This window comes from Brassica napus, chromosome C7, assembly GCF_020379485.1.
Source record: "Brassica napus cultivar Da-Ae chromosome C7, Da-Ae, whole genome shotgun sequence".
NCBI classification, from domain to species: domain Eukaryota; kingdom Viridiplantae; phylum Streptophyta; class Magnoliopsida; order Brassicales; family Brassicaceae; genus Brassica; species Brassica napus.
In genome coordinates this window covers 10004238-10076326 of record NC_063450.1, presented here as the reverse complement: position 1 = coordinate 10076326, position 72089 = coordinate 10004238, and the positions used below count along the sequence as shown (strand labels likewise).

Below are 72089 nucleotides of genomic sequence, written 5' to 3'. Positions count from 1 at the left end.
AAGGTTTACAGAGAAGAAGCGGCGGCGCTAGGGTTTAGAAGAAGCGGCGGCGCTAGTGTTTAGAGGAAGCGGCGGTGAGAACGTTGGTGACCACGGTGGCGAGGGCGACGGTTTGTTCGGAAATAGTGGAAGCGGCGGCGCTAGGGTTTAGAGGAATCGGCGGCGCTAGGGTTTAGAGGAATCGGCGGCGCTAGGGTTAGAAGAAGCTGCGGCGACAACGGTGAGAATGAAGTGAGATAGATAGCTGACGTTGAGAACGATGGTTTGTTCGGAAATCGTGGGAATTCGAAATCGCCTTTGAGAGAGAACTGTTAGGGTTTCTGAATTTCGCGAAAAATGAAACAAAAAAAATAAAAATCACCTTATATATTGGGTAAATAATCCGGTTAGCTTTAAAAGTACATTGGTAAACTTTAAGGTTTGGTCCGGTTTAGACGACTTATTCTGGCTGATAATGTACAACAGACGACTTAATATTTAGTCGTCTGTTTTCAGACGACAAAATATTAAGTCGTCCTAGACCCTAAAATGAACCCCTAAACTAAAATGACTAGATTAACTAACTAACCACGTTATAAAATCAAATTATACTTAAATAGTGTTTACTATACACAGAAATGAACACGCATAAGTAATTTTAAAAATTTTCAAAAACGGTTTTAATGCTTTCCAAAATCTAACCCTAAGAACACATACAATACTACAACATATGTTGATGAAACATAAACTAAAGAATATCATGACTCACTACTTTCACTCATCTATGCTGAAAACAATTGAAATTTGTTATATCTTAATTTATACATCCTAAGACATATGTTAATTACATAATTCCCATTTTTCACTTATCAAAATATTTTTTACAAAATTTTTAAATTATGTTTAAGACTAACTGTCCAGACGACTTTCAGTTAAGTCGTCTGGACGACTTATTTTCAAGTCGTCTAAACAGACGACTTGCGAGGGGTAGAAACGTAAAAAAAATTCCGTTTTTTTGTTTGGTCACAAGGGGATAGTTGTAATTTCAATAGCCTTTTAGGTTACTTTTGCCTTTGACCCAAGTTGGGGTATTATTTTGGGTTTGACTCCAAGTTTTGAGTCACACTTGGCAATTCTCCCTTGTAATTATTATGCGTAGAGACAAAATTATATTTTTTCATTATTTTAGACGTTCAATAACCACTAATCAACGTAATATAAAATCTATACATTATTCAAATCAAAATTCATTTATAAATTTTACAACACGGCGCGGGTTATCACCTAGTTTTTTATTAAATAATATGACATGGCAAAGATGTTGATGAGTTTTTGGAAACCAGAAAATTGAATTAAAATTTGCAACTAATATAGAAACAATTTTAAGTAAATAGACGAAGAGAATGACGATTCAGAAATATGTCTTCGTGAACAAACAATCGAGTCGAGATATGATATATCTTCTCTTAACTCTTAAATGTTCTCCGTTAGTTCAATGGGACATAACAAAAAATGAGTCTGGATAAAATCATGGTAGAATCACAAAATCAAATAAAAATTTGCAACACTTAATAAATAATTCTGAAATAAAACATAGTTAAATCTAATACCCAAAATAGTCTGAATTAATTTTTTTTATAAAACCCAAATAAAATCGTTATGATTCTAAACACCAAACCATCCAGACATCCAACTATATGTCAAGCTCACCTGAAAAGGAAAAAAAAAGAGGTGAATAACAAAGGATAACTTAGTGAGATATGAGATGTTAAACATGCAAACTACTGACATCATAATAAAATTCCGACCATGGGAATTTAACCCAAATATGAACAAACATGGTGTCTAATACACCACACAAAACAACCGATGTTTTTTTTTTCTCATCAATGAAGATTTTAAAATTTTACAACAGAGCTGGAAACGTTGACCATATAAGGTTTTAGTTAGGAAACCAATGAATTAACCGTAGTGTGTATCTTTCTTAGGACAATGTCACCATCAGTTACTAGGTTCCATATGAAATAAAATTTGGTATCATTGTGTTTTGTTCTCCCGTGATGAACCAGATTCTTTGCTAGGACTAGAGTACTTTGTGAATCATAATGAATCTTATGTTGTCTTGCTTGAAACCAAACTCTGAGCACAAACCTTTTAAACAAATTGATTCTTTTGCTGCTCCGTTCTAAGCCATGTACTCTGTCTTTGTGGTTGGTAATGCAACCATTGACAATAAACATGACTTCCATGAAATCGTTTTTCAACTGAGTTGAAATATGTACCTTGTAACATACTTCTTTTTATTCATGTTTGTATTGTAGTCTAAAACTGAGAAACCTCATAGTATGAATGTAGGCTGTCTTTTGAAAGTTGATTTGGAATGCAGTGTTGCCTTTAATACCCATTTAACAATTGACCAATGGTATGTTCATGTTTTACTCATAAATTGGTTAATGAATTCTACTTAAATTTCTATGTCTGGTCTTGAGCCAAACATATCATATATTAGGTTTCCCAAAACACTGACATAAGGAATCATTTATATATGTTTCTGTTCCTTCTTTGTTAAGCTTCTCAACTTAAAATTTATAGCTGTTGGTGTAACTAGGCATGGGCGTTCGGGTACCCGTTGGCATTCGGGTCGGGTTTTTCGGGTTTTCGAATTTTCGGGTTTACGCTTCTAGGTCTCATACTAAAATTTTATTAGTACGGGTCGGGTTCGGATAATAACACTTCGGGTTCGGTTCAAAATTGTATTGCACCATAAAACCCATAAAGTAATCATATATCGTACGGATTCGGGTTATATTGGTTCGGTTCGGATATAACCAAAGTAAAAAAAACATTTTTTGAAGTAAAACATAAAGAAAAACATCTAAAATAAATAAAAATTAATCTATCACATATAAAATTGATAAAATAACAATAAAATGTTAAATCAAGCAGGAAAACAAACATCATTTGTAAACAAACATCATTTGTAAAAAATATGTATTGCCTTATAGAGAGTAGACTTTTTATTTCAATGAGCAAATTATAAAATATTTATTTATAACTAATTGTGTACTTAAAGCATTTATTAGAATTTTAATATTTATTATTGTATATAATATTACCACAAATATTGAATTTAATAATTGGAATACTTATATATATTTCAAAATATTTATATTGACTATTAATTTCAGATTTTTCGGGTTACCCGTTCGGGTTCGGTTAATAACACTTCGGGTTCGAATATTTTTTGTACCACCCTACAAGACCCGTTCGGGTATTTTTACGTTTCGGGTCGGATAACGGGTCGGGTTTTTCGGTTCGGGTTCGGTTCGGATTTCGGGTTCCGGATTTTATGCCCAGGCCTAGGTGTAACCACATATATTGAGTCCATCATTCCAAAGATTTATAGCACATTTTCCATGTATTTTCCTTGTGACAAACTCAACACTACTTTTCATCTTTCTCTTATAATGTTTATACTTAATATTTTTGATGCCTTTCCCAGATCTTTAATTTCAAACTCTCTATTTTGTTTCTCTTTCAACTCTCTAATTACATTCACATTACGAGAGACAGTCAACATAATTTTTTATAGTTTTACATGAATGAAACAGAAAGTAAACTATACGATGAATGATGAACAATAACAAGATATGATTTTAAATGAAACAAGAACTAGATGGGCGATGGGATATGAGATGATATGCAATATGAAAACAAAAGAGAAACAAGAGATAGAAAGATGGCGGATGAGATCTGTTGCTGGATATGTATCTCTCTCAACAGATCAGTGGATGAAAGATGAATGAAGATGGGATTTGGCTTGCTGGATGTTTATCTCTCTCAAGCTAAATCGTTGGATGGAATGGGTTGAAGAATCACCACAATCTTGGTGATGAAAGCTTGATAAGATTCGGTTTGCTTCCTGCCCGACTTCACACACGAACTAGAAAGGCTTTAGGGTTTCTTTGTTGGAGCAAACTGTCTTGTATATTTCATAAGCTAAAAAAATACAAGGCTGCTTATAGTGGGGATTAAATACCCGGCAGCTATGCCCTTCTAGGGGACTTTAAGCAAAAAACAACATGGACTCTCTTGGACATTCTAAATCGACAAGACCTAAACAGAATGGGCCGACTCTACTTGGACATCTAAAGCAAAGGCTAACAAAGACCTTGAATTATTGGACTCAAAATAAAAAGGACTAACAATTTGCCCATAAGTTTATTGCAATTAAAATAAAGAAAACCAACACAGACCAAAAACAATAAACCGGTTAGAAATCAAATTGAAATCTTACCTGCTTACCTTATTTGGAACGGCCGGATTATTCAGCTAGACCGGACTGGATTGGAAAGGAGATTGAATCGGGATCGCTGGTTGAGGTGATTAGGCCGGTTATGGGCGAGTGATCTAAATTGGATCGGACTGGCTTGATTTTGAACCTCTACTGGACCGGCCTGGTATTGAATCTTCAGTTGGACCATCTCTTCAATCAGCAATTGGTTATGGCCGGTTTGTCTATCTTGATCTAGGATTTCTTGGACAACTTTGGAAAAACCTTCTCTTATGGCCGTGGCTCCGTTCTGGGTAGTCGGACCACACCTAACTATATGAACCTCTACTTGGATGGCCTCATCAAAAAGTGACCATATTACCGAATTCGGTTCGGGTATTTATATTCAAACAAAAGAAAACAAATAGCAAAAGTAATTATATCATCCGATTTAGTTTGGGTACAGTTCTGATGTATACGAACTTACAAATACTCAAATAACCAATATAAAATTAGTTATATGTTTGATGCAACTAAAATATATAACACTAGATCACTAATCATTGCAAAACAAATATCAATGTAAAAACTGATATTCGCACGTGTGCGGAGTTCAAGCTCGAGCTAACTTCAAAAGTCAAAACTATGGACTTGTATTATAGCGCAGGTTAGAACCTCACATACATAAGGGCTGTTCGTTTGGTTGCCGCAGGTACCGGCGGCAGCGGCAGCGTCAACATTCTGCGTCAACTCTTGTTCGTTTCGTTGACGCAGGAAGCTGCGTCTGACTCCGCGTCCGAACGCCGCGTCCTGCGGCTGACGCCGATAAAACCTGCGGTCGCGATATAGTATGCGGCAGCGTCAGCGGCAGCGTCAGCGTCTGCGAAACGAACAACAACTGTCCTCATTGACGCTGCCGCCGCCGCTGACGCTGACGCTGCCGCTGACGCCGAAACCTGCGGCAACCAAACGAACAAGGCTATAGTATATTATTAAATTTTGCTTCTATGTCCTAAAATCTGATAGTTACTAAGTCGCATACTATATCTGGCGTAAAGGAGCAATTCAACAAATGTTATCAAAACAAAAGAAGTTCAAATCAACATTGTTGAATTTCACTAATAAGTGCTTCTTCTGAATCAATCATTGTGATCAAAGCTAGTGTCGAACGTTTATGATTTGTTTCTCTTGGGGGCTGTTTGTTTCACCATTTGTCATCTCCATCTAGATGATTCATTTGTATGATCCATTCAGATTTTTGTGACCGTTTGTTTGTCCATCCAAATAGCTCATCTAGATGAATCATATAAATAAATCTTATGTTTGTTTTTTTTTTATTTTCATTTCCATCTAAATAAGTTTAGTAAACAAATTACCAAAATACCATTGTGTTGATTTAATCATATATTTGATATTAATTTTAACTATATTATATTTAATTATTTAATCTAATATATTTACATTAGAATTATTTCAAAATTAATGAGTTTTTTTTGCGGTTTTCGGGGGGGGGGGGAAACAAGATTTTTTTGGTTTTAGCGGGAAAACGCACTTTTCGATTTTGGCCAGAAAACGAGATTTTGCGATTTAGGCGAGACAAAGCGTTTTTACGGTTTTGGCGGGAAAACGAGATTTTCGGTTTTGGCGGGAAAAAGAGTTTTCTAAATTTTGGCCGGAAAACAAGATTTTGCGGTGTTGGCGGGAAACGATTTTTTTTCGATTTTGGCCGGAAAACAAGATTTTGCGATTTTGGCGGGAAAACACGTTTTTGCGGTTTTAGCGAGAAAATGAGATTTTCGGTTTTGGCGGGAAAACGAGATTTTTTTTTGTTTTGGCCAGAAAACGAGATTTTGCAACTTTGACAAGAAAACGCGTTTTTGCAGTTTTGGCCGGAAAACGAGATTTTGCGATTTTGTTGGGAAAACACATTTTTGCAGTTTTTGCGGGAAATGAGATTTTCGGTTTTGGTGGGAAAACACGTTTTTTTTTGTTTTGCCAGGAAAACAAAAAAATTCGGTTTTGGCGAGAAAAGAAGATTTTTCATTTTGACGGAAAAACGATATTTTGCAATTTTGACGGGAAAACGCGTTTAGCGATTTTTGCGGGAAAACACGTTTTTGGGGTTTCGGCGTGAAAACGCGTTTTTGCAATTTTTGCAGGAAAACAGGTTATGGCGGGAAAACAGTTTATGGCGGGAAAATACGTTTTTGCGATTTTGGCGGGAAAACATATTTTTGTGTTTTAGCAGAAAATGCGTTTTGGGGTTTTGGCGTGAAAACATGTTTTTGTGATTTTCGCATGAAAACACGTTTTTGCAAATTTGGCGTAAAAACACGTTTTTCAAATTTTGGCGGAAAAATGCGTTTTGGGGGTTTTGATGTGAAAAATTAGTTTTTAGGTTTTCGCGGGAAAACGCGTTTCTGAGGTTTTGTCAGTTTTCGTGTGTGACAAAATGATATTATGTTTAGGTTTGTAATTTGTGAATTACATTAAGGGCATAATAGACATTATACCATTTTGAATGAACCATCTCCATTCAAATGATCCAAATTGGTTCAGCTGGATGAACTTTAAAATTAATCCTAAATTTCTGAAAGTCATTCGGATGATCCATCTGGATGAGTTGCAATTTTAGTGTCTGAACAAACAAAATTCTCATCGGAGAAACAAATGGGCCCTTTAGTCCCTATCATGGTCCACTGCTTCATAAGCGGGTCTTAGATGATCTTTCATGTCCTCTAAGACGTGAGGCTCTATTAGCTTCCAGAACAAACCCGAGTTTGTTCCCTGAAGTCCAATCCAGAAAACGTTTCCTTTCTTCTTAACCCTACATTCCATAGATTTAGCTCTCAGAGCCTTCACAACCTTCTCGATACCTTCTACACTTCCCTTCAACCTCAAGATAACATCTCCCGAGGCTGTTCTATATCCACTGTACATATACCAATAAGCCAGTGACTGAGGCGAGAGCCACCGGTGAATCAGTTTGGGAATCTCAGGTCGACCATTTGGCCAGAAGTTATCAGCGTAAAACCCAAAGCATGAATGAGAAATGGAGGAGAATTCTAATGGTATATCCTCGTCTTCGGAATGAGGCAACCACTCACGGAACTGATCATGTATGTGTTGTCTCAGTATCAGATGAGCTTGAGACTTCCCTCTGAATTCAAACATGATCTTGTGACTCTTCCTCTCTTTGTCTGATTCCACTCGCAAACCACCTAACAGCAAACCCAACAATACCTCTCGCTGTTCTTTACTTAGCTTCATGCTCAACGGTTTCTTCACTTCTTTTCTCACCAAGCTAAGGATGTAATCAAGCTTTTCCATAAGCGGTGACTCGACTTCGTACTTCTTCAAACTCATCAGCTCATATATCTTCTTTGCCTTCGCATGATTTCCAGAATCCAAGTATCCTTTCAAAACGGTGTTGCAGGAACTAGCATTCACATTGATTGTCCCGTTGTTCTTCATTTCATCGAAAACGTCCCCTGCTTTCTCAAGGTTGCCTATATTAACCAATGACTCCAAGTATATGTTATATATAGTCTGGTTAGGTTGACATTTCTCCAAGCAGTCAACAAAAGCCTTCTCCAGTTTCTCATGTAAACCCAAATCAAAGTACATTTCGACTATCTCTATATATGAAGGTAGAAGCTGCTTCTTCCCGGTTTCTAAAAACTCTTCCAAGAGAGATTCCGCAAGTTCCACTTGATTTATTTTACATACGACTTCAATGATCTTGTGGTATCCAGAAACTGTTGCACCACCTAAATGCTTATCCATTTCCCTAAATATCTTCAAAGCTCTCGCGAAATCGCCTACTTTTGCGTAAGCTTCCATTTTGTACACAAACGCTTGAGAAGGTATACCGCAATCCAAACCAAGCAATTCAAGCCATGTCCTCTCAACTTCTTCCACTTCTCCTTCCTTAGCATACGCTCTGAGTAACGAAACCACAACTTCGTTACTCTCCTCAAAACCGGCCTTCCTCATCTCTTCTCTTAGATAGTTTATCCTCTCTATGTCAACTTCGTCTTGACAACTATGCAGCCAGATTAGCCCGCTATAGATATCTTTCTGCACCTCAAGCCCGGTCGTCACAACGTTATGGAAGATAAACTCAGCTTGCCTAACGTCATCACTCGAAGGCCCTCCCTGTTTGCTAACCAAAGCTCTAAACAAAGAGTTATGCAGACTAAGACGCGGTCTGTAACCTCCAAGTTGAATCATTCTATTGTAAACACTACACGCTTCTTGGAAACAACCTTCCTCTGAGCTACTTAGATAAGCAACTACAAGAATGTGAAACGTGGATTCGCTTGGAACACGTCCTTGATTCATAATATCATCGAACACCTCTCGACATTTCGTGAACTTCCTCTCTTTCCCTAAGAAATCAGCTAGCTTTGTGGCTAAACCGAAATCAAACCGGTACCAATTCTGCTGCGTCATCCATCTATACACCTAAAAAGATAAAAACTTTCACCATAGAATCAGACAAAACAAACTGCAAACTGATGTATTGTCTGAAAAAGGTTGTTTTTTTTTTTTTAATTATTACTCTGAATCCTGTTTCGTTCTCGCGAATCCGTGTGCAATGGACACAGATGTAAGTAGCGTCTTCTTGACGAACCCATTTCTTCTGAGCATTCAAGAGCCTCACAAGCGTCACGGCTTTATGCGACGGAACTTCTTTACACAGCCAGGCTAGCTTGGAGCGGCGCCACTCTTCCGGCAAGTCTTCTATCTCTCTCACTTCCACATCAGTCTCGACTCTACGAGTCGCAACGTTCCTCAAATCGTTCCTAGCAGACTCTAAATCTCCGAAATCGTAGACTTCGATGGTTTGGTTTGGTGATTCTTTAGTGCCTGCAACGTGTTCGACGAAAGTTCTGGTACGGTGAGAAGCGGAATTAGCAGTGAATGGCTGTGGAAAGGACTGAGTTTCGTTTCGACTGAAGGAGAGACGGCGGAGTAAGCGACGCGAGGAGCTGCTGCGGTGGCGGATGATTGGGAGATGGGGGATGATGTTGGGGTTTAGGGAGGGAGAGAAGAAGTAGAAGTTCGGGATGGTGACGGTGACGGTGGCGAAGGCTCCGGAAGGAGAGGCGGTGGAGAGCGGGGGAGAGAAGTCGCAAGCTCTATTAGCTATCATTTTTGCATTGTGGGCGTTGGAACTCACAGCCTAATCTCTATCTGGCTTTCAGTTTGGGTTTTTTCCTTTAAATTCGGTTTTAGGTTCTGATTGGTAACCTTGCAGAATCGTTTTAAATATGATTCCACGAGTATTTTGCCAATTAATAAAAATTAATTGCAAAATCACAAATTTACGTTTTTGTTGACAAATAAATAAATAAAAACTTATCAATTGAAAAATTTGTTTTAGTAAATTATTTACAAAATTAACAATTTTACATTATTAAATTATATGATAATATCATTTCAAAATTAAAAATAAATAGCAATAATTTTTTTTAAAAATAGTTATGCTGTAAATAAAATTATATTATAATTTGTCTTAGAATATTATAATATGTCAATGTATTATTAAAAATGTATTAAAAATAAGCTTAATATTTATAATAAGAAGTAAAGTATTTTAATAATTAGTTTAATTTTTGTGTTTTTTTCCTTATAATAAAGTGAATTTCATACAAAATATTTTACCTAATATAATATGTATTGCGGCATTTCCTAATTTTTAAAATTTTCCACATTTTAGTTATTCTTTTCCGCATCTTAATTATTTTTTTTTGTTATCTTTGGTAAATTTTACAAACATAATTATGTTTAATTATTAAAAAGTTATACAAAAATTATAAAAGAAAATTTAAAGTGCAAACCCAATAAAAATTAAATATAAAATCCATATCTTGATTTTAAATATTTATCAACATGAGTTATGAAAAGCCAAAAAAAAATGAATATATTAAAAAGGTAAAAAAAAATATTTGTAATAGTTATAATGGTTTAAAAGACAAAAACTAATTAACAAAATTAACATTGATAGAAATTAAAAATAAATCTGGTTTTTGTCCGACCAACTTGGACATGTTTTCGGTTTACGGTTTAACCTATACGATTGCCGGTTCAGTCCAGATTTAAAAATACTGGTTTTAACTTAATTTTTGAGAAAATTACAAAAAAAATTTCTAATGAAATTTTAAATTTATTGATGGCCATTTCAATAAACTACATCCTATGTATCTATCAAAAAAATAAAAGCAAATAATGATAACATCAAAATCAAGCTAGATGGACTTCAAACCATCATCTGAATAGTCTTTTGAACTTATGATTTTCTGAACATCGAAGGGATGAGATACAAATGCGCTTTACACGATCAATAGCTTGAGTCGTAACTTTTACTAGAACCAAACTCCTTCATGCTTCCGAGAGTTTGGTTCTTGGTAGATATTGCTGTTTGAAATAGCATTTGGAAAAATAATTTATCAATGATGTTGTAACATCCCGATGTAACATTCCGATTTCTAGTATACTAGTGTTATTCTCGAGCTACGCACGAATCAAATTTACTGTATTTTAAATTATTTTATCATAATTTTCACTCAAAATAAATGAGTATTTTAATCAAAAATTCTATATACATGAAAATATTTTTTTTTTTTTTTTTGAAAAGACTTTCATTAATTTAAACGCAGAAAAATAGAAAAAGGTTCAGAAGCCCATATGATCTTCAGTTACAAAACAAGACCCAGTTAATAAAAACAAAATATTGCCCATAGTTAAGAAACCCATTGCAGTTTAGCCCAAAACGGATTTGGAAACGTTTGATGAGAAATAACGAGACGGAGAATGGAGCAATCAAGCGGAGACGATGGTAGGATCACAAGCAAGAAACCATAATTGGAGGAGCTGTGAACAAGTTGTTGGGTTGACTTCCCGGAGACTGTTGATGCGGTCTTTAATTTGACAATCAACAAGACGGAGCAACACGTCAGGAGATCGGAAAGTGTGTCGATGAAGTCTAGAATTTCTTTCAGCCCAAACCCAGTAGATGATCGCTTGCCAGGCTAGCAGGAGAAGACGACGCCGGAATCTGTTACCAGAGAGTGTGTGCATCTGACTTAGTGAGCGATCCCATGTCCTCAAAGGATTCAAAGTGAATCTTGTGGCCATAGTTGACCATAGTTCCCACGAGTAAGGGCAATCAAAATAGAGGTGATCTCGACTCTCTGGATGAAGACCACAGAGAAGACAGTTAGTATCAGTTTGCAAACCCCAGGACTGGAGACGATTGCGAGTTGGGCAGCGGTTCAGAACCACCAGCCACACCATAAAACAATGCTTAGGAATGCCTCCTTTAATCCACACTGCTTTAGTCCAAGGTATATGAGTATAGTCTCCTCTCAGTTTTTGATAAACTAGCCCAGTAGTGTATTTTGCGCTAACTATTCTATCAATTTCCCAAACGTAGAAGTCATCAGCAGTAGATATTGTCAGGCCAGAGAGGAAAGCAAGAATGCTTACTTGATTTTCAGACCTTGCCGGTGGCAGAAGCCAGTGACCATTGTCATACAAGCTTGCGATGGTTGCATCTTGTCTTATACCAAGCCTAGTTCTTCTACCTCCTGTCATGAGTTCACAAATCTTTCCTTCCGGGTACCAGTTATCTGTCCAGAATCTGCAGTCTCTGCCACTCTCAATCTTAAGTTTAATCCAGGTAAACATTACATCTCTCATTTTGATTAACTTATTAGTTAGCCAAGAGTACTTTCTATTAGGCTTAACTGTCCAGAAGTTGCTCAGATTCCCTGACAGGATATCAGTACGCATGGTTCTATACTGAAAATCTGGTATTTTTAAAACTAAAATATCAAAGAAAATGTATTAGTATTCTTTAATAAATGATTCTTCATATAAAAGTAAATCCATAATGATACTTACAATATGTTTATATCATATATTAATAGTTTTATGAGTTACCTGAAAGCTGATATTGGATTTCTTACTTTATTTTCAGTATCAAATATGTTTGAGAACTGCAAATAATTTGTCAACTATTTGAGCTACTGCTTTGTGATATTCATGTGTTAATTAAAGTTCTGAAATGAGGCTATATATGTTTGAAAATCAAGATATTAATAATTAAGCACCTAGTCTTTAGATATTTTTCATCTTCTATGATTAGGTTTATACACTTTTATTTATTACAATATTTGAGTTTATGCTGAATCTTAAAAGAACTAATTGAGCTGTCTAAAATTAAAAAAAAATTATGTTCCAAAGTTATTTAACTTACTGTTTGAAATATCTTTAGGGCTGTCTTGATACAACTTTTGAAGAAGATGCAAAAGCGCTTGCAGTGCTTGAGAAGATATTTTCTGTGTTTCACATCAAACCAAAAATGATAGGAGAGTAGGAAAATTAAAAATGATATGATACTTTTAATATACAATTGTTTACCAATGCAATAAACTGCATTTTGGCTCTCGGTGTTGCAATTTGAATGCTGCTGCGTTTATATTCTTTTCCGGATCTTGAATATTCATATTGGTTGCTGAAACCAAACATACAAATTAGTTGATTTACGTTAATTGAAAATACAATGAAATAAAATTAGTTTACATACCCTTTGTAATTTTCGTGTAACTGTTGCTTCCCATGCATATTGGAGCATGTTTTTTTTTTTTTGAAAATGGAGCATGTTGAAGAACTATCGGTAGAATTTGCGAGTTTGTTCTCTATAACACATTGAAAAATGCATGATTAGTTTCTGCACAATTGTAAATTTATTTGAATTTGATTATGAAAATAAAATCATTTACCTTTGCCATAGATTGTGGTTGACTTGTTGTTGTCTCATTCTCCCTGGTTCTTCTATTAGGATTTTGAATCTTCATCGTTGAAACTTTACAGTGAGACTAACACGGACGTTAAAATGAAGTTTGCACTTTTTACAAATGTGTGAGAGACAATTTAATAACAGAGATTTGAAAACATAATTGAAAACGTGTGAAGAAAATAGACAGATGGATATTTTTGTTTGTGATGAAGAAGATATAAACAGTTTTTTTTGCTTCGGTAAAAAGAAACAGTTTTTTTTGCTTCGGTAAAAAAAAACAGTTTTTTTTGCTAAAAACATAAACAGTTATTAAATCGAATGTTGTAACTTCCATGAACAAAAAGTAGAATACGTGGGTTTGCTTTGTGTTTTTTTGCTTTAGCAAAAATTTTAATTGATTTTTTTTCCAAAATTTTGCCACTTGTCAGTATTTAATTCGCCAAGCGACTTGCGCTGTAGTATATAAAAGATGTGGAAAAGTTTAATAGATTTGATTTGGCTACCTATGTCACCAAAGTGCGCTTACCTTTTCCGGCACACATCCGTTTAGAACTCTAGAGTTAATCGTGCTTGAGCTGGAGTAGAAGGATGGATCACCTGGGAAGTGAATCGTGATATCAGGCGAGTGAGGCCAAAACATGGAAAAATGTCTCGTGGTGATTGCAGGGTCAGTAAGCATGACAAATAAGCCTCCAAAAAATTAACGCACTGCCTGTCGAATAGAATGGGCTCACAGGCCAAGAGAGCAGGATGGGAGGCCCATGAGCAGGATGGGAGGCCCATTAGCAGTAGGCGGTCGCGGCGGTACAGATGTTTTGTTATGTTGCTTGGAGAGAAGCTACTATTCCCATGCAGGTTGATTTCGTCGCACAGACTGGATTTTTCTTATAATTTGTTGTGTTTTTTTTTGTTTTCTATTACTATGATGAATTTTTCGTTGTTTCTTCTAAGGTTTCTAGAGATATTTTTGTTTTCTTCCGACTTACCAGAGATAGATTTTTTTTGCTCCGGTTTTCGTTGTAATGGTTATTACAAGTTGCTTGATATGCTTTAAAGCAAACTTCATTGAAGTGCCTCTTTCAAAACATATTTAATCAAAGAAAAAAATATATATTTATCTAGAAAATTTGTCGTGAATGCAACGTACGTGACTGGAGCCCGTTATGATGCGTGAAAGCATTTCAACATTGCCAAAATGCGTGGAACGAGATTCTTCTGATACCAATATATTGGAAAAACTCAACCTCAAATTGTAGGATTCATCGTTGATTTCTCTTGAAGTCGTATTTACAATATCATATTTATAATGGTTTAGATGTGTTCGTCAGTAGCTTATTTTATCTCTTTTGATGCGATGTATTCTGTCAAATTCTTTATTCTCATCTTTGATATGTTTGATTGAATAAAATAAGTTTGATTCACAAAAAAACTGAGAATTTGTGTAACATCCTAAAACCTCAAACCCAAAATTTATTGGGTTTAAAGGGAAAGCTTGCTAGGTCCATGGCCTATTAGAGTTAAACCTATGATTTCCCCTAATTTTCTTATAGATAATAGCATCCCCTCTCCATTTTCTCTCATCAACAAATTCAGAGCGAAGCCCTGCAGAGATCTAGAGATATATAAAAATCCTAGCCGTCAAACTCTCTCTTTCTCTCTTCTCTCTCTCTATCCCCCTCTCCATCGTTTCTCTATATTTTTCGCACCAAACCACCGTGAGCCGCCACCGGATCCAGACGCTCATCATCAATAGTTGGATCTGCCTCGATTGCGAACTCCTTCTCGGTCCCTGTTCGATGTTATTGTTTTTGTTTGTTTCTTGTTCTTTGTTTCTTGTGTTCAGATCTATCTAAATCTACTTCCAGGTGGTGTGGTCTCGAGTGCAGTTTTCCTCTCTTGATCTTTATACTATTTGATGTTGGATTAGGATTGATTAGTTTGACTGTTGTTACGTTGATAGATCATAATGGTGTTTCTAAGTTGTTAAATGCATTATCCATGTTGCAAGAAACGCTCATATAGTTAAAAGACTTAATGAGGCTGTCCTTGTGTTAATAACATAGATTTATTATATTTTTTGATTGATTGTTTGATATGATTGTGATAATGAATTTCATTTTTAGGTTGCTAGATATATGGATTGAATTGGAAAATTGTGATTGATTGATTTTGAACTGAATTTGTGATGTTTGCGTATGAACCGAGAACGGGTGGCATCTGAGAATGTGTTTAAGGAATAAGAATGAGAATTGAATAAAAATTATGTGTGAAACACCAAAAATGGGTGGTGAAGGAGAAGGGTGAGATGAACGATGTTGTGGAAGCCGTGGTATGAAAGGTGGAAAAGTGGTGCCAGTAGAATCGAGTCATGCCAATTCTAGGCATAAGTGACTATGGGACCACAGTGTGGGCAATGATGGGTATGTGCCAACAGGCCACATGGCGGGCAGTCACATAGGAGCTGTGGAATGGAGCTCGGTTTGGTCCATCTACAGAAAACTCTCTGGTGCAGACAGATTATGTCCTAGAGTTCTAGGTTGCTTAGTGTCAATTCTATGTGTGATAATGAATGTGCTCATTATATTTTATTGATTGATGATGTTATTGTGAATGATCGAATGTATGCAGCTAGTTAGTTCTCGATCTACATTAAATCGTATAGAGGCTCATGCGAGGGAGACTTGTATAGAGCTGATTCACTAAGTAACCCATTTATTCACACCTTCCTTTCCATTCCAATGTGCATGACTGTAAGTAGAAGTGGTGGATATGGTTGGGTTGGTGGATTTAAATAGAAGAAAACACGTTTGAGATTCTTGGGACCATTAGCGGGACGCATTGGCTTGTCTTGTGGTGTCCCTAACTCTGCCCTCTGGTTTTAGGTGTTACAAATTGCTTCATGTATACATGGATTATAACTTGTTTAGGAAAGTGGTATTAACAGTTTTAATAGTCCTCTTATATAGCCATACTATGTAATACATGTTCTTCAGTCAGTATGCCTAGAGTGATGGCAGATCAGCCGAGTCTGGAGACATAATTTTACGGTGATTCATTCACCTGTGTGGATTTCTCTAAGGTGGATTCATGAGGAATTGTCAGAAACCTCCAGGTACAAGTCGGCAATGCCCTAGTTTAAGTAGAATTTCTTCTCTACTACGTGGGAGAGATTTCATGGCTACTGTAGGAGCTGTTTGCAACATACACACAAATAAGATGTGTCTGACACTCATAGACAAGAACATTTTCTATGATCCAGTTAAGAGTTGTTAAGGGACAGACGCCCTACATTGAGATAAGAGGTGATCCATGATTTCTGCCAGTATGTTATTCTGATTATGGTGTAGAGCGTGAAGATGACAACAAGGTATCGTTAGACACCCAACCTGGAGCAACGGTCGACACCCCTGCGAGTCTAGATTTTCGAGATATTTTCTTGGTTGAACCGCCAATCCACCTAGAAGGAAGATCCGTAGAGTGTGACCAGATGATTATGGTGTTTACATAGATGAAGAAGGCAATGCACATGCTATGGATGGAAGGATTATTAATGATTCTAAGGAAGATATTGAAGCAATACTTGAGTTGGCAGATAGTTTGGGGGGTCGTTATCTGAGTTTACCACATTATGAGGGATGTTTTCAGATGCCTGGAGTTTATTCTACACCGTCTTATCGCCATAACCTGCATCGTACATCATAGATCATGTCAGATGTTGGAGAAAAATAATCCAGGAAGAGATTACTCCAGCTTCCGAGCAGGACGCCGACCTTCAAATTTCTGCCTGGAGAAATTACGGCTCAAGTCCCTGCTTCCATCCTTACCTCTGGGTAAAACTAAAAGTTTTCTACTAAAGGAGATTCTTCCATATTTCATAATATGTTGAGTTTAACCTAACGACCGACTACAACTAAGCTATAAAGGGGGATCCCAAACTCTAGAACAAAGGATCGACATTCAGAGACTAAGAGACTAGAGCTAGGCAGGTAGAACTAGGGTTTATACACCAAACGTTGTAGCTCCTACTCAAACGATTAATAAAATATCTATTTCAGTCTCTATTTTCGTGTTTGTTTGCTGCTTCGTAGTGTCTACAAAGATACTAACACCTTCTGATCCAGGGTACAAATTTGACCTTAGAGAAAAGGTCGGTTCGAATCATAGATATGATGGAAAAAACAACAAGGAAGAAAACAATACAAATGGTTAAGGTCATTTGGAATTGTAATGGACTAGAAGAAACAACTTGGGAAACTAACGTAAGGATGAAGGCCGAATTTCCAAAGTGGTTTGAGCAGTTTGAAATGGATGAAGCACTTGGTTCGGATTTGAGGAAGAATCCATCACAAATGGAAGATACTTGTCATGTCCCCGATCTTAGATAGAATCGTTGGGATGTGCCATGGTTCGAGGGAACATGCCATCCGGTCGTATGATATGAAGGCAAACGTTCCATGGCCTGATAAAATGGTTAAGTGAATCAGAAGGCTGAGACTTAGCCAAATATGGAAGGAAATGAGGATATGAGCTGGACGAGTGGTACGGGAGCTGGGGGATGCGAATGGGAAGCTCGACCAGCTGGGCGAAGCTCAGTCTTGAGCTCAAGAAAAGTGGTTCAGCTCGATCAGCTGGATGGACTAGCTCACTTTGCTGGGTCAGCTGAGAGTTAGCTCAACTCAGCTGGATGAAGTGTTCGTGTCTTAGGTAGTTGGACCATGTCCGGGCCGCGGTCGGGTTTTCTTGTTGACCCAAGGTAGCAATGGGCCAAGGGGTCTGTGCGATCAGTCCGCGGGCTTGGGTAATGGGTCTAAGCCCAAGTTAGGCCTGCTATGGGGCGGTTATAGGCGATGGGATGTCAATGGAACATGCTGCACCCATTCGCCCAACAAGTTGTACCCGTTCCGCCTAGGCGGTTGGTGAACCTCTCTTCTATAAATACAAGGCCTTCTGGTCGAAAATGGGCATCAATTCCTTAGGAAAAAATACTCAAAGTCTGAGAGAGAGAAAGGAAAGAGAGAAGGTTTGGTCGGCCAAAGCAAGGCCAATTGTGGTGGTTGTTCTTTTTTGACGAGAGAGATCGTTTGTGGGAAGGATGGCCGAATGGAGATGGATACTAGAGGCAAGGAGAAAGGCTTGAAGAAGGGCTTTAACACACCAGAGCACACGTCCAAAGTTAGTGGAGTAACCAGAAAACCATCGCCTAAGACCACCGGTTGGTCCGATCAAGTCTAAAACCATTTCTCCCTCCATTCTTCTTTAGTTCTTCTTCTCCTTTCTTCTGTATATTTCGAACAGGTGTGATGGTTGGAGTATGGTGTTGTGAACCATGGCTTAGGCCAGTTCCAAAGAAACCGCGATCCATGGCCATAGGCCGGATGTGTGTATGGTCCAATTAGCCTCTAGATGGGTCAGTTAGACTAAACGATTGATAGACAATCCTATTGGGATATGTCTCCAAACGGTTTTGATGGACCACAGCCATGTTCGGTCCAAGCAAGGCAGTCCTTGGCCTGTTTTCCATACTTGGTAAGGCTGATCGACCCTAGATCCTATCCGGATGGCAAGGTCGGATTATGGGTCGATTGATCCGGTTGCGATTATACTTAATAAATTCTAAGTTAGGGCCAATTGATATTGAGTGGAAATAGAGTAGATATTTGATAGTAGTTAAAGGAACCGAACCATGCATCGTTAGACTTGATTGTTAGGATATTGGTTTATGATTGATGTGTTATGGTATGTGGTTTCAGGATCTGAGGTTGATCGTGGTAAGACCAAAGAACTGTGAAGACTCAATGAGCAGGAGAGTGTGTGTTGAATGGATAGATCGGATTATGAATGAACTTATGATAGCCTATCGTGCAACTTAAACTTATGTATTAAACCTCATTTATGATTAATAAAGTACCAATTTATTTTATTGTCTAGATCGATATACATGAATCGCATATGCTTGAAAATGATTTAGAAAACAATGGAGTAATCTGTCACTAAGGTACCTTCCTCTGAGAACATGACCATCTCTCCCATGAACTTCACATGGATCTCGTTCCTTCGTAAAGATTCAAAAAGATTTGGATTCTTTGATAACATCATGATCTATGTTATTTAGTGGTGCATGTAGGAGGTTTAAAAGAGTTGTTTTAGCTTTTTATTTCGCTAAAGTGCACTTATATTTCTTTCCAAATATAACTCTAGAACTAAGTAAACCTGGACTGAAATAATTGAAAGATGGAGATCTAGCAAAAAGTATTTGCGGTACTACGATGGCAGACTCAAAGAGGCTATTCCCTATGGATACATGCATCCATCAAGATTTTAGCGGGTTTATCAACACAAAAACACATCCATAAGCCCGTAGTTGACTTATTTTCCACTAAGGTACCTTCCTCTAAGAACAGAGCCGTCTCTCCCATAAACTTCAGATGGATTTTTTTCATTCGAAAAGACTCTAAACTATTTGCATACTTTGGTAAAATCCTGATCTATGTTATATAGTGGTGCATGTAGAGAGGTTTAAAAGAGTTTCTTTGGCTTCTTATGTCGCTAAACTGCACTTACATTTATGTCCAAAAGAACTCTAAAGTTAAAAACGCTAGAGCTAAAATAATTGAAAGATGGTGGGTGACCTATCGAAAAGTGATTTATGGTACCATATGAGTGAGAACAAAACAAAAAAAAAAAGATCATGGGGTAAGTGCATGTTTAGTAAACAAGTGTTTTGAGCCTCAAAAAAAAAGCAAAAAGCGACTGTTAAACATGGTGTAGCCCACATGCAGTTAAATGAGTTCTCTTCATTACAAATGATATCATAACCAAACCTAGATAATTGTGGAGTTAAATGAGCTCTTTTCAACGGAGGTGAATGTCTTGGTAGCAACAAGGATGTTGCACTCTGTGAATGGGAAATTTTTTTATGTATATTGGTGCATGTGAAGAGGCTTAAAAAAATTGAGTTGGTTTTCTATGTCACCAAATTACACTTGTTTTTTTATTACTTGTTCATAGAGAACTTACAGTTAATCATGTTTGAGCCGGAGTAATGGGAGGATTAGTTACCTATCACAAGTGATACACGATACCACTTGCGTGTAGAAAAAAATAGCAAATAGATCGTTAGATTAGATGGGAGCCACATATAAGAGCGGATGTAGCGGCCAACTAACGAGGGCATGTACGGTATTAAAGCGCTTTTGAGATACAAATTTCACACTTCATATTAATAAACAAAACTTACAATGGAAGCACTAAAATATCTGTAAAATTTGATTCGGTTCATTATTTGTTTCGATTCGAACCGAAAAATTTGGATATCCGTAACTCTACGAATCAAAGCAAATAATATTTAATATCTGTGAAAACGAAACAAATTTCTAATACTAATATTTTAAAAAAAAAAGATATCCGATCAAATCCGTTATATGGCATGCACACACATAGCTGATTATTTAAACAAAAGGAATCATATTCCAAATATTTCTAAAAACTCGGATATTCGATTTGTGTCCACACTAATAAGCACAACTTGAAGACAGTCCATGTAATTTGGGGGTCAAGGATAGCACCTCCCACAAACCTCCTGCTTTCCACTTGCTTGTAAACGCATACTGTAAGAAAAACAACAAGTCATCCTCGTATTAACACCTCGTACACTGACAAATATTTTCCCATTCTCAAAGTACCCCTTCATTTCTTCTATCACCCAAATACTAATCTTTTTGATACTTTTTTGAACCAAAGAGATACCTTCTATTAAAAAAAACTTTCTTTTGTTTCCTTTTTCTTTGGTCAGTTATGTGTCTGTACTGATTTGAGTTTAATAGATCAAACAAGAATATATTCACCCGCTAAATCATAATTATTGTATTTATCTCATTCATGCTCGATCATCACTTCAGTGTTTGAGCGAGCTCAGTCACATGATCCATATAACAAAAAGTTTGTTCTATGTAAATACCTGTAAATTATTCCCACGCACTTATATAAGCTTATGATTCTTTTAGTTACCAATAAAAGTGTGACACCCCGACCCAGCATAGCTGAAATGGTCGGCGATATCATGACACTTGTCTCCAGCCACAAGGCCGAAACAATGTGTCTTTAGGATCCCAGGACGTCTTTGACAAAAACCCACCAATATGAGCCGAACCTGAAATGAAAAGGAAGAAAGAGGGGTGAGCATTTCGACAAATACTCAGTGAGGGAAGCTCTAGGAGCCCCGAAATCAATCACCACCAATCATCACACAACCTAGCATAAGCATCTAACTTTAACATTCAGTAAATCGAAAGCAATCAACAAGAAACGAGGATAAACCCCGGCGGTGCCAACAATGATACCACGCCACCTAAATCGGTACCCGCGTTACTCATGTTGTCGCGCGAGAACTTTCATGTTGCGTTGTCTCCACGACATCACACTGTCTCACGCCTTCACGCAATCAAGTTACCGACACCGGTTCACGCTTGATCCGCCACCATGTTCATACGTTCCACGTTGTCTCCACGACATAACGCTTCTACGTTACTTCATTTACAGGCACGCCACATGCTCGCTCCGGCGATGAATCATGCCAACTCAAGCGATTGCCACATGACCCAACAAGAAATGATGTAACGCCCGAGACATACATATATGTCATTCCACCACGTTACACCGGCACACATAGGCCTTAAGCCTTTCTCTAACTCATTTACATCTCCCAAATATATATATATATATCGACCTCATATACAATAACCCCAATCAATACAATCATCACGTTCAATCCTCAAACATCATTCAACCATATTTTAACAACCTTAGCAATAGATCTATGCCTTTGACACATCAAGCATCAAGATATTTATATATATCATGTGGATAGTTATTTATATTAATAGATCTATAGAAAGTAACAAGTATGGATGAATGATCAACCTAGACACTTCTACCAGGATGAGATAATGATAGAAGGAGATAGAGATTGCAACAAGCCCTCACCTTGGTCTTAGATCTGAGAATGGAAAAGAGAGTATAACCAGATCTGAAGCTTATGGCTTTCAACGAACCAGATCTACAAATAAACGGGTAGGTGCTACCATCAAAGACCCGGGATAAGAGATCTAAGAGGAGGAATAGAAAGGATAAGAAGAAAATGACACTAGGGTTCCTTACCTCACTAGTGACCAGATCTAGAAAGAAGACAGGGAGAGATCTGGACATAGAATTGGATTGGTTCATCGGGGATCTCCAACGGCTTGGCTTCAGCCTTCAGCAAAAGGCGAACAGCAAGGAGAGAGATAGAGAGAGAGAGAGAGAGAGAGAGAGAGAGACTCAGGCGAGAGAGAACGAGAGAGAAGAGAAAAGAGAAACTTTAGCGGCTAGGATTTTCAGATCTCTCTGGAATTCTGCAGGGATTCGCTCTGATTTCTAAATGGGAGAGAAGAGAAGGGGATGACTTCTATTTATAAGAAAATGAGGTGGAAACCCTAGGGTTGACTACGCGGGCCAGAAATAAAAGAGAAAGACTTGATGGGCTTTGGTCCAAATCAAGTTAATTAATAAGAAAACAAAACCATTCTAGTTTGGGAGAACCGAGATGTGACAACTCTACCCCACTAAACTGGGAATTTGCCCCGAATTCCGAACGGAGCAAGGGGAAAACTCAACCATTAGGTAAGAGATTAGGAACTTGTTCGATTCATATTGGTGTGAGTCGAGACTGACCCTCTAGGTTAGGACTAGAGAGTCTTTCATGGGCTCTGATACCACTTGTGACACCCCGACCCAGCATAGCTGAAATGGTCGGCGATATCATGACACTTGTGTCCAGCCACAAGGCGAAACAATGTGACTTTAGTATCCCAGGACGCCTTTGATAAAAAACCCACCAATATTAGCCGAACCTGAAATGAAAAGGAAGAAGGAGGGGTGAGCATTTCGACAAATACTCAGTGAAGAAAGCTCTAGGAGCCCCGAAATCAATCACCAACAATCATCACACAACGTAGCATAAGCATCTAACTTTAACATTCAGTAAATCGAAAGCAATCAACAAGAAACGAGGATAAACCCCGGCGGTGCCAACAATGAGACCACGCCACCTAATTCAGTACCCGCGTTCCTCATGTTGTCGCGCGAGAACTTTCATGTAGCGTTGTCTCTACGACATCACGCTGTCTCACGCCTTCACGCAATCAAGTTACCGACACCGATTCACGCTTGATCCGCCACCATGTTCGTATGTTCCATGTTGTCTCCACGGCATAACGCTTCTACGTTACTTCATTTACAGGAACACCGCATGCCCGCTCCGGCGATGAATCATGCCAACTCAATCGATTGCCACATGACCCAACAAGAAACGATGTAACGCCCGAGACATACATATATGTCATTCCACCACGTTACACCGGCACACATAGGCCTTAAGCCTTCCTCTAACTCATTCACATCTCCCAAATATATATATATATATATATCAACCTCATATACAATAACCCCAATCAATACAATCATCACATTCAATCCTCAAACATCATTCAACCATATTTTAACAACCTTAGCAATAGATCTATGTCTTTCACACATCAAGCATCAAGATATTTATATATATCATATGGATAGTTATTTATATTAATAGATCTATAGAAAGTAACAAGTATGGATGAATGATCAACGTAGACACTTCTACCAGGATGAGATAATGATAGAAGGAGATAGAGATTGCAACAAGCCCTCACCTTGGTCTTAGATCTGAGAATGGAAAAGAGAGTAGAACCAGATATGAAGCTTATGCCTTTCAACGAACCAGATCTACAAATAAATGGGTAGGTGCTACCACCAAAGACCTGGGATAAGAGATCTAAGAGGAGGAATAGAAAGGAGAAGAAGAAAATGACACTAGGGTTCCTTACCTCACCAGTCACCAGATCTAGAAAGAAGACAGAGAGAGATCTGGACATAGAATTGGATCGGTTCATCAGGGATCTCCAACGGCTTGGCTCCAGCCTTCAGCAAACGGCGAACAGCAAGGAGAGAGAGAGAGAGAGAGAGACGCAAGCGAGAGAGAAGAGAAAAGAGAAACCTTAGCGGCTAGGGTTTTCAGATCTCTCTGGAACTCTGCAGGGCTTCGCTCTGATTTCTAAATGGAAGAGAAGAGAAGGGGATGACTTCTATTTATAAGAAAATGAGGTAAAAACCCTAGGGTTTACTACGCAGGCCAGAAATAAAAGAGAAAGACTTGATGGGCTTTGGTCCAAATCAAGTTAATTAATAAGAAAACAAAACCATTCCAGTTTAGGAGAACCGGGATGCGACAAAAAGTTTGAATAAATTTGGTATATCAAAATGAAATAGACTCAAAACTAGTTTTTATTTCTAGGAAAATATCTTTTGAAAATATCTATTGGGTAACTAAATTGTTTTGGAAAAAACTAAACCAATTCAATAATTTAGTTCTTTAACGAAGTCAATGCTTTACAATTTTCTCTAAAAAACAGAAAACGCGCAGGACGCCATGGTTTCTTTGATTATTTAATTAATATTGTTACTAGGGGTATTCCGCGCTACGCGCCGGGTTCGGATCTTTTAGTTCAATTTGTTTCATTTTCATTTGTTAGTTGTTAGTCCGATTAATCGTCATAGAATTATTAGTTCTCGAGAGTCCTGACCTAATAATGGATTTTGTGAGTGCATGTTAAGGGATCTCAAGCTTGGAATCCTTAGCTTTCGAAGTCATGTCAATGTATTTTTGACTCCTGGTGAATGAAAATGTTAAAAATTTTTAGTAACGTGGGTGATGCATTTTATTGGTTTATTGTTAGTACGTAGAGGGGGTTTGTTTTTATTTTATTTTTTAAGTTTATTGGTTTATGCCAAAAGGAAAGTTGATAGTAGGAGTTAGTACATGAGAGAGTAATAATGAATTTCAAAAGTATAGCAAACAATAATTTTTTTAAAAAATAATAAATGTAAATTCAGATTTGTTAAACAATGACATTTTTTATTAGTCGGATTCTGTCGGATTGGTTATTTTATTAGTCGGATTCTGTGGAGGTTATAATCAGACTGTACCAGTTTGAGAATATTTTGAAGCAAACGACAGAGATGAAAATGAAAATGAAACATCTCTTCTATCCTTTCTATTACATGTTTAAGTTCTGAGCTCTTCTTGCCCTTTCACGATTCACTTATTAAAGCTGCATAAAATTCCATAACATAGTATAAGTCATATGACTACATAATGTATATACATGTGCTACATCTACGTATAGTTGGTCTCCCAAGAAAATACAAAATGGGCTGGTTGGATTAACTGATACAAAAACCAATTATGTTTTCATGGTGTTATAGAATAATATAAACATAGGGGTATAACTGAAAATCCAGGTAGATTAAGGAAAACATATAAAAAACAATAATTAAAAAAGACAATAATCAAAGCATAAAGTCGAGACCTTTGCAAGGTCAGCCTTTGCTCAATTTTGCTTGGAGAGCAAAACACAAAGCTTGAAGCTTTCACTTTTGACGGCTACAGAGGGAGAAAGATAAATTTGTTTTCTTTTCTCCTTTTGGTTCATCTGGGGATCACGAAGGAAGTCATAACTCCACACCATTTTTGAAGGTGAGACTTTTGCTAGTCTCGTTGATCTTGCTTCTCTTTTTCATTATCCAATGGAAATCTCGCTTCTTTCTTAGCAATAAAGGGTTCCTCTTCTCCCATTTGCGTTGTCAGTTTTATGAGTCACGACAACGACTGTCTTCGGGATCCGATCCAAGCAGCTAACATTTGGTGATCCATTCAAGAGGCTTTGAGAAGAAATCATTTTAGGCCCAATTAATTGTGATAGCCCAACGTTTTTTAAGTCAAGAAAGTAACCCATTTGCAAATCGATTTTTTCACTCGTTGAAGTTGTGTTTTTTGGTGGGACACATGGCTTAAAATGCCCTGTGCATACTGAGGACGTGGAGGAAGGAGGAGAGAAACAAGTCTGTTTTATTGTATAAGATTTTAAGTAGTTAAACAACAATTTTGTGTTTATACACGCATATACTTCACATGGCATGCATGTGTTGAGATATAAAGACGAAGGCAAAGGAGTAAGAATTTGAAGGTATAGAGAAAGAGAGAGAAGAGAGAGGATCAATGCTGATAAAGAGAATAGAGCTTTGTATCGAAATTGTGAAGAGAACAATGGATTGCGTGGTGGTGGTAGCTGAAGCCGCGAGAGACTTCTTTAGCCAAGCTCCTCAGGCTCCGCCGGCTCTCCTCCGCCATGGCCCCTATTATCACTCCATCTCCTTTCAGCCTTCCGCTTACATGATTGGCTATCTTCCCTGAGATTGTAGCTCTTTGTAATATTTCTGTAAATAGCAAATTAATGTAAATTCTTCTTTTCCAAGATGATTTTTTTTTTGATAAAGGATTTATCCAAGATGTATTTTTTTTTCCAAGATGTATTATACGGATCTAAACCTGGTCGGTGGTGTTGCAGCAGCTTTGACACAAACCACAAAGCTACATATCCAAGTTATCTTGTATACTACGTTGTTATAATTAATCACGTCTCTTATTTCACCTCAGTTTCCGAATTGTTTTTGTATGTGGGTTTAATTTGCTTTGTGTTGTGGTTTTCCTCTTTGACTTTGTTTTCTGGTTTCTAATATTAGAATTCGATGTGGAACTAAAAATAAACGTAAGAACTAAATGTAAATATTGATATGAAATGGGATGATTATCTATCATATGCCATTTCATGAAACTACATTGGCCTCTCCAAAGGAGTTATCTTCATCATTATAACACATTTCTTTGGATTTTGAAGTTTTCGTCTTCATCTTTTTCCGTTGTAAATAACTATAATCAAGACCCAATTAAAAAAATAGTTATAAGAGAGTTATAAACATATGCTAGTATATAAAAATACAATACAAGAAACCAGTGTTTTTAAAACCAGACCGGCTAGCGAACCGGAAATTTTTTGAGTCATGGGTCATTGTGGTTTAACCGGGTATGAACAGAGTTCGATCGGGTTTACTAAGATTAAACTAAATTTAATGATATTTTATAAATAATATGCATATTCTTTTAAAAAATAGATCATATCAAATAAAATATTTAAATAGCCATAATGTGTAGAAAAACTTAAAAATAACAATTAAAATCTAAAATCAATATGAAAAACACATTTAAACTTTATTCGCAGATCTTATCACACTCTAAATCTTCATCACCTTTTAAAAGAAAATTATAAATACACATTAGGTAAAAATTATATTTTGAAATACAAATTTCACAAACATGAAATAAAATTTAAACAAAGTGAAAACTAGACAAAAACAATATCTTGACGTGAATATTAAACTTTGTGGATCTTATAATTTATGAGTTGTAGAAACGAAAAAAGAAAAAGACGAAAGACAATACTTTATTGATATTTAATAAATCTTATTTTTACTTAAAAGGAAGAAAATTAATTGTTTCATAAATAAAATTTTGGTTTATATACAAACCGGGGTTTGGCCGGTTCATTGGGTCGCCGGTTTTCGGGTTTTTGACGGTTGGATAGTGTTTTTAAATGGTTTGATTTTAGTTGGGTTTTAGTATTAACCCAAACCGAATTATTTTTGGTTCATGGTTCAACCCGGTCCGACCACCGGTTCGGTCTGGGTTTAAAAACACTGCAAGAAACTTAACATAAAGTCTTCGATTTTTTCTCTTTCTCTTATTCCTTTATTTAGAATTCATAACATATTTTACTACCTCCAGTATTTATAATACGTTATCAGAGGGGAGAAAATTACTGTAAAATATATATGAAAGTTCTCAAACCTTCCCTATATCAAGTATGTACGCCAATATGGACTACCTGTTTTGGAGAAAGAATACTATTAGGAAGCCAGAAGATGATAGAAACCCTTATCCCTGAATAATCTAGTATATTTGGAAGGCAAGGAATGATAAGCTATTCAGGAGTATAGATAGGATCCCATTGGAATTAGTCAGATATGCAGAGAGTGAGTGTGAGGCCTGGTATAACGCAAAAAGATTCTATACCTATTCCTCCACAGGCACCAATTGTTGGAGAAACACAAGCCTTAAGCTTGGATAATATTTGTTTAGTGGATGGTTCATGGACCTCCATAGGTCAATTCAGCGGCATTGGATGGGTTTGGAAGGATAGCACGGGAAAGATCCAACTTATGGGGACATAGAACTTAAGGAGGCGTGAGACAGCATTACAGTCGGAACTGGAAGCGCTAAAATGGGCAATGGAGAGCATGCTTCAGCATTCAACTTGTTAAAGATTTGAGACAGATTGCAAGGACCTGATTGCAATGATAAAGGACCCCCAAGCATGAACTTCTCAACTGAACTGGAGGTCATTCAAATTCTTCAGATGTGTTATTCGGACTTCAAGATCAGCTACTTGCCAAGAACGCAGAATGAAATTGCTGATTCTCTAGCTAGGAATGCTCGTTCTTTTCATTGATCTCTTTGCTTTATCGGTTGTTCTATTCCGGTCTTGTTATCCAGACCACCTCAAGTTTGAGTAATAGAATAGCTGTTTGTTGCAAAAAAAAAGATGAATGCAAAATTGAACAAAATAAAAAATAAAATTTCATTTTGAGGAATTAAAAAAAATAAAAAGATATGAATTTTTGTTCATTTTGTTCCTCATCAAAATTACAGAGGGAAACTTTTCTTTATAAATTCATTTTTCTATAAAGAATTTAGAAGAAAAAAGCGAGACTCACCTCTTAATAATTTGACTAAAAATTTAACCTACCTGGTATAAATTTTGAGGAACAAATAATTTACCATAATTTTTTCTTTCGACTTGGTCACCAATTAGAGTCATTATAGTTTGAAATTGATGAAAATATATGTATAAATCATTTAATCTAATTCAGAATTGTTTAAGGATTCATGAATCTCAGAACCATTAATAAACTCTTTAGAAAGTATTTGTAAAAGTCACTGCTTTTATATATTTATTAAATTTTGGTTATACACAGTCAAATATCTAAAGAAGAACAAAAAACACGTTACATCCCCAACAATGATCTAATTTATAGGTAGAATAAAATGTGATATAAGACGATATCCAAAAAAATCGTCTAAAAGTTAAATTCCCGTGCGAGCTCAAAGTCTCTACACAATGATCAAAGGGCAAGTTTCTGCACTTTTTTGTTGATAACTCGGGAGTATCCGACAGGTCGAGTTCGAACCGACTAGTTCCACGAGGCATGTCTACCGGCGTTCAATAGACTTGGTTGCTCGTAATAGGAGTTAGAGATACATGTTGCTGGCCATATATATTTAGTGTCATCTTACTAGACTTCGCCTACCACTAAACTATCCATGTGTGGTTCACTTTTTATCAAGCCAAACAAGTCTAAATTTATTAAGAACATGTTATTTGCCATAAATCTCCTCCTTGCAGGTTAAAACTATTTAGATCCACCATCCATCGTACCAAAAAGAAATTGAGATCCAAGAACATCCATCACACTAGAATTACACGCATCCGTATTTGTTTTACTAAAACATGCATCAGTTTTTAGCAAGAGGCTTTAAGTAGACAAGAGAAAATTAAAGCCTCTTAAGCCATGATTAACCATGGTCTCTTAACTGGAGTTCTTAGCTTCGGCTAAGAGACGGTTTTTAGCTTTTAATTAAGAAAAGCTAAGAACCGTCTCTTAAATAACAGATATAAGAGACATTTATTAGCCGAAAAATGTAAAAAAAAAATTGTCAAATCATGAGTTAAGAACCCCAAGTAAGAGACATGGGTTAATCATACTCTTATGTGCATCGGTTTTTAGCATGATGCTTTTAAGTTCTGGGCGAATCTCCCATCGTTTTTTTCTTCCAAAAATGCTTTTTTGACCAAAAATCAAAGAAGAAAAAAATGATTAAAACCTGTTTCATTAAATAAATAATTATGTTGATGAGAAAAAGAGATAAATAATAATTATACTCATATTTTATAGATATGTAAATATAAATATAAAATTTAAATAAAAATAAAATAAATTATTTTTATTTTTAAAAAATAAAATTTATTCAATTTGAATTTTTTTGACATTTTCCTTTTCTTTTTGAAATTTTCAATTTTTGAATTTTTTCTTTGATTTTTTTTTTATTATTTTAAATCTTACTATATATATATTTTAATCATAAACCTCCAAACTTCACCTTCTCAAATTTAAACCTTAAGTTTATATTAGTTAGTTCTAAAGATATAAATGTCTTTTTCAATTTAATGAAATTTATTTTGGTTTTTTTTGACTATTATGTGATGTATCTGTGATAAAAACTTTTCTAAAACTCTGATTTGATATTTCTCTTAAGCTTTTGGAGTCTACCAGTTCACCATCAAAATCATCTCAAAAGTTGAAACTTAATTAATTGATTAGCAAAAGAAAAGTTGAAACTTGCGTTCCATAAAATATTCTATATCATGATGTGTTTTACACATTAGATTAGCTTGTGGTTTTACCTAGAACCGATTTGTACCAGATAATTTATAAATTTTAGTTTTCTACATATACATATTTGACTTTCTTTATCATATATATATATATATATATATTTTTTTTTTTTTTTTTAGAATTAACAGAAATTATATGAACCTTTTTATCTCGATGATATTGGTTTGCGGACTCGTTTCTGTCAACCTCAGAATATATATGTTTTTTTATTTATTTTAAGATTATTATTTTTTTGTCAACATTTATTTTAAGATTTCACTATTAACAAACTTATATTTCTTTTTTTTTGGAATTCACTTACTCTTTCTTCTATTTCCACTTCTTACCTTCCCTGAAATATTATACCGGTAGGTAAACCATTTACCCTTGACACCGACGAAAGATGACTTTACATCCAAACGTGTACGCAAAACCACAAGTCAACGAAAATATTGAAAACAATTTTTATAGATTAATAATACAAAAGTTTTTCAAAAGAAAAAAGATTAATAATACAATTAAAGAACGTCCAAAGCCAAAAACTTTGGAAGCAACACTCTATAACAAAAAAAATATAACTAATCTCATGTGGATTGGTCATTTTGGTTTAATTTTGAACCGTATAGATATTTATCTGCTGCCTAAATAAGATCCAGTAGTATAATGAAAAAAAAATCGATAAATGACTAATACGGAATTTATATAACTAAAAAATTTATGTCTAAAATTAAAAGGGTTTATAAAGACTAGTATCAGAGGCGCAACCGGTTTCGTATCAGATTGCCTATGTTTCAGATCCCTTATATATTAATTGAGGAACATTTGAAAAGATGTAACCTCAATTTTGTATTAATTAAAAGAGGCCCCAATGCATAGGTGGCACTCAATTAGGTAGTCAATTACATTCAATTGAAAAATAAGTAGGTCCACATTCGATTTTTATATGTTGTTAGATACATAAGTTGGTCAAACTATATTATATAATGATATGATATGATATTTTCTTTCCTTAAATAAAACCTACGGAATTACCATAAATGACTAATATATATATGACAATTAATGAGTTTAATAATAAAGATTTGATAACAATGTATATCTCCTCCATCATTTTTTGTTTAATTTTATATTATTAAAATAAATTAAACAATCAAATTAGCTATAAAAATAAAATTTAGATTTTTTCGTATATGTTATATTTTGAATTTTTAAAAACGACAATAAATGACTAAAACTATTAAAATTATTATGTTAAAAATTAATGATCAATGGATTTAACATTTTTATTATAAGAAGATACACATGATTTTAAAACCATATGAGTAAAAAATATCATTTAGTAATAAAATAAATATATATATATATATATATATATATTAAACACTATATACCATAAGATTACATAAATATTTTAATATTAAAACTTTCAATGAATTTTCAAGAACATTTATAAATTATAAATTTATTAAAGATTTCAGATTGAAAATTTTGTTATCGATGATTTAAATATTTTGTTATAAAACGATATGAACGATCATAGAACTGTATGATTATAAATTCTTATTTAATAAATAACTATACAAAATATACTATTCCTAGAAAAATAGTTTGGTTCATCTTAACTTATATTACACTTTTTATTAAACTAACTATCGAATTGATAAATAACGTACCAAAAAATATTTTGCACTTTCCTTAAATAAAAGCTACGAAATTACCTAATATGATTAACGTATATGTGAAAATTAATTATAATGAATAATAAATATTTGATAACAATTTTTGTATCTTAGTTCTTTTTTTAATTTTATATTATTAAAATATATTTAAAAATCACATTAAATATATAATAAAAACATTTATAATTTTTCTTATATGTTATATTATGAATTTTTCAAAACGTCTATAAATTATTAGAAATTTGAATATCCCCACTCTGAAAATTTTGTGATCAATAGATTATTTTTTTTGTCATAATAAGTTACAAATGATCATAAAATTGTATTAATATGAACTTTTATTTAATATTATAAGAATATACACATTATTTTAAAACCATATGAGTAAAAAATATCATTTAATAATAAAACATATATATTTATATATATATATAGATTATACTATATACCATAAGATTACATAAATATTTTAATATTAAAACTTTCAATGAATTTTCAAAAACATTTATAAATTATAAACTTATTAAAGATTTCACATTGAAATTTTTGTTATCGATTATTTAAATATTCAGTTATAAAATGATATGAATGATCATAGAACTGTATGATTATAAATTCTCATTTAATAAATGACTATATAAAATATACTATTCTTAGAAAAATAGGTTGGTCCATCTTGACTTACATTATATTTTTTATTAAACTAACTATCTAATTGATAAATAATCTACCAAAAATTTTTTTGCACTTTCCTTAATTAGAAGCTACGAAATTACCTAATATGATTAACGTATATATGAAAATTAATTATTATGAATAATAAATATTTGATAACAATTTTTGTGTCTTAGTTCTTTTTTTTAATTTATATTATTGAAATATATTAAAAAATCACATTAAATATATAATAAAAACATTTATATTTTTTCTTATATGTTATATTTGAATTTTTCAAAATGTCTATATATTATTAGAAATTTGAATATTCCCACTCTGGAAATTTTGTGATCAATAGATTATTTTTTTGTTATAATAAGTTACAAATGATCATAAAATATAACGCATATGAATTTTTATTTAATAAATATTCAAACTAAATAATATATATATATAAACACTAATGATTTAAAGCAACAAGATGGGCTGATCAATTTAGTCGTCCAGTTGAAATCTTTCAAAAGTATGTGAAAGACTAAAGTCAAAGTAAATATTGATTTAGAATAGTAGTTATATTTTACTAACCTAATACCGAAAAAAACCGAACCGAACCGAAACTAACCCGATATCCGGGTTGAACACCCGTAATCCAAATGAAGCCAAACTATTGTTTCATTCTCCAAAATATAATAAAAATAATAACTTAATCCCGCGCAAGGCGCGGATCTTATCCTAGTAATATATTAATAGCACATGAGATCTTTTATGGTTTACTGATAAATCTTTTCTATAATAATTATATCTAATCTACTAAAACCAAAAGACAAAATAATATTTGCATATTTTTATGTCGATTCTAACAGATTTTCATTCTTTTCAGACTAACTGTAACCAGTTAATTTATTGTTTTCATTTAAGTATTTTATTACATTCTTACATTCATTTTTCAGTCTTCTAAACTATTCTGTTAATTGTATTTATCACAATAATTTAATGTCATTTATTTTACATATTAACCGTAGTAATTTCATGTGTTTAAATGAAATTATTTTATTAGTGATAAAAATCCAAACCGGTTAACAAAATTATTTTTATTTGTTTACATAATCAGTTAGACATTGACATTCAAGTATATGTTCGGGTATAAATCAATTTTATGGATATTGGATTTTAAAATTAAATTATGTTTGGACATTATAAATTTTCGGATAGGATTTGATTTGGATTCTTCCAAGTCCAGATAAGTTTATATGAACTTAAAATATTTAAATAACTTATATGTTTAAAAATGTCAATAAATAATTTATTAAAAAAAGTGAAAATCTGAATGCATGAAATTGCGGATCAAACTCTAGTAAATATTAAAACATATATGAGTAAAGTTTATAATAGTATAGAATGGTCTTTCTCATTCAAAATCTCTCTAGAAAAACGAGATTCTCGCATGTATAGATAACGTAGATAATTATATGTATTACATCAATTCAGAACAAATATACTTATTGATGATAAATCTGAAGCTACGTTGTTCTACAAAGGTGTCTTCGTCAAATAGATGATTTATTTCCATACTTTTCATATTTTTGCATAAAGCTTTCCTATTATCAAATAATCAGAACAAGAACAAGGTTCTCCGCTGGCCACCCATACTGCCTTAAATGATAAAAATACGTAGTTGCTGCGAGTCTCGTGGAACTAGTCAGTGATAAACCATAGATTTTACCCATTATTAGATATGGTATATAGGTATTTTAAGATATATTTACTACGATATATAATCTATTTAGAGTAATTACAGGTTCAGATACTTACTTGAGGAAAATTATGTATTTGGAGCAATTTAGAGACTTTTTGAGAGCTTTGCTGGAAACAGAGAAGAAGTCGATTATTGTATCAGAATATCGACCGACGATTACCAAGCACAATCGATCGATGAAAGACTCATTTCATCGATCGATGGCGAAGCCACCCGCGAGTTAATGACAAATTAGAAGATTGCAAGTTTCACAAAAGTTCCAATCTCTGGCCGCCTATTAGGCTATATTATTAGGTTTTTGTATCATTTTAGAGGCAGACTTGCCTAGAAACCTTTTAGACCTAGTTTGGAGAGAAGCAACACACCACCATTGGAGGAAGAGTGAGCTTAGGATTGGAGAGATAGATATGAACTACAAAACAGAGAAGATGTTGAACTCCCTTGCTTTCATTATTCTGTTGTTTACTCTTGTTATTCATTTTATTTAAGTATTATTCAGACCATCGTAACCATGTGCTTTATGAATGTGTCTGAGTAGTCTTACTGTTAGATTTATGTTTCTCATGAGGTTGATATATGTACTGTTAACTTAAACTATTGCTAGGGTGTTTAAAATATAGTTATTCATCTAGTTGTTCTTAAAGCTAAGTCTAGCATTGATCACCCTTTAACTTAGATCTTAGGATTAATTGAGAACGAGCCATTGCTTGACTCAATACCTGAAACTAAACTAGTATGATCTAACTAACTAGATACACACGAGATTTGGTCTAGTAAGTTAGAGAACACAATCAAATCTGCTTGTAAAGCTTTCTGGAAGAAGCATCCATCGACGCAACGATAATTCTGTTGATCGATATTTTGAAACGTGTATCGATCGATGTTCTTTACGAATCATCGATCGACACTTTCTCGTGATTAAAATACGAAAGTTGAAATCCGAGATCCAGATTAGATAATCTTATTGATTTTACCTAAGTTTGAGTTCGAGAACAATTAATATTAATAAACCCCTAAAAACCCAAATTAAGTTGTTTACTTATCATACCTAAGAATATACCTGAATCTAGATATTTCCCCAACGGTTAACAACCTCAAATCAAACCAATCGAGCAACTGCCTTGCTCACCATTTCATTTACTGCTTAAAACCTATTAATCTAGCTTTATTTCGAAGACTATAAATCTACTGTGTAATCCTAGAGTCTCTGTGGATTCAATCCCTAAGTACTATATCTGAACCTTTTATTTGAGAGAGTAATTCACTCCTTAGGGTAATTTTAGTGATATCAAATTTGCCGTTGCCGGAGACCCTTTCTTATTACCATTAGATTAAGTTTAGAATTTAGTCTAGATCAAATTTGGCGCCGTCAGCGTCGCCTGCAACACCTTGCATCCTGAACATGATTCTCTCGCAGACGAAAGTTTAAGTCGAGAGGTGCACGCAGTCGAAAGAAGTTTAAAAGATAGACCTTGGTATGCTGACATAGTAAACTATCTAGCTACCGACGTAGAACCCGAAGAGCTAAGAGGTTACCCAAGGAAGAAATTTTTGAGAGAAGTTAGGAGATATCACAGGGATGAACCATACCTTTACAAACATTGCTCTGACGGGATATATAGATGCTGTGTCGCCGAATCTGAAATCCCATATATTTTATTCCAATTTCATGGATCCGACTACACTGGACATTTTGAAACCTTTAAAACGGTAACAAAAATCCTTCAGGCAGGATTCTGGTGGCCAACCATGTTTCGCAATGCTCATGCATTCATAGCACAATGCGACAGATCCCAACGAAGAGGGAAAATCAGCAAAAGACATGAAATGGAACAAAAGTCTATTCTAGAAGTAGAAGTCTTTGATTGTTGGGGGATAGACTTCATGGGTCCTTTCCTTTCCTTGTACGGGAACAAATATATCCTAGTGGCTGTTGATTATGTATCAAAATGGGTCGAAGCAGTCGTTTCCCCAACAAATGACGTGTCTGTAGTTATCAAGCTTTTCAAAAGCATTATCTTCCCAAGATTTGGAATTCCTCGAGTGGTCATTAGTGACGGTGGATCCCATTTCATCAATAAATATTTTTCACGGATTACTCCAGAAGAACGGAGTACAAAATAGAGTTGCTACACCTTACCATCCGCAGGCAAGTGGACAAGTAGAAGTTTCAAATCGGCAGATCAAAGAAATCTTAGAAAAGACCGTGGGAACCTCTAGGAGAGATTGGTCTAGGAAACTGGACAATGCACTTTGGGGCTTACCGGACTGCATTCAAAACTCCATTAGGAACAAACCCATTTCACCTACTCTATGGAAAATCATGTCACTTACCGCTTGAGCTAGAACACAAGGCAGCATGGGCTACAAAATTATTAAATTTCGACATCGAACCAGCTGTCGAAAGGAGACTCATGCAACTTAACGAGCTGGATGAAATAAGACACTTAGCCTATGAGAGCTCGAATATATATAAAGAGAAGACGAAAGCATATCACGATAAAAAGATCATCTACAGGCACTTCAAACCAAATGATCAAGTTCTGTTATATAACTCTCGGCTTACGCTGTTTCCCAGAAAACTCTGATCCCGTTGGTCAGATCCTTTCACTGTTGTGGATATCAAACCTTATGGAGCCATTACACTTATAAAAGATAAAGGAGAAGAATTTACAGTGAATGGTCAACGAGTGAAACATTATTGGGCTAAACCGCCAATTAGTTGGCCTTTAAACTTAGGCATTCTTCCTGATAATTAGACAGATCGAACTTTGAGTCGAGCTTAAGACTTAAAATAAGCGCTGAATGGGAGGCAACTCATTTCTAGTTTTAGGATATTTAAGATTTAGTTTTAAAAAAAAGAAATTAATTATCAGAAAACATAACGGCTGTCGATCGACGAAGATATCTCTTCATCGATCGACGGGAAATGAAAAACACGGGCTCACTTAAGTCGACATTAAGTCGACAAAACAAACAAACCCCAAACCCTTCGAAACAACCTCCACTCTTTTTCTCTCTCGTTTCTCGGTAAAATCGGACGATTATTGCACCTAATCCACTTGATTTTCAACTCTCTACCCGTTTAGATCTCTTAATCCACGAATCAACACGGTATGAACACAAAAATTTCTAAATTTTCGTTCTTTTTAGGGTTGAGATAAAAGATGAACTAGAACCGAGATTTTAGGGCTTATATAGATCGATTTGTGTTGATGGAATGATAGAATAGGGATTACGGATCGATTCAACTGATTATTATGCCATGCAAATCGAATTGCATCGAATGGTTTTTGCAGGTTCTCGCGATGGAGGTATCGATCGATGATAACCATTTACATCGATCGATTATAACACTGATATGTCAATCGACATTGACACAGAACCGTCGATCGATATAGACCACTAAACCATCAAACTTCGCTGATTTCATATCTTTCTTTGTGAACTTTGGTTGCAAATGGATGAAAGGAGAACGAAGAGAAGATTTGACACCGGCGGCACCAGTACATCTCCACCCACGCCACCGGTTCGCTACCAACATCATTGGCCAAGAGAGCGCGAGGACGATTCCATCCCACTCTTCGACCACTTTGCTAACCCTCGTGCTGCGGCCAAAAGCTTGGAATGCAAGAACCGTGCGATCAGGGACGAGTGGGACGACTATGACAGCATATTCTACAATGAGTGGCTGAAGGTTTCCATTGAGCCGACGGGATTCGTCGACCCGGATGTGATTAGATGGCTAGGCATCAGAGAGGACCTCAAGGACATGTTCGTGGAGCTGGGAATGGGGAACATGGCCACCAACCCACACGTCCTCTACCCGGAGCTGGTCCGTCAGTTCATGGCCACGGTGCAGGTATATTATAACCGCGAGAGAGTGAGGAGAGCCAGTGAGGGTACCTTGACTTTCTTCATCTGCGGCATCCGCTACAGAGTCCCTCTCATGACTCTTTGCACCATCTACGGGTTTCAGAACTCAGAGCTTTAGCGTGCCTCTGAGCCTAGCTTCCCTAGGAGATCGACGTTCTGGGGGCATATGGCTTCTGGCATCTTCCACTCAGGCTCGGCCCTTCAGACAGACATCCGTCACCCGACTCTGCGCTACTTCATGAAGGTCCTTGCCAACACCCTGTTGTGCAAGATGGAACCTAGCAAGGTTCGGGTGCTGGAGCTCACATTGGTCTACTATGCGGTCAGGATCCTTGTTCACATGGAGGATATTGAGGAGCCGGACGACGACACATGGCCCAACCTCGGAGCCCTCTTCGCTGAGCACCTCGTCAAACTCAAAAAAAGTCATTCCAGACATCGGGAACGAAGAAGGAGACGGTATGTAGTCTGCTTACACAGATCTTCAGGCATTGCAGGATACCATTTGATGGGGCTAAGGTTGATGACCAGCTCATCTACCTGGATGCAGCACACCTCACGAGTGCACACTGGCTCAAGGACAACCGCTACTGGAATTTTAGGGATGAGGATGGCACTCACTTGGTAGAGCTACCCCATCGTGCACTCACGGACTTTCCAGGAGGCCTCGCCAGCATCCAGCTTCACCCTAACCCGCTCATCCTCCGTGCTCCATCGACCATGCCGCGCCGCTACACCGTGCAGCGAGCTGGAGGACCTCAGCAAGAGCAGCCAGAGGCAGCACTTCCGCCATTGCCACCTATGCCAGACATGTCTACACGCCCTGAGGGAGATTTCCAGCGCGTTGTAGATGACGCTCTCACCGCCATATAGGCTAGAGTATCAAGATGTCGTTGTTCGAGCAGGGCGAGTGTGAGGGCCAGATCACCATCAGCTGCAGGACCATCACGCCAGCGCAGGGGTGACTCCGAGGAGATCACCGACGAGACTACTGATGAGGACTAGTCCTCATATTTCTATCCCTATCTACTTATGTTTTCTTCTGCCCTCGTACTATTAGGATTTCTTCTCGGATTTATTATCTTATGTTATGACTAGAGTTTATCTATCTGCTGATCTTTCATGTGTTTGGATTGTCTACCAGAGCTAACCTGAATGACTGATACTCATATTGTGATGAGTTAGACCCATCAACACGTTGCAGCAAGCGCGGAAATTTTCTGTCTCTGCGCCGTCGATCGACAAAGAGGTGCTTACGTCGATCGACGATCGAGACAGAAGGGTACAAACATTCTTTTCTCTTGTCATAAACATCTAACTTAGTACTTATGATTTATTCTCTAACCAATCTTAGACTGAATATCACTGGAGACAGTGAAATTTAAGTCTGGCGCAGGTATTTACTGATATTAGTTTGCTGCTAAATTCTTATTAAAATATTTTCTAACAACGTTTTCTAAAAAATTTTATCGAGTCAAGAAGGGGATAATAAACTTCTTCAAATTTTTACTTGTTATCTAACCACTCTATAGCGCCACTCTTAGACTAACTGACTGCAGAAAGCACCAGAGATACTAAAGTGGATCAACCTGTCAACTATGACAACACTTGCTGAGAATGTTTGAAGGAACCAATGCTGACCTCCAACCTAACCTGACTCAACTACTTGTCATGGGGCTTGGTATACATGTGATCATATTCTTCAAACAAGTCTGGAAGGTAAGCCTTGTGTAGATTTATCACCCTCTCTCTCTATTTCGAAATTCACAATTATATAGATTAATATATATATATATATATATATATATATTATATATATAGATAAATTATGAAGAAATTCGAACCTGACTTGGTGGCTAATTAAGGCTTGCTTCATATAGGTAAAGGATTAGAACAAGACTTGATGGCTACAACCATTAAGGCTTGATTCACAAATAATCATAGGATATTGGTCAAAAAGAAGTGAACAGGATTTGGTGACTAAAACCATTAAAACTTGATTCATGGAAGCCTGTCCAATCTTGGTCAAAGATCTTGCAAAATAAGCAGACTTTAACTGAGAGAAAAATTAGTCAAGAGAGAGGAAATAAACTTTTGTTTACCTGCAGGTCCAGATACTTGTTTGAGTATCCTTGCATCCTATGATCGATACCCCCAAGCTAAAGCTTACACTTTTATTTATGCAAGAAATGAGGTTAGTAGAGGAGAATGTCAGATAAGATCATATTATGTTGGCTAGGTGAATTTGGTTGCTATACTAGGATAATGTATGATGTGTTTCTAAAGTTAGGATTTCAGTGATGCGGTTAGCAACAATGTAGAAGTGATGATTTTAAGTTTTAAATCCGTGAATCCCCGATGTTTTCAAACCTCTCTTAGAGAGACTGCTCTAGTATGTTTTGCTTGAGGACAAGCAAAAGAGTAAGTCTGGAGGAGTTGATAGACCATGGATTTTACTCATTATTAGCCATGGTATATATGTGTTTTAATCTATATTTACGACGATATAGAGTCTATTTAGAGTAATTACAGGTTCATGTACTTACTTGAGGAAAATGATGTATTTGGAGAAATTTGGAGACTTTTTGAGAGCTTTGTTGGAAACAGAGAAGGATTCGATTATTGTATCAGAATATCGACCGACGATTACCAAGCACAATCGATAGATGAAAGACTCGTATCATCGATCGACGGCGAAGTCTCCCGCGAGTTAATGACAAATTAGAAGATTGCAAGTTTCACAAAAGTTCCAATGATTACATTCCAAGTCCCTAGCCGCCTGTTAGGCTATATTATTAGGGTTTTGTATCGTTTTAGAGGCATAATTTCCTAGAGACCTTTTAGACTTGGAGAGAAGCAACACACCACCATTGGAGGAAGAGAGAGCTTAGGATTGGAGAGATAGATCTGAACGACAAAACATAGAAGAACTTGAACTCCCCTGCTTTCACTTATTCTAATGTTTACTCTTGTTATTCATTTTATTTAAGTATTATTCAGACCATCATAACCATGTGCTTTATGAATATGTCTGAGTAGTCTTACTGTTTGATTTATGTTTCTCATGAGGTTGATATATGTATTGCTAACTTAAATTGTTGCTAGGGTGTTTAAAATATAGTTCTTCATCTAGTTTTTCTTAAAGCTAAGTCTAGGATTGATCACCTTTTAACTTAGATCTTAGGATTAATTGAGAACGAGACATTGCTTGACTCAATACCTGAAAATAAACTAGTATGATCTAACTAACTAGATACACATGAGAGCTGGTCTAGTAAGTTAGAGAACACAATCAAATCCGCTTGATTTCTGAAAGAAGCATCGATCGACGCAACGATAATTCTGTCAATCGATATTTTAAAAGGTGTATCGATCGATATTCTTTACAAATTATTGATCGACACTTTCTCGTGATTAACATACGAAAGTTGAAATTCGAGATCCAGATTAGATAATCTAATTGATTTTACTTAAGTTTGAGTTCGAGAACAATTAATATTAATAAATCCCTAAAAACTCAAATTAAGTTGTTTACTTATCATACATGAGAATGTACCTGAATCTAGCTAATCCTCCAACTGGTAACAACCTCAAATCAAACTAATCGAGCAACTGCCTTTTCTCACAATTTCATTTACTGCTTAAAACCTATTAATCTAGCTTTATTTCGAAGACTATAAATTTAATGTGTAATCCTAGAGTCTCTGTGAATTCAGTCCTTAGGGTAATTTGAGTGATATCAGTCAGTTGACCTTGGTAGCCGAATTCCCACGATTATTCAAAAAATGTTAAGGTTTGAAATATCAAGGTTCAGTCCATGTATATCACATCTTCTATTTCAGATGGCAGTCTTTTTCAACAAAATAATTTGTTTTCAATCTTCATTGCAATTTAGGCATATGGGTGGATGACAATTTTGAAAGGAAATAAAATAAATATTGGGCATATACGATATTAGGGTGAAGGACCCTAAGATCGGCTCACTCGAATGGATCAGATATGGATATGAACTCCGGATGGAGAACTGAATGGATTGAAGGGTCGCACGAAGGTTGCGGAATGGCCTTCGATATTCCCGTCTTCAGTTGGTGCTTGATATGACTCACAAGTCCACCAAAAGAAGAATCTCAAATCGTTGCTTTATATGTTCACATGACCAACGAGTTTGAGAAAGTGTTTGCTTGGATATGACTCACCAAGAAACAAGACAAGTTCTAACCAAAGAACAAAGAGTTTAACTCAAAAAACTTTAGACAAAATTGATTGGTTTATTCAATAGAAGGGATTACATACTTAAAGAGTTTTGTAGATCTAGACATTTAATAGTAATGTAGGAAAACAAGACATAGAAAATATAAAATTGACTAGATCTGGTCAAGGCACAGAAAATAAAGAAAACTAGTCAAAGTGACTGATCGGCTTCCGTCCAGATGCATCCGAACCGGCTGTGTCCAAAGCAGTAGGGATCAGCACATAGGCGGGCCGATCAGCAAGGGCCGCGGGACGTTCTGATCGGACAAGTTGTGTTCCAATAAAGCCCAAGTCTTCTGATAGCTTAAGGATCCTTGCCTTAGAGAAATATCCAAAGGAAAAGTCCATGATCGGATCGAACAAGGTAGAGAGATCATCAGCACGGTCGTCGGTACATGCGGTACGAGCCAATCGAGCCAAAAGAGAAGCCATGGTCTGAATCGGAACTGGCTCGACCTAAGTGGATTATGGCTTGACCATCAGCCTTAGCTTGTCGAGTTGGCCGGGAGAGACGGGCTTCAGTTCGGTCAGTTCGAGCATCTGGTCGAGGATCTGGACGAAGCTCCAAACCGGACATTCGCGGATCGAGCCGGTACATGGCCCGATTGGTCTGTCTGATCTGATCGGAAAGATGAACCTCAACTGGGACATCTGGAACGTTCTGATCGGTCTGGTCCATGGACTGGGGCACATCATTCCCTCCTTCTTTAAAAGGATTTGTCCACAAATATGGATCATCTACAAGAAAAGGAGAAAGATCATACACATTAAAACTCGAAGAAATATCATACTTACCTTGTAAGTCAAGCTGATAAGCATTGTCATTGATCTTTCTAAGAATCTGGAATTGACCATCGACCCGAGGCATAAGTTTAGACTTTCTTTCTTCCGGAAACCGTTATTTCCTCAAGTGAACCCAAAAAAGATTGCCTTCTTTAATGATCACCTCCTTTCTCTTCTTGTTGGCATATCTCTTTTATCCTTCAGTTTTGGCTTCAATGTTTGCACGAACCTGCTCATGTAACTTCTTGATAGTGTTTGCTTTCCTCTTGCCATCTGTGCTAACTCTTTCACTTAAAGGTAAAGGCAAAAGATCAAGTGGAGATAAAGGATTAAAGCCATAAACGACTTCAAAAGGTGAGAACTTAGTAGCATAATGCATAGCATGGTTATAAGCAAACTCAACATGAGGCAAACATTCTTCCCAGAGCTTAACGTTTTCTTAACCAATGAACTAAGCAATGCAGACAAAGTTCTATTCACTACTTCAGTTTGGCCATCAGTTTGTGGGTGACAAGTCGTAGAAAACATCAATCTTGTTCCTAATTTAGACCACAAAGTTGTCCAAAAATAGCTAAGGAACTTAGCATCACGATCAGAAACAATGGTCTTAGGCATTCCATGCAATCTAAAAATTTCCCGAAAGAACAATTCAGCAACTTGCACAGCATCATCAGTCTTATGACATGGAATGAAATGAGCCATTTTCGAAAATATATCAACAACCACAAAGATGGAGTCTCGGCCAGTTTTAGTCCTAGGCAAACCAAGAACAAAATCCATAGAAATATCTACCCAAGGATGAGAAGGAATGGGTAGAACCGAATACAAACTGTGATTGGACGCCTTGGTTCTGGATTTCTTGCAGACCACACATCGGCCCCAAATCCTCTCAACGTCCTTCATCAAGCTCGGCCAGTAAAAATGATCATAAACCGTCTTGTACGTCTTCTTGACTCCAAAATGTTCCATAAGACCTCCTCCATGAGATTCCCTGAGAAACAACTCCCTCAAAGAACATTGGGGCACACACAAACGGTTATCAAAGAACAAAAATCCTGAGTTTTGAAAGTACTTTCCGTAAGCCACTTTAAAACACTTTTGAAAGATTTCTTTGAAATCCGGATCAGTCTCATACAAGTCTTTGATAAATTCAAAACCAAGTAGTTTTGTTTCAAGGGCTGAAAGAAGAGTGTACCTTCGGGACAAAGCATCGGCCACAACATTTTTCTTACCTTGCTTGTACTTGATTACATAAGGAAATATCTCAGTGAACTCAACCTAACGTGCGTGTCTCTTGTTCAGCTTCTGTTGACCCTTAAGATGTCTAAAAGACTGGTGGTCCGTGTGGATAACAAACTCCTTAGGCCAAAGATAGTGTTGCCACGTTTGGAGAGCTCTCACCAAAGCGTATAGCTCCTGGTCGTAGGTGGGATAGTTGAGTGTGGCGCCTCCAAGCTTCTCACTGAAGTAAGCAATGGGTTTCCTATCCTGCATCAAGACATCACCAATTCCAACTCCAGAAGCATCACATTCAATCTCAAAGGTTTTAGAAAAATCAGGAAGTACAAGTAAAGGAGCATGAGTCAACTTCCCTTTTAACATCTGAAAAGCTTCTTCCTGGGCTTGTTCCCATTTGAAACCGACGTTCTTCTTGATCACTTCAGTCAGAGGAGCTGCAATGGAACTGAAGTCTGGAACAAACCGTCTATAAAAACCGGCCAGACCATGAAAGCCCCTTACCTCGCCTGCGGTCGATGGACTCGGCCAGTCTCGGATGGCTTTGATTTTCTCCTCGTCCACTCTAAGTCCATCAGCACCTACAAAAAAACCCAAGAATACCACGTGATCTGTTCCAAAAGAGCATTTACCAAGATTGGCAAAGAGTTTTTCTTTTCTAAGAACTTCAAGAACATATTTTAGATGCTTCTTATGATCTTCAATGTTTTTGCTATAGATAAGAATGTCATCAAAGTAGACAACAACAAAATGACCAATGAATGATCTCAAGACATGATTCATCAAACGCATAAAGGTGCTAGGTGCGTTAGTAAGATCAAATGGCATAACAAGCCATTCATACAATCCTAACTTAGTTTTAAATGCGGTTTTCCACTCATCACCTTCTTGCATCCTAATCTGGTGATAGCCACTTTTCAAATCAATTTTAGAAAAGACACATGATCCATGCAACTCATCAAGCATGTCATCTAACCTAGGAATGGGATGACTATACTTTACCGTGATGTTGTTGATGGCACGACAGTCCACACACATGCGCCAAGAACCATCTTTTTTGGACACGAGAAGGACAAGAACGGCACAAGGACTGAGGCTTTCCCGGATGTAGCCTTTCTCCAGAAGGTCACCAATCTGTTTCTGAAGTTCCTTGGTCTCCACCGGATTGGTACGGTAAGCTGGCCGGTTTGGTAGAGACGCGCCCGGAACAAGGTCTATCTGATGTTCAATGCCTTGTATTAGTGGCAATCCCTTAGGATTCTCAACTGGAAATACATCAGAATAATCTTGCAAAACATCTAAAAGCTCACTCGGGATCTCCGGTGCAAGGTCAGAAGAAGAAGCCATAAGAGATTCTTTGTACACAAGTAAAAGAAATGACTTTTGTGAGTAAAGAGTTTTCTTGACCTGACTTTGCTTGATATAGAAATTGGAGTTCCTTTGGGATGATTCAGGTTCATCTTGTTTAAGTTCTTTGTCACGGCTCTTCTTGAGTTGGGCCTGATCTTGATGAACCTCCAAAGGTGTAAAAGGAACCAGCGTGGTCTTCTTTCCCTTATGATCAAAGGAGTGTCGGTTTGTGAAGCCATCATGCACGGCTCTTTTATCAAACTGCCATGGCCGGCCCAAGAGAATGTGGCATGCGTCCATAGGAAGAACGTTGCAAACGACCTCGTCCTCATATCGGCCAATGGTAATAGGGACAGTAACTTGCTCTTTCACATACTGTTCTCCAGCCTCGTTTAGCCATTCCAACCTGAAAGGACGAGAGATAGGCCGAGTAGCAAGTCCTAGTTTCCTGACAAGGGTGTCACTAGAAACATTAGTACAACTCCCACCATCAATAATCAAAGAACAAACCTTTTCAGAAACTAAACAACGAGAATGAAAGAGATTCTCCCTTTGTTCTTTTTCATTGGTTTTGGGTTGGACACTCAGAGATCTTCTTGTGACAAGTAAAAGAACAAGAGCTGGATAGTCGAAGCAAACCTCCTCATCAAAGATCGGATCGGAATCAACATCAAAGGTTGGGTCGAAATCATCGACCACACGGCCGTCCGTTTCATTGAAGATAGACTCGACCATGCCTTTCCTAGCAACGAGTAGTGGTCCTTGATGCGGATATCCAAAGGACTCGTCCTCATCAAAGAGCGGACCCAGATCCTCCTTGTCCTCATGTTCATCCTCAGATTCAACTTCTCCATTCTCCATGAGAATCATCACTCGTTGGTAAGGACAGTTTTTGGCAAAATGTCCTAGACCTTGACACTTGAAGCACCTAATGTCTCTTGCTCGGCCAGAAGTCTCTATTGCCTTTCCTTTGTCATCACGAGCAGGAACATCAGTTTTAAAAGCATTATGTGTTGTGGAAGAAGACATACCTTTGTCTTGGTAGCTTGGCTTAGGAGCAAAGGCCGGTTTAGAAGAGAAGGTCGGTTTTGAAGCAATGGCCGGTTTTGAGAAACTCTTCCTCTTGAGTTGTTGCTCGATCAAGATGGCTTTGTGTAGCATCTGTTCCATACTGCCATACTCTTGAAGCTCTATATGGTCTTGGATGTCACGGTTGAGGCCTGAAAGAAATCGAGTCATGGTGGCGTCCAAAGACTCATTCGTGTCCGTCTTGATCATCAAGATTTCCATCTCTTGGTAATAGTCTTCCACAGACTTGGTTCCCTGAAGCAAGCGTCTTAGCTTCTGGTGGAGGTCGCGGTGATAGTGAGCAGGCACGAATCGTTTCCTCATCAGTTCGGTAAGCTCGTCCCATGTCTCAATCGGCCATGCTCCTGTTCTCCTCCTGTGGGTCAAAACTTGATCATACCAATTAATAGCATAGCCAGAGAATTCAGTAGCAGCAAGCCTTACTTTCCTAAGTTCAGAAAAGTTTTGACAATCGAACACATGTTCAATTTTCCTTTCCCATTCAAGAAAAGTATCAGGATCATTTTTACCATCAAAAGGTGGAATTTTCAGTTTCAATCCGTTCAAACTATCATCAGTACGACCAGTTCTAGCAAATGGATTGACATCACCTGGATCTCGGGTTCTAGGACCTCTTTTGGGACGGTATGCGGATCTAGCCTCGTCCTCCTCTTGAATCTCATCGTCGGACCGTTTTTTCCTTCGCGGACGGTCTCTTCTTGCTCTGGTTCTAGGATGAGTTTGGCTGGCCTGAAGCTCCTCAAGCCTTTGATGGATTTGATCTAAGCTTGCGTTCAACATGTTAGACATAGAATCATCCAAAGCACGCATTTGAAGGTTAGACAATCCAGCAACTGAGTTTCCGGGACGGTTTCGTTCATCATCACTACTCATGGTTCCTGAAATTTCTTAAACACAAAACGTTAGATAAAAATCCTCACTCTCTCAAGTGTTTGATCCTCACCCACACACGTGTTTCTCTCAGAATTTGGATGGTCACACTAGCAAGTTTCCTCTCAGGGTTCTAAGAATCCCAATGGAAAAATCGAAGCAAACACAAGGGAATTTTCTCAAGATAGAAAGATAAGAGATTTTGGTTTTGGAATCCGTTTTAACCACCTCAAAGGCTGGATTTCTCCTCAGCCAGCAGGCTTTCTCTTCCACCACCAATCCACAAATCAAACTTGAAACATTTTTTTTTTTAAAATTTCGTAGATCTCTTTTTCTTTTCTTTTTTTTTAAATGGATGGTAATGAGGGCCCAGATTCAAGATAGATAGAAGAAGAAGTGTTTATGAAGAAATGGAAAATTAGAAGATGGAATGATTTAGAAGATACCAGACGAGTGGCTCTGATACCACTTGAAGGACCCTAAGATCGGCTCACTCAAATGGATCAGATTTGGATATGAACTCCGGATGGAGAACTGAATGGATTGAAGGGTCGCACGAAGGTTGCGGAATGGCCTTCGATATTCCCGTCTTCAGTTGGTGCTTGATATGACTCACAAGTCCACCAAAAGAAGAACCTCGAATCATTGCTTGATATGACTCACAAGACCAACGAGTTTGAGAAAGTGTTTGCTTGTATATGACTCACCAAGAAAAAAGACAAGTTTTAAACAAAGAACAAAGAGTTTAACTCAAAAACTTTAGACAAAATCGATTGGTTTATTCAATAGAAGGGATTACATACTTATAGAGTTTTGTAGATCTAGACATGAAATAGTAATGTAGGAAAACAAGACATAGAAAATATAAACTTGACTAGATCTAGTCAAGGCACGGAAAATAAAGAAGACTAGTCAAAGTGACCAATCGGTTTCCGTCCAGATGCATCTGAACCAGCTGTGTCCAAAGCGGTAGGGATCAGCACATAGGCGGGACGATCAGCAAGGGCCGCGGGACGTTCTGATCGGACAAGTTGCGTTCCAATAAAGCCCAAGTCTTCTGATAGCTTAAGGATCCTTGCCTTAGAGAAATATCCAAAGAAAAAGTCCATGATCGGATCGAAAAAGGTAGAGAGATCATCAGCACGGTCGTCGGTACAATGCGGTACAAGCCAATCGAGCCAAAAGAGAGAAGCCATGGTCTGAATCGGAACTGGCTCGACCTAAGTGGAGTCTGGCTTGACCATCAGCCTTAGCTTGTCGAGTTGGCCAGGAGAGACGGACTTCAGCTCGGTCAGTTCGAGCATCTGGTCGAGGATCTGGACGAAGCTCCAATCCGGACGTTCGCAGATCGAACCGGTACACGACCCGATTGGTCTGTTTGATCTGATCGGAAGGATGAACCTCAATTGGGACGTCTGGAACGTTCTGATCGGTCTGGTCCATGGACTAGGGCACATCATAGGGGATGTGAACATATTTAGGAGTTTCGTGAAGTTTAGGCGGAGCAAAACTTCATGTTCTTAGTTAGTTTTCACGAAAGGCTAAATAATAAGGTGATAGGGCGGATTCTAGCGTTTTTGATTAATTCAGTAGTAACGGTGCAACCAATTCATGATATGTCTCGTTTAGTTTACCTCTCAGCTAGTAACTGACAATTACAAGTGTGGTAGCGCATTTTTAGTGGAGTAGAGTGGAAATACTGAATGAATGCATTGGTTTGCATGAAACAAATAATGCCAGAATAGAGGAAAATGGCGAATAAGATTTTCGCACGATCGATGATTTTAATGTCTTTATTGGAACCAGTTTTGGTGCTTAATTATCACTGGATTTTGTTTTCTCAAATGTCCTTATTTCTGGAATTCGAGTTCTCTTGATCCAATAAGCTCATATATATTATCTTTTATATGGATGAAGAAATATTATCTTAGCTATATCATTGATTCCGAAAAAAAAAACGAACACCCAGAGATTGAAATCATGAGTCAATTCATGATCAAACACTTGAATCCAATAAGCTTATATATATATAAAGAAGTATTATCTTATTACTACGACAAAACATATTTTTTACGAGGGCAATATTCCTTGTAAATTCGTCGTAAACGGGGTGTTACTATGGATTAACGTCGAAACACGTTTCATTGTTAAACGTCCGTCGTAACGGAGGTTTCGTGGTAAACACCTCGTAACGTTTACGAGGAAAGCTTTCCTCGTAAAACGGACGGAAACATTTCGTCGTAATCGAGACATAATATTTCGTAAAGTACTCGTATTATTTCGACGTAAACTCCATGTAACATTTACAAGGATTTTACAATTCTGCCGATGTAAGCTCCACGTAAACGTTAGGACGACCTTATTTCGTTGTAAATTCCTTGTAAACGTTACGACGACATTACGAGGATTTCGTTGTAAATTACATGTAAAGTTTACGACGAATTTACATCTTTTCTTACCATTTAATATTAAATTAAAAATAAAAATATTATTTAATATTCAAAATTTTAAAATTTTAAATATAAAACGAAATATGAATATCAAAACATATTTTAAAAAAAAACTATTTAAGAGCCATAACATAATATTTAAATTCATAATACAAAACGGAACAAATAAAAAAAAAACTACTACATATTATCGAAGTAGTCGTTGGCGGTGCTCACCCGAGCACCGGTCTGGATCAGCATCTTCGGGATTTCGTATTGGCATCCCGAGAGCTGGTCCTCTCTTATTTAATGCTCTCTGCATAGTCGGGTTTTCCACCGCCATCACGTCCAACAGATCTTCAAGAGAGTCTAAATGATCCTGCTGGCTATCCATTCGAGCTTTCATCTGAGAATTCTCTTCATCCCGTCACGAAGCATATGACGAAGTTGTCTTTGCAACTTCGTTGCAACTTCGTTAACAGAGCATATGCCCACTGTTCGTTCCTTTTTTCTAGGAGCCACTTAAGAAAACATATTAAATAGTTAAATTATATTAAATAGTTAAATTTATTTAAATAAAATTTAAAATTTTTACCTTCTCGAAGATCCTATCGACCTCTTCGATGGTCAGTTTGACGTCGGGAGACTGATGGGTTAATTGCGTCTCCCGCTCTTCATAGTTTATACAAGACTAATTAAAAGGATTGAAACAAATTAATCCATTAATTTATGGAATGATCTCTGGATTCCAACTTCTAACTTGAGATCAACAACTTGCAAGGTAAATATGTGTGACTCTTATCTTATTGCACTAATTTTATTGGGTAAAATATATGATTTTTTTTAAGGTTTACCACTGTAATGATAATCAATAAAAAGCTGGCAAGCCATATTATGTTTATTAAAAAAAGTAAAAATAATCAGAAAATAGTATTAATTACCAGAAAAAGAAAAGAAAAAAAAGAATTTGTCGTTGCAAAACTCAAAATCGTAAACACAAAACATTAAACCCTAAACCCAAAACATTAAACCTAAAACCCTAAACCCAATAACCCTAAACCCTAGAACTAGGTTTACGGTCTTGGGTTTAAGGTTTAGTGTTTAAAGTTTTATCTCTAGGATTTAGAGTATAGAGTATTGCTAGCGGTGCTTAGAGTTTATGGTTTAGGGTTTAGGTTTTGCTGACGACGTTAACAACATAAAAATTTTTTTGACAATTAATACTATTTTTAGATTATTTATTATTATTTTTCATAAACATAATATGATTTGGCAATTTATTATTGGTTATCAGCTAGAAGGTTAACCCAATAAAAACTCAAAATATAATGATGCTAAGAAGAGATTATCGGTGAAGATGTGGTCATAACGAGAATTTGCCGATTAGTTTGGTTTGGAAAATGGATATTAATGGTTAGCACAATACCAATTTGGAAGATATTAGATTATATCAGGATACAACACTATAATTACATCAGAATAAATGTCGGGAAAGAAAATTTACTTGGACATGGTGTAAAATCTTATGAATATGCATGAAAGAATAAAATTAGAAAGTTGCCAGATTATCTTGGATGTAATCGGTGAAAAAAACTATGATATATTATGGAGAAATCGGCCAATTCATACATCAACAGTACGCCGCAGTCCTGGTCAGTACATAAACTGATGACCTGTGCTAAAACATACATCAACGTAGATTTATTTTAAATTTCATACGCGAACTAATAAAATTAGGCTAAATTATACATTGACCTCTTTTTCGTTAGTCAAACGTTTATGAATGGTAACATGTCATTAACGGAACCATACGTCTCATATTGGAATTATTTCGATTTAAAATAATAATTATTAAAAAAACATATTCTTGTCAAATCTGTTGCTGGGGGATTTCGAACCCGAGTTTGGTCAATGACTATTATGTCTCCGAACCACTGTGCCAAGTTGATTCTATGTTTCTAGTCTCCAAGGTTTAATATTTATAGCTAATATATATTTAATTCTAATATTTATAGCTAATATATATTTAATTCTGATATTTTTTTCCTTGTTGTTTGTCTTCTATAGTCATCATCTTCCTAGTGTTTCAAAAAAAAAAAGTGTTTCAAAAAAAAAAGTCATCATCTTCCTCCTTCCTCTCTAACGTTACAGTAAGAACCACCACTTTCACTCTCACCTTTTTCATTTTCAGTTTCACGTCAACTTAATTCCTCCTTATCGCTTTTTTAATCAACAACAATCAGTGGCTGGCTAGATCTCACTTTCATAGGGGTCTTTCACTACAAGAAAACACATGCTTAACTACGAAAATTAACGAGGAAAAACAATCCTCGTAAATTTGCGTCGAGTTTACGACGAATTTACGTGAAAAACTAAAGTCATCGTTATTTCCTCGTAACGTAACGACAAAACTGTTTCGTCGTAAAGTGGATGTAATTTTACGAGTATTTTACGAGGAAAAACTATTTCCTCGTAAATACGACGTAAACTTTGCGTGGTATTTACGAGGTAATAGTTTACGTGTATTTAGCGAGGAAATTTTTGAATCCACCAACTTTATAGGTGTTACACGTTTTTTTTGCCCACCTAATTAATTTTCGTCGTAAATTCATAGCAAAATTACAACTACCAGATTCGAATTTTCCTATAAATATGGATGTTTGAACATCATTTTAAACACACCAACAACAAAAAACGTGAAAGAAAAAAAATGGCTGGCTCCGGGACTATTTACGAGTTGCGGAAGTGGATGTATATGCATAGAGATGCTAACGGGAGAGTGACGAAAGAATACCTTGCGGGTCTGGAGACATTTATGCATCAAGCAGATTCAACACCGCTCGCCCAAGAAAGTGGTAAGATGTTCTGTCCTTGTCGGAAATGCAACAATTCGAAACTGGCAAATCGTGAAAATGTTTGGAAGCATTTAATAAATAGAGGTTTCACGGCAAATTACTATATCTGGTTTCAACATGGAGAAGGTTTTAATTATGATCAGAATGAAGCAAGTAGTAGTAATAGCAATTTTCAGGAAAAAGAACCGGTTGATCATCATTTGCATAATGAACATAGTTACCATCAGGAGGAGATGGTAGATTATGATAGGGTTCATGATATGGTAGCTGATGCATTCGTAGCTCATGATGAAGATGAAGAACCTAATATAGATGCAAAAAAGTTTTACGAAATGTTAAACGCGGCGAATCAACCACTTTACAGTGGTTGTAGAGAAGGTCTCTCTAAATTGTCGTTAGCTGCTAGAATGATGAATATTAAAACTGATCACAATCTACCTGAAAGTTGCATGAACGAATGGGCGGACTTGTTTAAAGAGTACTTGCCGGAAGACAATGTGTCTGCTGATTCTTATTATGAGATTCAGAAACTGGTTTATAGTCTTGGGTTGCCTTCGGAGATGATAGATGTTTGCATCGACAACTGCATGATCTATTGGGGAGATGATGAGAAGCTAGAAGAATGTCGATTCTGCAAGAAGCCACGATTCAAGCCGCAAGGACGGGGACGTAATAGGGTACCGTACCAAAGGATGTGGTACCTACCAATTACAGATAGATTGAAAAGATTGTATCAATCAGAGCAGACTGCTGGAAAGATGAGATGGCATGCCGAGCATACTCAGACGGATGGTGAGATGACTCATCCATCAGATGCAAGAGCCTGGAAACATTTCAACAAAGTACATCCAGATTTCGCTAGCAATATCCGGAATGTGTATCTCGGATTATGCACAGATGGATTTAGTCCGTTCGGAATGTCAGGGAGACAATATTCATTGTGGCCAGTCTTTCTTACTCCATACAACCTGCCACCGGAGATGTGCATGCAACGGGAGTTACTATTCTTGACCATATTAATACCTGGTCCGAACCATCCAAAAAGGTCCCTGGATGTTTTCCTACAACCACTGATAAAAGAGTTGAAGGATTTGTGGTCAACAGGGGTGAGGACGTATGACTGTTCAACGAAGACGAATTTTACGATGCGAGCGATGCTTTTGTGGACCATAAGTGATTTTCCTGCCTATGGGATGTTGTCTGGATGGACTACACATGGGAGATTAGCTTGTCCATATTGTAATGGAACGACAGATGCGTTTCAACTGAAGAATGGTAGGAAGACAAGTTGGTTTGATTGTCACCGTCGATTTCTTCCCATTGGCCATCCTTACCGAAGAAACAAGAATTTGTTTAGGCACAAAAGGGTTGTGAGAGACACTCCTCCTCCATATCTAACTGGAGAACAAATTGAAGCGCAAATCGACTACTACGGAGCTAACGAAACAGTTCGTTGGGGTGGTAATTGGCATGTCCCTCGTAATATGCCAGATTCTTACGGTGTTCATCACAACTGGCACAAGAAGAGTATATTTTGGGAGTTGCCATATTGGAAGGATCTTCTTCTGCGCCACAACCTCGATGTGATGCATATAGAGAAGAATTTCTTTGAGAACATCATGAATACAATATTGAATGTCCCAGGGAAGACAAAAGACAACATAAAATCGAGGTTGGACTTGCCGGATATTTGCTCAAGAAGCGAGTTACATATTAAAAGCAATGGACAAGTTCCCGTTCCGATATTCAGATTATCTTCAGAAAAAAAGTCGGTGTTGTTCAACTGGGTGGCATCAGAAGTGAAGTTCCCCGATGGGTATGTTTCGAATCTCTCTAGATGTGTTGAAAAGGGTCAAAAGTTCTCCGGGATGAAGAGTCATGATTGTCATGTATTTATGCAACGACTACTGCCCTTTGCATTTGCGGAGCTACTTCCAACAAACGTACATGAAGCACTTGCAGGTACGTAGTGTATTATATCACAATAATTTACAAAATAATATATGACTAACAATGTGTTTAATTTTTTTTTGAATATAAAAGGCATTGGAGCATTTTTCAGGGATCTGAGCACACGCACTCTTAAAGAAGAAGTTGTGGAACAGCTTCAGGAGAACATTCCCATCTTATTGTGCAACTTGGAGAAGATATTTCCTCCCGGATTTTTTGACGTCATGGAGCATCTAGCTGTCCACCTCCCATATGAGGCATTGCTTCGTGGACCTGTACATTACGGATGGATGTATCAGTATGAGCGAGCCATGAAATATTTGAAGGGAAAAGCAAAGAACCTCGCCAAAGTTGAAGGTTCTATAATTGCTGGAAGTTTGACGGAAGAAGTTTCTCACTTCACATCGTACTACTTTGCGTCAAAAGTACGTACACGGAGAAGAGCTCCAAGAAGATATGATGATGGTGGTGTTGCGCCAACATATGCAGTTGCTGGTGTTCCAGACATCTTTAGCCAGATTGGGCGACTCGGTGGGAAGTCTAAAGAGGTTTGGTGGTCGAGTGAACAAGACGCTCATAGTGCACACACCTATATTCTACTCAATTGCGAAGATCCATTGATTCGTTATTTTGAAAGGTAACATATATTGACACTTCGAAACACATATAAGTATAATTAATTGTATAATTGCGAGAGATTCATTCCTATAAAATGTGATTTTACAGCCTATTTGTTTCTCAAGTCGAAGAAACATTTCCTGGTATATCCACAAGTGACGTAGACAAAAGGAAAGATCAACACTTCATTAAGTGGTTGCGGAATCAGGTATTAACTAAAAAAATTTTCATACATTATCTGTATTTCATTAACATTCTCTTTATTTTTGCAGGTCACCACATCACAGATGTATTTCACACGAGGCTATACTTTTCATACATATGACTATGGTAGACAACGGGCGACCAGTAACTATGGAATATGTGTGAAAGGGGAAACAGATTTCTACGGGATCTTGACGGAGATTATTGAAGTCGAATTTCCAGGGATACTGAAGCTGAAATGTGTCCTCTTCAAATGTGAATGGTTCGACCCCGTCGTCAACAGAGGTGTTCGGTCTAACAAATTCGGTGTAGTTGATGTCAACGGTGGACGAAGGTACAACAAATTCGAGCCTTTCATCTTAGCTTCACAAGCAGACCAAGTTAGCTTCCTTCCATACCCTCGGATGAGAGATTCAGGTATAAATTGGTTAGCAGTAATCAAAGTTACACCTCGAGGACGAATCATCAGTGGAGAAGAACCACCATTGCAAGAAGAACAGATAAATGAAGTTGAGGAACCTGAACAAGAAATTGATGATATCCTTCTCATTGATCCGCATAATCACGAGTACGAAGATCTTACCGATGATGCCACAGACGAAGCTGTTGAAGACGAGTTTAATGAAAATGATGATGTTTCTAGTGATGACGAGAATGTCTATGTATCCGATTGATGTATTTGTTTTATGAATAAGATGAGGGAGTTTGTTTTATGAATAAGATAATGTGGGGTTTGTTTTATGAATAAGGTAATGTGGGAGTTTGTTTTATGAATAAGCAAATGTGGGAGTTGTGGTTTGGAATGGAAATAAAGATGGGGTTTGAAATATATGAAGTAGAAAATAAGGAATATGGGGTTTGGGGTTTCGGGTTTCGGGTTTTGGATTCTAGGGATGTAAACATAACACTCGTTAATTCCACGTAAGCTTAAATCGTCGTAAAGTCCTCGTATTCCAACGAGTAAATAACGACGAAGGACTCGTTAATTCCACGTAGGACTAAATCGTCGTAAATACCACGTAGGATGAATTCGTCGTAAATACCACGTAGGATGAATTCGTCGTAAAAACCACGTAGGATGAAATCGTCGTAAATATAACGTAATACAACGAGGAAATAACAACGAAACCTAAAAATAAATATGGGGTTTGGAATATATGAAGTAGAAAATAAGGAATATGGGGTTTGGGGTTTCGGGTTTCGGGTTTCGGGTTTCGGGTTTGGGGTTTGGGGTTTCGGGTTTTGGGGTTCCGGGTTTTGGATTTCGGGTTTCGGCTTTCGGCTTTTTGGTTTCGGGTTTGGGGTTTCGGGTTTAGGTGTTCGGGGTTTGGGGTTTCGGGTTTTGGATTTCGGGTTTCGGGTTTCGGGTTTCGGGTTTCGGGTTCTAGGGATTTAACCATAACACTCGTTAAAAATAACGACGAAACTTAAAATTAAATATGGGGTTTGGAATATATGAAGTAGAAAATTAAAGATGGGGGTTTGGGTTTCGGGTTTCGGGTTTGGGGGTTGGGGTTTCGGGTTTCGGGTATGGGGTTTCGGGTTTCGGGTTTGGGTTTCGGGTTTCGGGTTTCGGATTCTAGGGATTTAAACATAACACTCGTTAATTCCACGTAAGCACAAATCGTCGTAAAGTCCTCGTAGGATGAAATCGTCGTAACTACCACGTAAAATGATTTAAACAAAACACTCGTTAATTCCACGTAAGCAGAAATCGTCGTAAAGACCACGTAAACGGATTTATACATAAACCCGTTAATTCCACGTAAGTACAAATCGTCGTAAATATCTCGTAGTGTACAAACTTGAAAAAAAAGGAAAAGGAGAGAAATACCAGATTAACATGTGGCAAGACTTCCAGCAATTATAATACGTAAGTCTCGCCCACATGAATTCTAATATCTTCTCCTTTTCCTATTTTTTTCAAATATTTATAATTTGAATAGGATTTTTTTGAGGATTGTGATTTGAGATAAGGTGTGATTTGGGAGTTTGTGTGTGGTTTGAGAGTGAGAGTTGTGGGTATATTTATAGGAAAGCAAGCCTCGTTAATTCCTCGTAAGGTAAATCGTCGTTAATACCTCGTATAAAAAAACACGGGCCTTTGTGATTCCTCGCAATTTCCTCGTAAAAAAAAAGACGGGCCTTTGTAACTGCTCGCTATTTCGTCGTAAACTTACGAGGAATTTGCGACGATATGTAATCTTATATATACACCCGAGCGCTCACTCTTTCTTTCCTCTCTACTTCCTCTCTACTTCCTCTCCATTTCGTAGCAATGGTTAGCCTCTCTGATTCCTCTCTAATTTGGTTAGTTTATGATAGATTAGGTGGTTAGTATAGGGAATTTAGATAGGTTTGCGGATTTTATGTTGTTTAGTGTTGATTATGTGGATAATGTTGGGAAATATATTGTTGATGTTAATTTTAAAATTTTCATTTTTTTCCAGGTTCGAAAAGGAAGACTTACTGCCCATTACAGAGAGATCTTCGGTGAGCCGGGTAGTCGTTTAGACCCGGCCTCTTCTTCCGCTCCCAGTTCTTCGGGCCAGGAGACTGTCCCCGAGACTCAGTACACTCAGAGAGTATCTGGGTCTACTTCTTCTACTGCACCATCGGCTCCTCATGTGCCTCCTCCGATGCCTCCTCCTGTGCCTCCTCCGATGGCACCTCCGATGGCCGCCGATATTCATCCTGATTTGATGGTGCCTCCGAGTGCTCCTTACTCGCAGTACACTGTAGAGGACATTCTCAGTCTGCCAGGCAGAGAAGGTTTACCAGTCATCGACCCAGACCGACCGGACGGAACTTTGTGGTATGTTGCATTAATTTTTTTTTAATTCGTTTAAATTTCTTTTATAACATTAAAAAATAATTTATATTTTAAATTTGTATTTTCCAGGTGGGGGGTTGACGGATGTCTTGCATCGGACGTAACCGACACGATCAAGGGTTACTTCTCCATGCCACATCCAAACTGGAGTAAGACGCCTCACTACGTCAGAAAGACGTGGTTCAAAATTTACGCTGTAAGTTTCTATTAATTAATTATATATACTTTAATTTTTTCATGATTTATATATATACTTTCTAAAAAACTAATTGTTAATTTATTTTTCCAACAGCAAAAATATACTTGGGCCTTGGGGATCACTGAGAGGGTGAGGAAGAAGTTTAACGCGAAGGCGAAAGTTCGCTTGTTGGACACGGTCTCCAACTGGAAGGGTGACTGGATCGTGAAGGGGTATGAGCGTGGCAAACCCGCTGAGCTCACCACGGATGTGTGGGATGGCCTCATCCGTTATTGGCGCCTTCCTGATTCCATTAGAATCGCCCAGGCTTGCTCTAACTCCCGTAACACGGTCGATGAGCACGGGAACGGGCCGATGCTTCACACTACGGGCCAAAAACCCCACGCCGGTGTCCGTTTGGAAATGGTAATTAAATATTTTATTAAATATTTTTTTAATATATATATTAATTTATTCTAACTTTCTTAACTGTTTTTTAGGCCAAAGAGACGGGACATCTCCCTTCTCTTATGGAACTTTACGAGAGGACCCACAAGAACAAGGCGGGCGTATTTGTAGATGGCAAGTCCGAGCAAATCTACAACGACGTAGTTGCTCGGGTTGAAGACCGCCAGACTCAGCTGACCCAGCAGTCTACCGACGGATTACCCGTCACCTTATCCACACTTGACGTGGATAAGATTTACGAGGAGGTAAATTTTCAAAAAAATTAATTTTTTATTATTCATTTAATTTAACTTTAAATTTTTACTTACAATATTTATTTTTTGTTTTTAAGGTTGTCCCTAAAAAAAAGGGACGGACGTTGGGTATTGGTTCCGTCAACGATGTTCCGAGAGCGACATCGTCTTATGGTCAGCGACGGGATGATGAAGTCACTGAGCTGCGTAGAGAGTCCGCTCAGCTGCGTAACGAGTTGACCGCGACAAAATCTCGTATGGGTGGAGTCGAGGGTTTCTTGGACGTTATTGCGGCCACAAATCCGGAATGGGAGTCCATGTTGAGGAACATGCGACAACAACATCCCATTCAAGGCGAGTCATCCGACGTACATAACGAGGCGGATGTTACGAGGAGGAGTGATGAATTCTACCGGGCGATGAACGACCCTTAGTTTTTTTTTTGGTTGTTGTATTATATAAATTCAAAACTTATTTATATATAAAATATTTTCATTTTGATTTATTTTTATTTTAAATTTTAATTTATTATTAAATTAAATAATTTTAATTATTTTTTAATTATATTTTTAAATTCTGTAAAAATAATAAAAACGAAGTAAATTCGTAGCTAATGTACGACCTCTTTACGTGGAAACCTTACGAGGAAATGACGAGAAACAATTAACGACTATTTTACGAGGAAACATTTGCGAGGAAATAACGAGAAAAAGTTTACGAGTATTTTACGAGGAAATCGTTTCGTGGTTGTTACGTGTATTTTGCGAGGAAACTCTTTCAAGATATTTACGTGTAGGTTACGAGGAACTCATTTCGAGGTATTTACGAGGAATTGTAGCGACGTCTTTGCGTGGAATATTGACGTGGTCTTTACGACGAATCGCCCTACTTCGTCTTTACGACGAAATTTATTCCTCGCTAAGTTACGACGAATTAGCGAGGAAATATGTGTTACGACGGACGAGTAACGAGCAAACACGCTTCCTCGTTATTTCGTCGTAAAGCCTCTTTTACGACGAAATAACGAGGAAAACCGCCCTCGTTAAGGTGATGTTTTCTTGTAGTGATTAGTCATTTATTACAGAAAATAATACATAGAGAAGACATGAACATGTGACATACGGGTCAAAAGAAGGGATCTTGACCAATTTACCACAATAACAACATTGGATATAAGCCTATAAATTTTTATTTATTGATTTCATGTGGGTCAGTTGACCCCCATGCCTCCAACGTGGCTCCGCCACTGACAACAATGACAAACCATTTTTTTAGTAAAAAAAAAATACCAGTGAAACCATTTGGTTGTTTGTATCTATGGTTTAAAATATATGTCTAATAGAAAAAGTGAGAGTGGAAGTGGTGGTTCTTGCTGTAATGTTACAGAGGAAGGAGGAAGATGATGACTATAGAAGACAAACGGCAAGCAAAAAAATATCAGAATTAAATATGTATTAGCTATAAATATTAAACCTTGGAGAAAAGAAACAAAGAATCGACTTGTCACAGTGTTTCGGAGACATAATAGTAGTTCGTGTAAGAAATTTAAAATAAATCTACGTTGATGTATGTTTTAGCACAGGTCATTAGTGTATGTACTGATCGGGACCGCGGTTTACTATTGATGTATGAATTGGCATTTTTCCCATAAATTATGATACATAATGTACTATGTGTAGGGCATATGAGGAGTTAAATAAATCATCTTATCACTGAACTCTCTATCTAAGGTAGCATTATCTTTTCAAACATGATTATTATTTTTAGAAAATTATAAATATATAAAAAAAAAAAAAATTGGGATCATATCCATTGTAGGAATTAAATGAAGTATGTATACATAGCAAGGAAAATACTATGATATTTGTGTAATAATTGACATATTGCCCTTGAGATGCACCATTTACATTTGAATGATTTTTTTTTTCTTTTCTTACAAATATTTTTCCCTTCTACTTTAATTGCTTCCAATTTCTGTTAATAAATATTGAACTTTGTAGTTTACATGATAAAAACATAGATTTTTTTTCAACACATAAATGATTTGAAACTTTCAAAACAGACATATATTTTATAAATTTTATATAATACTAGGGTAAACCAGCCCTACGGGCGGGGGAGTTAATGACAAATAATATAAATTTAATTTACATGTTTAATTTATTTTTAACTAAAAATATATTTAACGTTCATAGTTTTTACAACATTATTAACTATTCATTTTATAAATTATATATTTACTTAATTATTATAAAATTGTAAAAATAATTTTCTTTTTTTATAATTTTTTTCTTAAAAATTAATGATTTTCACGATGTAAAAAAAATAACTTATTCATTATAATATAAAATATTTAAAGATAGATAAATTGATAATATGAAACTATTCTTACACTGTACATAAACATGTTCTTTTTTGAGAAACTGTATACATATACATGTTTGTTAGAATCTTATATGTCCTATTATATATATGAAAATTAAGTTAACCATGTTATCAAAATAATTGAACAAATTTTCTGAAATAAATATTACTGGCTAACTTAAAAAAGATAACCTTTACAATAATTCTATTATACATTACTATATATTGACTATATTGATTGTATCTTGTCATTGGATACAATTATTTTCAAACTAAATTTTTAAAAAAATTGTTTGATCATATATTATTTGTTGGTTGTGGTTTTCGTTTTTTTAATTTTTAAATGTTTTCCCTTAAGATTTACTTTATTGTTGGCTTAGATTTGATGAATCATGATAAACAATATGATAGATGGATTTTTCTCTTATGAGTTAAGTTTTTAAATAACTTTATGATGAGATGATAATATGAGAAGAGAAAACATGAATGCTATCCCAAGGAGGAGACATCATCATCAAGAAAAAACTTCAGATTCTATTCAAATACATCAAGAAACACACAGAGAAATTATCATTACATACATACACTTGTCATCAAATTCAGCAATCAAATCATTTTTAGTTATGAAATATACACCAAAAGAGAAACAAAGACACTGTTTTAAAAACTTACTTCCGAGTTCTTTTACGATTATCCATGCCCTCTGTGGAGTCCAACATCCAGGCATCTTATGCTGTTGGGTTTCTTGAGCAAGAACACCGCAATGAGAAGGTATTTTGCTGAAGTACACATGGAATTTCAACATTTCAAGTTCTTCACCGTTTTAAAAACTGTAGCTGGCTTTATGTCTTCTCCCGCCCGGTGTCATCATCATGAGGGCGATGAGACCCTGAGTATCTACTATTCCTGCCATGAAAGCATGTGCATACAGTGAATACATACGATAAGGAAGACGTGAAATTGGTAACTTTATGCTGGAGGTTAATTTGTTAACTATACAAACATAAATCAGAAGAAAATATATATGATTCATCTCCTTACAATATAAATCCTGAAGATTTGATTGTGAAAACTATCTAAAGAGGCAGAAAACTAAATATACCAATTTGAATTTCATTAGTAAAGACTAAAGAGTGAACCTTGATGAACATGTCAAAATAGCCAAACACTATGTAATCAAGAAACATTTGTTGTAAAGCTCTGACTCCACTTATTAAGTGAATCAGTATCAACAATCCCATTAACCATAGAAGCTCTTTCGTGGTTTCATAGTCTTTTTGCCTGGTTCATTTTGAAGTTAGTTATAACTGTTGCAGTCCATACACATAAAGCATAGTACAATTATAGCAAACAAATTCACAATAGCTTATGTTTTAGTAGCTTGTTTTCCTCTGCCAATTGCGAACCAAAATATCTCTGTAGAATTAGAATCCATATGATTTTCTTAGGGGACAACTGAAAGCTTGAAGAAAAATATCTATGTTTTAACGGATATGAAAATACTTAAATATGATATACCTGATGTGTGTGTGAGAAATCTTAAAGACTCAAAGAACATGCCAAGAAGGCACTTTTGCTCTTGTTTGTCTTGTCCTCAGAGTTGACCATGTTGTAACTACAAAGAGAGATTCAACGTAGGGATATGGTTAATGTTCTTTGCAATCTCAACAAAACTGGTCTTCTCCGTGAACCTAATAGAAACAATAAGATTTACTCCATCGAGTTAATAGAAATAATAAGATTTATTTGTGGTATAAAAAATCAGAGTTTAAGTTAATAAAAATATATCATCTCATCCACCAAAGTAATATAAACACCAATGAGATCACCACCCTTATTCACATTCCGTGCTTCCCATAAATGCAGAAGCTTTGTCACAATGGTCTCGCCACACCTATCAGCCTTCGATTCTGAAACCAGAATTTTCAAATTTAAAATTTTTGTACTGAATTTGAGAGTCAAAGGATTGAAGTGATGACTTGCAGGGATATAGACTTACATAGTTATACTCGCAGTTTCAAGTAATGGGAGAGGCATTGGGTGATAGATCGTGAGAAGACAACATTTGGATTCACGCACTTGGAGACCAAGATAAGACACGACTGTTTTGCTCCACCGGAATATGTAACATCACATTCAGTCAAACCATTCCTTTTCACAACCTCCACATTCATGGCCTCTCTCCTTCACACGCTCTTTCTCCTAATCTCTCCCTCAATTCAGCAGCCGCCGCAGCTCTAACTCAACCACCTGATCCTTCTCAACTACCATCTCCTCTGTCATTTCCATCGAAGACAAGTTCCCCGACTCCACTCTCTCCTACCTCGATCCCACTACGGTGGTGTCAAAACAGTCACCATCTCCTCCACCGGGAGGAAAACCATCCTACTTGCCGTCCCATGACCATGAGCTTTCACTCCAAGCTGCTCGCAGAAAACGTTCATGGATTCGTTAAAGCCAGAGAGCTCTAATCCAAAACCAAGAAGGCGAGTAACAACGATATGTAAAGCATCAGATGATGAATTATACGGATACAAACTCAACTATTTAGAGTGCAGATTCACCGACTGTAAGAAGAAGAGATGCACTAAATGAGAAACATTGGAATGAATGGGGAGAATGAGTTAGGAAGAACTTTAATGACAACGATTTAATGTAATTCGTAACTGTTCGGTTTCCTATTGTCGGTGAGAAGAACTACAGTCGAATTGAAATGAACGGCAGATTCCAGCAATGATTGGCCGTTGTTAATCGTCTCTGGCGAAAAAAGAAGAACCCTGACAATCTTGACTTGCCATTCTCTAAGAAGGAGAAGGTGAGACAAAGGTGAAACAAATTAAGCTTTTGTTTACATTTTTCAGCCCAAATAACGTTATTCAAAACCTATGACATATTAATGTTGCCCTACCTATCCTGTCTAATCGGCTTACACTTAACATTAATGTTGGTGAATCAGTGGAATAATGAGTTGTAATGCTTGAAGTATGCAGAGGGTGGGTAGGAGATGATTTATCCATTCCAGTCAAGATGACAAACCTTACAATCAATCCGATAGTAAGTTATTGTTATGGGTCAAGTTATAAAAAAATTTGGGTCTGCTTTAAAAATTCTTACGTTTATACAGTTGATTGGGGTATTGTTTCTTAACCAGAGAGCTTCAACGTAGAAGAGGTTTGAAAACTTGTCCGATAGTGTGGTTTTTAGAGCATGTGAAAGAAGAACTTGTGTGTTTTTCTTGCGTTGGTTTCGGTTGGATCAATACAGTTGATTTGAGCCAGTAAAAAATTAACAATGTAAAAGTCTAAACAATCTGTTTGAGTCGTTAAACGTTTATTTTTCTAACTAAAAATTCCTGATTGATTAGTTGTCATCAGTATACGAAATACCAAGTGCTTAGGAACCTCAAAATCATTAAGTCCTCTAAGAAAAATTAAAGTCTAAAAATAAGTAAATTGTGTTCAAATATTAAACCAATGCAACAACGATAGTTGAAAACCAAATAAAGAAAAACTTAGTCAAAGCATAAACATAGAAAAATAGAGACTAACACTCCAACGCATGCTAGCATTGACTGGGATGAGTGATGGATGCTCTATTATCCAGCAGCACGGTTAGCTTTCTGTGCTACATCAGTGTTACTGGTGGTTTTGTTTCCCTCATCAGTAAGGTCCCCACAACCTTTCGAAGATGCACACACATCAATCTCAACTGGGCTGTTATAGGTGACAGAACCGATGAAGAAAGCACCTTTGTAATAGCTATAGACTTAGTCTCCCCTGTCAAGTTTTAGTAAGATACTTTGACCCTGAACTTATGTGTTTGACCAATGGTGTCGTTGTCGGCACCAATGTTTTCATTAGACTACATTTTTTTTAAAAAAAGAGAGTTATAAATAACTCTAGGTATAATCTGAAGCCAACTAAGCTCAAAGTAGTTGTCAACTTATTCCATAGCGTGCTTTCCTGTCAACTCATGACCTGCTACACTAAGTAGCACGAAAACAGTCTGGTTGTTGTCGTTGTCATAGACAGAGACTTTTGCATGCTACCTGTGATTAAGAGAAAAAAGTTAATGACAGAGACAAAAAAGTAATTATTGAGGTTAGTGTTCATACTTTGCAACACCAGCTAGGTTAACTAGTCATATTTTGGGTACATCAATGAAGAAGGGCTTCTTGTGCCTTTAGTTTTACAATCACTGCAGGCAATATAGTACCACGTTCAAAATCATCAATTGTGGCTATGCAGACAAACAACATATCTTCCAATCGGTTAGAAGCAATAAACGTCAGCAACACTGATTTAACATAAGGCTACATAAACACATAGTTAAGATGAACACATATTAGCTGAAGAGTAAAATAAATCTATATTACAGTTCAACTTGAACTTGGTAAGATATAAGTAATCAAAGTCAACTATATGATGAACAAAACCTATCAAGCATCGATCCAGTTGCCGCTTCAAGAGCATAATATTTGGCCTTAAGTATGGATTTAATATAAGAGATCAGTAAGACAGCCAAAATATCCAATTGGAGTTTTTAAAGATAAAATAGTTTGACTGAGAAAAATCTTCAAGTTAAATGTTTAAAAATTTGAATTACTGACATTTTAAAAAAAAATCTGGGATGGTCAAATAAGTACATTAGTAGAAACATTTGCCAAAAATTACATAAACATCTCATGTCACAATTAGGAGTCAGTTGGTTAAGAAAAAGAGAGAAATGATTACCTCCAACACGTTTTGCGTTCACGGTTGCAACTAAGAGGACGATGGGAGTATTGGCACATGCTGTAAATTTCTTGGAGAATTCTGATAATCAATGTTATACAATTTCATAACAGGTCCCCGGAAAATGATAATCATTGATTGAATACAACGATCCATTAAAATTGGTTTACCTGGGAGCTGAGTGTTGTGATAGATAATCCAAGCAGCTCGTTTTGTTTAAGGAACATGAGCCCTTCTTCAAGCAATAGAGAATTCAGAATCGATAAACAAAGAGCAGTTAGCCGGAAATATTCAATCAAACAAGTATTTAGATTGCAATAACAGACTTACATTTACATCCACCCACATGAGTACCTCACAGAACCGGAGTAATCCGACCTCAACAGTGGAGGAGAATCTAGGACTTCAAATCGGAGAAAAACATTCTGGAGTTAGCCATATCACAGAGACTAAAGAAGATGCTTTGGAGAGGAGGAAAGCATACCTTTTTATACCAGTAGAAACACCGCCTCTCAGAAGATTAACACACATTTAAGAGTAGATCGTGGGTAAAGGAGTAAAGAACATGTTAAATGCGATGAATCTGGAAGGAGTTTCATTTTGATTGATGGAAAGAAGGTTAAAGGTCGTGATCGAAACACCAAGGAACGGAATAGTGACGCCGACTAAAGCAAATATGTCTCTCCTAATGGTAGAGATCGAAGAACGATGAGAACCCTAAGCGCTTGAGCAACTGAGAACGGGCCGCGTTAAATGCCAAGAATAAAGCCCAAATGAAGATGAATCCCATATACATCCACACACTGTACTGAAACGCATTGTTTATAAAAAGAGGACAGGTGTCAGCCTCTCATTGCCCTATTTGATGAGGTGGTAAGAGGAGAAGAGAATAATCTTCTATTTTATATTATAAGATTCTATAGTCGCGATTTTAATTCTATATTATTTTAGACATATAATATAATATAGTTAGATTTAATTTTTAAAATGAGACACAATGTTGGTGTGTTCCATTCTATTTAGAAACATAGAATAGTACAATATTCTCTCTCTCTCTCTCTCTCTCTCTCTCTCTCTCTCTCTCTCTCTCTCTCTCTCTCTCTCTCTCTCTCTCTCTCTCTCTCTCTCTCTCTCTCTCTCTCTCTCTCTCTCTCTCTCTCTCTCTCTCTCTCTCTCTGCATGTTCCTTTACTCACTCATCGCCACTCATCTTCATCTTTCTCATCCTTCATTTCTTCATCTTCTTGTTGCTATAAATTAATTATTTACTATATATTTTTAAAAAATAGTATAGTACAATATCGACCATTATATTAAAAATCCTTACGCGCGGAGAAGGAGAACGTTGCCCACTTCATACTAAATTGACACATATATCAATGTATGGCTACATTCTTAATAAATAGGTTGTTATGAATATTAAACAAAATGGCTCATATATAAAAATGATTATTTTTATAGATAATTTGGTACACAAGAAAATTAGGAAAAGTAGGTTTTAAATACATAAACATTTTCGTAATATCTTCAAATGATATCAATGCATGGCTATATTCTTAATAAATAAGGTTGTTATGAATACTAAGCAAAATGACCCATGTATAAAAATGATTATTTTTGTAGATAATTTCGTACACAAGAAATTTTTTAAAAAAGGTTTTAAATACATAAACATTTTCATAATATCCTCAAATGGTAGAAATAGAAGAAATACTATGGGAAAAACAAATTCAAATCTCAAAAGATAGAGAAAAACGTGTCAGAATATATATATATATCTATATTCACCAGAACAAATGGGCTCACAGAGCTTGGTGATGTTATGTTGCTAAGACATAGAAAGTATTGAATTAGTTAGTTCTGAAGGCATAGATGATTTCGTATACAAAATACTGTTGGGCAGTGCAAAGTATAAAGACTTTTCATCAAAGAAGATAGTATTCACAATGGACTGCTTAGGTTTTGATTTTATGAAGATAGTGTCTACATCAATAGAGTAGTTAGTGTTCTCACGCACTTGATAAAATTCACATAAGATATTTTTCAACAAGTTTACTATTACACTTGTTCCACATGTAAAAAATTCAAAGATGGACAATGTATTATGGAAAGGTCGGAGTCTCCCATCAACAATATGTGTCATGCTCTCCTGGCTTGGCTAGCTAAGCTGTTATAGTGAATCTTAATATTACAGTTTATTTGTTGGAGAAAACTAATCCGTCTTCCCTTCTTTTAATATTTGTTTTCAGATGTTATCAAAGTTAAGATCCAAATAACAGAGTACAGCTAAAGTGGAAATGACTTGCCATAAGAGCAGCTGGCGAAAGAGATAATATCTACAAAGGAAACTGAATCGGATCCTGAGTCATGTATTAAGAAGGAAAACGCACAAACAAGACCAATCTGACTCTCTTATTATATCAAGCAGAGGGCATTGAGGTAGTTATCACGACATAGGACAGGTATTGAAGTCCTTCCTGGATCTTTGTGATAGCTGTGGTTTGGTCAGAGCGAAGACTATTGTTGAAAGTGCTTGCCTTTTCCTCCATGGTTGATGTTTTCAGAAGTTCATCTTTGGAATCATCAGCGGCAGCTCCTTTGATCGCAGCTGAGAATGTTTCAGAGACATCTGATATACCTGCAATTACGAAAAGTATATTCGAAAAGTTTCACCCTTTTAGTTTTCTCTAGTTTCACAAGCATCCCCAAACTAAAAACCAGTATAAAACTAAGGCAAAATAAAACCCCAAACTAAATTGAAATGATTATGGACCAACCTGTTATAAAACTGTTGGAAACTGCTTCCACATATCCAGCCATCAATTCTGCCTTACCTCTAATCAGCCTAGCTTTTTCAGTGGGATCCTCTGGCCACTCGATTTTTAATGTCTCAGCGTCTTCATCCTCAACTCTGTTGGCATGAGATGTCATGGATTTACCGAGGATAAGCAGATGAGTGACTGCAAAACAGCACATCTCAGAAAGTCCCTGCAGAACAAAATTTCATATTAGTTGATAGGTTTCAATTCGGCCTCCCTCAAAAAGGAAGATACTGGTGGTACAAGAAAGAACTATCTTTATATTCTAAGAGAGACAAGGGAACACTCTTCGCACATGAACTCCTTCTGAGTGAAGAGAGTCAAGCCTGCCACCGGTCCGCTGGATCGTATCGTTTATGTTTAGACCCGCTAAAGCGTTTGTGAACCTGAAATCATCACAAGTGACAAGCAAATATAATTAGATCAAAGAAATATACTACATACGCACTTATCACTTAATCTTCACATGGGAACTTTCTTGACGCAAGACAAACCATAAAATAAACTTTTGTGTAGATTTCAAGTTTCTAATCTGTATTTGGTTACGGATCCGGAGGGACAAACAACAGATTCCTATGACATTGCCGGGTATTGAAGGAACGTATTACGGTGATTTTGATTAGAAAAGAAACATAAAAAGAGCAAAAGAGAAATATTAAAGAGTATAATTTGAGAGAAGGAAAGGAGAATAGTTATGATTACCCAGCAGCCATATCAGCAGCTTTGCTGACGCTGGAGTTGTACAGATTCTTCATGTCATCATCATTGCCTTCGGTGTTAATATCTATTTTCTTCCCTTTGTCAGACTCTGCTTTACGTCCACTCATTTCATCAGCGAAGCTGAATAGTTGCTGGATCTGTTTGAGCGTCCCATCAAACAACACTTTCTCATCTTGCGACAGTTTCCCCTTTCTCCTGTTGAACAACAGAGTATAGTGGCTTGACAATGCTTCTAATTCCTGAATCATCAGACAGCAAGAAATTTAGGGCAAATAAAGTTTAAGAGAATTATACTTGATAGGAATTTGACAGACAAGTGATTTTCATAGATAAGTATCTCACCTCGAGCTGCTCAGGACCACCATAAATGTAAAAGCATCGATCAAACGTCACTTCCTCCATCATTTGATCCCTGTTCTTCTCATTTCCGAGACCAGTCTCTGTAATCAATAAATCCATAGTCTCCTTGCCAACAAACTCAAGAACTTGCATTCCTTTGGCAGTTAATGCTTTTCCCGTCTGCATATCAGAAGAAAGGGCTAAACGAAATGCTGAGCTAAAGAAAAACAGAAGAAAGGGCTAAACGAAATGTTAAGCTAAAGAAATAAGACAGAAGAAGACACAAACAGCACAAACCTCCAATAGAGACGGTGCACCAGATCCAGCTTCCCTAGGCGAAGAACCTTGCTGGACACTGTCTTCAAGCCTACAAGAGAAATAATGGAGCATCAACAACTTGAACATTGTCTTCTCATAGGAAAAGCAGTCGCTACTAAAAAACACAAGACCTCTGTAATCGTTAAGCTACTACAGTCTAACCAGTTGCCAGTAAAAATGTATTCTTATCGTTAGCAAATGACACGTACAGCCTACCCAACGTTTTACTGGTAATAGAGAACCAAAGGAGCAAGCAAATTTACCAGAAGAAGAATCTATTAGATTATACTGAGCATGTTCCTGTTGTTGTTAAGTCAGCCAAGTATTTAGACCCTCCGAAATTTGAAGTAATTAATTTCAGGCTAAAACTTACCTAAATATATTCACGCAGCATTGAATTGATAAATGATAAATCCTTTAAATTACTGCAGTCCAGCTAAATCTTATTTCCGTTTTTGTCAGGGTATAACGTTAGTGACCTGAACCATTTCCACTCACAAATTTTTTACACCCTCAGTGACATACAAAAGAAAAGAAAAGTAACATACTTTTGCATCAAACTTGTGCCTCCTTTTAGCGCATTTCCTAGCGCCATCCAAGCTCCAGAAGTGAAACTCTCAACTGAATCATCGAAAACCTTCAAACCCTGGAAAAGGCAACATATAGAAACTACGTAAATTTTAACATATAAGCATAAAACTTATGGGCAGAAACAAAAGGTCTATGTAGTAAAGAGCAATATCGCATTATCAATATCATCACAACGGTCAACGGGTGCTTGGGCTATAAGAAGCAAGAGAAAACACTTTGCCTGGCTAAGAAGAGACTCTTCACTTGCATCCTCCAATTTGCCTAAAGCTAACTTCTTTAACTTGTCACTCTCATCATCACTATCCTGCTCTGTATCAGTTATCTCTTCTTCCTTGGCAGAAGATTCTGAGTCTTCATCCGCTTCTTGCAT

At 36.6% G+C, this 72089-nt stretch overlaps 5 protein-coding genes across 7 annotated transcripts in view; 1 reads left to right on the top strand and 4 right to left on the bottom strand.

Annotated features, from left to right (window-relative positions):
* Positions 1-6816: 6816 nt before the first annotated feature.
* On the bottom strand, positions 6817-9508 carry LOC106445623 (pentatricopeptide repeat-containing protein At2g15820, chloroplastic). Its single transcript, XM_013887212.3, has 2 exons — positions 8817-9508; positions 6817-8719 (listed from the first exon to the last, which is right to left on the bottom strand). Exons 1-2 carry the CDS (start codon positions 9408-9410, stop codon positions 6932-6934), a joined length of 2382 nt encoding a protein of 793 aa, XP_013742666.1. The 5' UTR covers positions 9411-9508; the 3' UTR covers positions 6817-6931.
* Positions 9509-11080: 1572 nt separating this feature from the next.
* LOC106449352 lies at positions 11081-12052 on the bottom strand. The gene has a single exon (XM_022706588.1). The coding sequence runs from the start codon at positions 12050-12052 to the stop codon at positions 11081-11083; it is 972 nt and encodes a 323-aa protein (XP_022562309.1).
* Positions 12053-25248: 13196 nt separating this feature from the next.
* Positions 25249-29574, top strand: BNAA07G04000D. The gene has a single exon (XM_013891125.3). It carries the CDS (start codon positions 26191-26193, stop codon positions 26383-26385), a length of 195 nt encoding a protein of 64 aa, XP_013746579.1. The 5' UTR covers positions 25249-26190; the 3' UTR covers positions 26386-29574.
* A 32266-nt stretch (positions 29575-61840) lies between these two features.
* On the bottom strand, positions 61841-67986 carry LOC125590719. 2 transcript variants are annotated; one of them, XR_007326725.1, is made up of 7 exons: positions 67418-67986; positions 67264-67336; positions 67104-67168; positions 66934-67014; positions 66315-66397; positions 64200-66248; positions 61841-64110 (listed from the first exon to the last, which is right to left on the bottom strand). XR_007326725.1 is itself a non-coding variant. In XM_048764459.1 (5 exons), the coding sequence occupies exons 1-5, from the start codon at positions 67462-67464 to the stop codon at positions 66337-66339; spliced, it is 327 nt and encodes a 108-aa protein (XP_048620416.1). In that variant the 5' UTR covers positions 67465-67986; the 3' UTR covers positions 65595-66336. The 2 variants fall into 2 exon arrangements, 1 of the variants encoding a protein (XP_048620416.1); XM_048764459.1 differs by lacking the exon at positions 61841-64110 and having other exon boundaries at positions 65595-66397.
* A 1144-nt stretch (positions 67987-69130) lies between these two features.
* The window catches only part of LOC106445622, a 3565-nt gene continuing 606 nt past the window's right edge, over positions 69131-72089 (bottom strand). For both annotated transcript variants that reach the window (XM_013887211.3, XM_048762417.1), the window contains exons 2-9: positions 71940-72089; positions 71677-71774; positions 71108-71177; positions 70814-70990; positions 70454-70710; positions 70047-70137; positions 69710-69920; positions 69131-69570 (exon numbers count right to left, since the gene is read on the bottom strand). The exon at positions 71940-72089 is cut by the window's right edge. In XM_013887211.3, coding sequence (XP_013742665.1) covers positions 69353-69570; positions 69710-69920; positions 70047-70137; positions 70454-70710; positions 70814-70990; positions 71108-71177; positions 71677-71774; positions 71940-72089 — 1272 coding nt within the window. In that variant the 3' untranslated portion in view covers positions 69131-69352. The remainder of the gene's footprint in view (positions 69571-69709; positions 69921-70046; positions 70138-70453; positions 70711-70813; positions 70991-71107; positions 71178-71676; positions 71775-71939) is intronic.

Bases quoted from the DNA above. Each gene is read 5' to 3' on its own strand.
- LOC106449352 (XM_022706588.1), bottom strand. From the start codon at position 12,052: ATGCGTACTGATATCCTGTCAGGGAATCTGAGCAACTTCTGGACAGTT.
- LOC125590719 (XM_048764459.1), bottom strand. From the start codon at position 67,464: ATGTGTGTTAATCTTCTGAGAGGCGGTGTTTCTACTGGTATAAAAAG. The intron at 67,169-67,263 runs GTAAGTCTGTTA...TATTGCTTGAAG, and splicing joins TCATGTGGGTGGATGTAAAT to AAGGGCTCATGTTCCTTAAA. The intron at 67,015-67,103 runs GTAAACCAATTT...ATTGATTATCAG, and splicing joins TCACAACACTCAGCTCCCAG to AATTCTCCAAGAAATTTACA.
- BNAA07G04000D (XM_013891125.3), top strand. From the start codon at position 26,191: ATGCTGATAAAGAGAATAGAGCTTTGTATCGAAATTGTGAAGAGAACA.
- LOC106445623 (XM_013887212.3), bottom strand. From the start codon at position 9,410: ATGATAGCTAATAGAGCTTGCGACTTCTCTCCCCCGCTCTCCACCGCC. The intron at 8,720-8,816 runs GTAATAATTAAA...TTATCTTTTTAG, and splicing joins AGAACGAAACAGGATTCAGA to GTGTATAGATGGATGACGCA.